General features: G+C 37.0%; 1 protein-coding gene and 1 pseudogene across 1 annotated transcript; both read left to right on the top strand.

Moving 5' to 3' along the window:
* Positions 1-37,679: 37,679 nt before the first annotated feature.
* On the top strand, positions 37,680-41,093 carry LOC143558658 (phospho-2-dehydro-3-deoxyheptonate aldolase 1, chloroplastic-like). Its single transcript, XM_077047456.1, has 5 exons — positions 37,680-38,223; positions 39,059-39,336; positions 39,812-40,088; positions 40,182-40,427; positions 40,786-41,093. Exons 1-5 carry the CDS (start codon positions 37,684-37,686, stop codon positions 41,041-41,043), a joined length of 1,599 nt encoding a protein of 532 aa, XP_076903571.1. The 5' UTR covers positions 37,680-37,683; the 3' UTR covers positions 41,044-41,093.
* Positions 41,094-58,684: 17,591 nt separating this feature from the next.
* LOC143558673 (wall-associated receptor kinase 2 pseudogene) lies at positions 58,685-61,261 on the top strand (annotated as a pseudogene).
* The last annotated feature ends 10,828 nt before the right edge of the window (positions 61,262-72,089 follow it).

Genomic DNA, 72,089 nt, shown 5'->3' with positions numbered 1-72,089 from the left:
AATATTTTGCCTTATAATATATTGATTTATGTTAATTTATGTTATCTTGTGTGTACGTTGCGCGTGCGCGAATAAAATGTATTTATTAAATATTGACACCCAATAGTGTCACGAGTAATGAAACAATATGTGGCGCCCCGATGTATAATCCGCCTTTGGTCGGGGTGTTACAGTAAGTATGATATGTATGCTTTTGTGTAAGAATGTGATAAAGTTAATAAAAGAAGGAAAGGATGGTTGTATGGTTACGAAGAGGGTACCGGGCCCTAATAATACTCGAGATATGATGTATGGTTGTATGGTAACGAAGAGGGAATCGAACCCTACTAATATTCGAGAACTAGGGAACCGAACCCTACTAATATTCGAAGAAAAAGGGTACCGAGCCCTAATAATACTCGAGGTATGATGTATGGTTGTATGGTAACGAAGAGGGAATCGAACCCTACTAATATTCGAGAACTAGGGAACCGAACCCTACTAATATTCGAGGAAAGAGGGTACCGAGCCCTAATAATACTCGAGGAAAGAGGGTACCGAGCCCTAATAATACTCGAGGAAGGAGGGTACCGAGCCCTAATAATACTCGAGGAATGTAGGGCGTAATGCTCTTTACAACGTAAGATATGAAAGTAAGTTAATACAAAAGAAAGTATGAAAGTATGAATGAAAGAATATAAGTTTATGTGTATTGTATAGTGTATGATTAACTAGAACTCACTCAGCGTAGCTGACTTTTAGTATGCACGCATGTGAGTAGGATGAGGCAGCTCGCTTGAGGAGACACGTGGCACTGAATAAGAGGCTGGCATCGGAAGACTCAAGACGTTTAAGTTTAATGTTTCGTTTATTTTGAAAGACAAAATGATGTTTTAAGACAAGACATGTTTTGTTATGAAAGCTTTTATATTCCGCGAATGTTTTAATTAACTCTGATATTTAGAATTGCGTTTATGAGTAAATCCAACATGAAAGTAGGGCTACCGGTAACGGGGCCTTACAAACGAACTGTTCGGGTGGAAGTTCATCTTCGTTTATTTAAAAAACGAACAAACATGAACATGCATTTTGTTTGTTCATTTATGTTTGTTTATTTACGTTAAGGTTTTGCAATTGTGAAGATAGAGAAAGACTTTCAATCCACCATGAATTTTGCTCAATCTTCTCCATGTTTCAATCCACACCAGCGATAAGGTGGGTGTGAGCAAGGTCTTGCAGGAAGAGGAAAGAGTAAAATGTTAAGATGAGTTGTTATGACCCGTGGGCTATCCGGGTTTCATTAGAATCCCCATACCCGTCAAAGCGGTTCAAATGCATAAAAAGACTCCATTTACAAATGAAGCAATCAGATGGCTTGAGAGGAGGTGGGGAGTGACCAAAGCGTGACATGTAGGATATTAAAGGTTTTGTTCGTATTATGGGATTGTTTTATATTACTCGTTTATAATATATATATATATATATATATATATATATATATGATTTTAATTTATGTATTGTAAGAAAGTTAATAATTATATACTTACGATTTAATGATAAAAATTGTTTCACAAATAAATTAGATGTTATAACCCGGTTTAAAAGTTATATGAGTTTGGTAAACCCATGACCCACTTCTTCTTTTTTTTAATATAAAATTGTTTCTTAATTATAAATCATATCTTTTAAAAAAAATAAACATTAATTTTTAATATATCCCTATTTTATAGGATTTTCATATCAAATATTTTGTGAGATTAATTTTTAATTTAATAAGATGTTATAACTCGTTTAAGGACTGTCTGGGTTTGGTAAGACCCATACACGTGAATTCGGGTCAAATGCATGAGAACCTCTATTTAAAAATTAAGCAACCAGGTGGCTTCCAAAAAATTGAAGGAGAGGAGTGGAGACGACCACATCGCGACACGTAGGATTTTTTAGCTTTCGTTTATATATATTATATTTATAGATAGATATGTAATAAGGGAAAGAGTCCTCATAGGCCCAACGGACTATCAAAACCTTAATTATTTTCATTTTAAGTTCCAGCTCAATCTGGGCCCCTGTTGTCATGTTGAGCCCATATTACTGGAAGCCTAAGCAGAATAAAAATATAATTAATTTTATTTTGACTTCTCATTAACTATGGGGCATGGGCCATCGCCACTGCACTATTCTCGAATAGAAACCCATAAAAGTGAACTATTTATTGTTTAGTTTTATTTCTTGATATTTACTAAGTTAAAATGATTAGTGAATTTGTTGAAACTAACTTATTTGCTTATCTTAATTATTCTTCAACTAGGAGTTATATCAGACCCAAATTTAATGACCCGACTAAAGTTAGACCATATCTATTGTTTTTGCGCCATTCATAAAGTTGTATTAATTTGTCACTATCATAGACTTTATCTTCTCCCTCATTCACTCACTCACTCCCCTCCACGCATAGTACGTGGAGACGAACTTCTCACCTTGAGAAGACGTATGCCTTTGGCTTCCCTTGTCCATGTCATTGCCATCCAAACGACACAGCAGTCCCCAGTCATTCATCACAAACGATTTAAGAAAAACATGACTTTACATAAACTCATAAAAAGCCAATCTTTCTTATTACAAGGACAAAAAAGCATTATACGACCTAAAAACATGTTTTTTTAATGTTTTAAACATGACATGTTATTGTCAATTGTCATCTCTGAAGTCACGTGCGATTCTAGTCATTAACATACAAAAGTATGCGCTGCGGAGTGTGCACCAATAATGAATTGTTCAAGATTTTAAATAACGAAATTATGTTTCTACTTGCTATTATTTATGTATTAAAGATTTATCTTTCATATTTAATTAATATATAGCCCGTGTTACACACAAGTTGAAAAACATATCAACAAACATAATAAATTTAAACAACAAATTCAAGCAACACAAAACTTCTTCAAACTTTCAGACCAAAACGTTAACCATTTACATTGTCTAGATGTTAAAAACATTGTCTAGATATTAAAAGTTAAAAGTTACAATAAGTTAATGTACATCGAATAACCAAAAACATCAAGAAAAGACATAAATGTGTTCTTTCATATTAAACCACCGTCAACTTCTTCAAACATTCTACCAAAAGAAACTCATTTTGTTTCACCACCTGAAAATATAATAAAACAATAGCATCCAAATTAAATATATTATAATAAATAATACTATTATTAGAATAAATTGTTAAACTTTTTCAAACATTCTATCAAAAGAAACTTATTTTGCTTCAACGTCGTCAACTTCTTCAAACATTCTATCAAAAGAAACTAATTTTGAACACTTATTTTTTATTTTTGACCAATCTTGTAACAAACTTTTAAATCACTAACATTAATATTTTGTTAAACTTGCAAAACTTAAAAATGTTTTACAATAAATGAATTTTCAAATAACTTTGGAAAGATTAAAAAAATTTATGTTGACTTTGGAAAGATTAACTTTATCATAAAATCGGTTGCTAAATAAGTATATATATATATAGTCAATATATATATATATGTGTGTGTGTGTGTGTGTTAAAAGAAAAATCAAACCCGAGCTGACCCATTAAAAAATATGTATTTAACTCTAAAAAGTTTTGAAATATAATTTGTTATTATGAAAATGTCAAATCCGTTTTAAACTAATTTATTAACTGCTTAACAAAAATAATTTGTAAAAACAATCAATAATTTAATTTGTTTTTATTTGAAATTCAAAATTTTGACCACAAATTAAAACATAGTAGGATTAGATAATATTAATTTTGTTAAACGTATTATGTATAGAAACTTTCTAAACATAAGTTTGAATATAATAAACCGTTTTATTGTAAATAATTATCTCCAAAAATAACATATTGATTATAAAAAATACTATTATTAGAATAATTATACATTGAATATTATAAATTAAAAAAATAAATTATATTCAAATAATCATGTCCAAAAATAACCGATTGATTATAAAAAAAGTATTATTAGAATGTATTATATTCATATATTTAATATTTTCATTTTTAAGGTTTATCGAAAATCAGTTAATATTTAATAATAATACATTCGCTAATTTAGAAATCAAATAATGACAATAATAAAAACATAAATTATTTCCTTAATTATCATTTTTATAGTTAAAGCTTTAAATATAATTTGAATTTCAAATTATAGTAAACAGGTCAACTAATAACGGATTAAGTTAATGTACATTTATATTTTTAGAAAGTTTTAGAATAAATTACATATGGAATATCAATATTATACTTTAATATGTATTTTAAAGATCAATATTATAATATCATAAATATAGTAAATTTATAATTTATTAAATATTAATAAAAAATTAGTAAATTTATAATTAAATTTTTGGAATATCAAAGATCAGTATTATATAAGAAACAAATAATTTATACAAACAAATTTATTAAACATTCAAAACAATTGTATTATTAAATCGAAGTTTTCGACATTTGATAAAACTGAATCAAAACTGGCTAGAAAAAAAAATCAAAAATTGGACTGAAATTATGTTTGTTAATATTTAGTAAAGAAAACAATAACAAATTGGACGGAAAAAAAAACAGAAATTTGACTGAAATTCACTTCTTAATATTTAGTAAACAAAACAATAAGAAATTGGACGGAAAATTTAAGAATTGGACAAACAAAACAATAAAAAATTGGATGGACAAAAATTAAGAAATTGAACGGAAATTCACTTTATAATATTCACTAAACAAAACAATAACAAATTGGCCGGAAAATCTCATAAAAACATAAAATATGCTTGTAACAAAGTGGTCGGAATATATTCATCGGATATTATAATAAGTGACTAACTCTATGTGCAAGAATGGATTGTTAATTAACTATAATATATTCATCGGAGAATCGATTTGTTATAATCATCATTAATTGATCAAAAAAAACCTTATAACATCTCCTATGAGAAACAATCAATTGAACGGAATCGAACCGATTGGAGACATCAATAACCTTGGAAGTGAAGAAAAACATGGTAGATTAAACAATTGTTGGTAAATACTGTAGACGTTCGATGTTGGATCTGAGCGGCGGAATTTGGGTTCGTATGTTCGTAAAGAGGTTAGAGAGAAAAATGAGTGGTGGAATTGGTTGTGGGTTATGAAAAATCTTCCAAATATAAGTTTTTTGGGTGTTTGGTGAACATGACACGTGACAGTATAATAGAGAATCTGATAATGGAAAGTTGTTGACTGGATTACATATGTGGGCAGGCTAGTAGAAGGCCATGTGGAGCAATGGTTTTGCTTTAATACTATTTAAATAATAATAATAATAATAATAATAATAATAATTAAGAAGTTTGCTGAAGCAATCACGTGATTGGTCGTCAAACTTCTTATATGAATTTAGTTTGTTTTATATTCAGAATTTATGTCGGTTCGCTACCGAAAAATGCGGGGTTTTTTATCGTTGATACCGTAAAATGATTACAGCATGTCTTAAAATATTAATGTTAAATTCGGATATCCGAATTCCGGATATCCGAAATTCGAATTCGGATTCGGATAGCAGTTTTCAGATTTTTCAGATATCCGAATTATCCGGTATTTTAATTTTATTTTTTTGATTTTATTTTATGTTATATATAATGCAAAACCCTCTCTCTTATCACACAAACATAACACAAACACAAAACACAAGCAGCAACACCTCTTCTTCTCCTCTGTTCACACATTAATCATCGCTCCATCCGTCCTCACTCCTCACGGCAGCCGCAACACCTGCACCACCGTCGCAGCACCACCACCGTCCCACCCTCACGGCAGCACCAGCACCACTGTCGTAGCACCACCTTCGTCCGTCCCATCCTCACGGCAGCCAGCACCACCATCGTCCGTCTCCGTCAGTCCCACCCTCACAATTTTTTTTAATTTCTTTTCGGATATTCGGATATCCGAAGTTTCAGATTCGGATAGTGAAAATCGCTATCCGAAAGTTCTGATATCCGTTTTTGAACAGCCCTAGATATAGGTGGTTTATAAGTATTAAAAAAACCACCATTGATTTAGTACACTATTTAAAATAAAAAAATATTAAAAAAACCTTGAAATAATGGCAAACTAGTTTGCTAGAACAAACTAATTTGCAACCTATATCGGTGCCACATGTCACCATATGAGTGGGTATATTTTTTATTTCTTTTTTTTATTCTTTCACAATAATTAGTTTTATGTCTAACCTTGAATTTTGTTAATAACTTTTAATATTATGTTTCTACAAAAATCTAAAAGCACGGTCTTGTTTAGATTTTCTTTTGTGAGCTCACATGTATAAATTTTATTAAAAAAATGAGTTATTTAAATCTGTCTGATGAATATAGTTTTTTTTAATATGCAACTATTATTTTTATATTTCTAGTCACTTAGAAAAACAATTATAAATTATATTTATTGAATATGGGCTGATAATGAGTGTGAAAAGTTTTGTTTTGATTGAATTGAATAGGTGTAAGAGCGAGAAATTAGTTTTATAATAAAGATTGTGTTGGATTGGATTGTGAATGAAGATAGTCATAGAAGCATGTATGAGTATGTTAGTTTGTCGTCGAAAAAAAAAGAAAAGAAAATACCATGCTAGATTATATCAGTTAATGATTGTTACCACATTAATTAGACCATAAAACTTAAATACGAAAAGAAACTATATAAACAATGATGGATTTGCTAGACACCTTGAAATTCTTGATTAAATGGAAAAGATTGGTTTGAGAGTGTTTGTTTCATGATTTGATGATGTATTTTGAGATTCGGGAATATCTATCAGCTGAAAGAGATTCGAATTGGTTCGATACTCTACTTCTCTTTTATTTGATATTCAAATAGAAATCGTAAATATAAGTTTGCTTGAGATGTATGGTTGAAAAACCCTCTCCTGTAGATGTAAACTTTTGTACCCTTTAAATATGTTTCATCTAAGTTTTTCAAGAAAAAGAAAACAGAAAACAATTTTGAGAATTCAAATATATATTTATAAATGTGAGTTTGACATTTTCTTATTCTTACTTCAACTTTATATTTAAGTTTGACCAAACAACCCGTTACCTACAATTAACATAGTATTTGTTATTAGAAAGTTAGTATATGCTCGTTCTAGCGATCAAATTTTGTCATTTTTCCGTTCAATAATTGTTTTTGGAAATAAATATGTTTTTCGTTTTTGTTTCAAAAGTTAACAATTTTATAAAAAAGAATATCAATCCTAAAAAGAGTTGGTTTTTTGCTTTAAAAAGCGTTGGTCGAAGGGTTGTCTTGACGACAAGTAAGTTTGATTTTGGTGTATAGTGGCAATGGGGACCCTTATGGTTTGTTCAATGTTGTCATGTTGATGTCTTTATGACAATTGTTAAAATGTTACCAAACAAGATTAATTTTTACCTTTTCTAAGTACGTATGGATATTAAAAAGAAAAGAAAAAACTAGTTACGTGTAATTTTGTTCGTGAAAGCATAATTATTTTATAACATTTTTAAAAATCTGTAATATATTAAATTTATGAAAAGCATTGATATTTTTAACTTTAAATTGAAAGAATAGTCACTATAGGTGGCCATGAGCGGCATAGGTGTTGACTGTGGTTTCCGTCGCACTCGTGATTAGAGAGTGGTGCATGGGTCGATGTTGTATTCAAAAATTATGACTAAAGCATGATTTTTAGTCGATCACTTTACATGAGTTAACATTTTAAAAGTTGTTAAATGATCGCGATAATAACGATAATGTTTGATATCAATATTTTTTCAATTACAACAATAATTTGTATCTGAATCAACTTATTAATGATTTGATCGGTGAGTGTGGCATTGTTTGTTTCTGCGTGTTTACAAGTTTCTACTACTTTCTATATGTTTGTGTCTCGTTTTAAATCATGTTGTATATGAGTCCAAAAGTTGCATATCTTAATATCTTACCTAAAATATATATTTTTGAGTAGATGAGAGGGTTAGGTGAAGGGTACTATGGTAAATTACTTAAAGGAGGAAGAATTGTATTAAGGGCCACAATATCATAATATAATGATTGTTAAGTCAATGGATTGTTTGGTTTGTGTCAAGTGCCTACCTACCCCTTGGCTGCTATTTTTCGTTTTCTTTTTTTAATCGTGTTTGGATTATTGACAGACTATTGATTTATCTGGTCATTTTCTTTTTCGTTACACTCTTAAAAGAAAATTCGCTATAAGTGAGAAAACTCATTAGCCTGAACTAAAACCTTCATTTTTTTTATCTCAATTATGAGATCCCATATACTCTACTTAAATTTTGAAGTCCTTTGTCTCTATTCAACTGCTTGAGTGGGATCATTGGTTGCTATTATCCCTTTTCTGCTTTTATGATTATAAACACCATTGGTATATATTCAATATATTATAATTTTATTTGTATTATATTGATATTAAAGATATGAATAATTTTATTTGTTTTATTTAAACATGATTAGGTAGGTGGTTTGCGTATATGCTGTACAAGGTATGCTCCTAGCTTGACACAAAGGAGATCTGTTTGTTATTAAATTAAACAAAAAAAAAGTATAATGTAGTATTGGATTTAATTACATAAAAGTTGGTCCATGTAACCAAAAGGCAAAACGATACATGTCTGAAAACATTTTATATCATATGTTTTACATCGATTGCAATATTTAAACTTGGTTGACTGTGAAATCACATGACCTTTTATTATGATATGCACGTCTTCATCATTGTCGTTCGACCCATTGAAGCCACTTTAGAGGTACTCACTCAAGTCCGCATATCTATCACCTACAAAAAGATATGCCCCCATTTTGACTGTCTCGGAGGAACCGCATAGAACAATGGAAAGGCGTTTACTGACTGCAGTCATATATTCTTCTTTGTGGTTCATTTGGAAACAAAGGAACGAAAGGGCGTTTAACATTCGGACATTATCTACCGGCTTCTCAGTTGAAGAAATAAAAAGAAGTTTATTCGGGTGGTTCAAACTTAGGTCCAAGTTCAATGAAGTTGACTGGTCAATCTGGGCTAATTCTCCTTTGTCGTGTCTTAAGGATTGAGTGTCGTTGACGAGATGCTTCAATGGGTTTGTTGGATGGACTCTCCTTTGGGGTGATCTGCCCATTTTTTTGGAAGGCTTTTATGTTTTGTATGCCTCTTTTTCCTTGTATTGCCTGTTAGGTTTGTTGACTCAATGCAGCTTCTTGTTGCTTTCTTTTAATATACTTGCCGTTCCAAAAAAAAAGAAAGAAAAAAACCAGCAGTGTGGGTCTAGCATGGTTGGGTGCTTGATCACACCCACACAACATTACATATGCCTAACCAATCACAACTCATAAATCCAATTAATTTCTAGCATGTTAGGTTGGTACAAAATTTTGGTACAAGTATTCAAACTCCACAAACCATACAAGTAATATCTTGTACAATACAGAAAGTTGACTATATTCAATACCGGTCAGAGCTAAAAATCTTATGTTTGAAATGATTTTGGTACCACTAAAAACCGACTATGATTGGAACCCATATTTCCAATTAATAGCTACATCTTGTAGGACCATACAAATTTTAGTACAAAATATATTAACACGGCAAACTTTCATAGTATCATCGAATAATCATAGCTAATATATAGCTACAAATGTAATTTCTTATTATAATTATGTATCCGTGAAGATATTAATTGGTTACTACACCAATGTTCATCACGGAACTCAAACATTGGATCTATTGTTTGTGGCTATATTATATAGGATCTAAATGATTATTTTAAGAAAACAAAATACTATTACCATATAAGAAGCATACGCGATTAATCTACACAAGTTTAAACCGAAACAAAAGTAGAAATTCTAATGGAAGTTACTAAATTCAAACAAAACATAAATAAACATGCTAAACCAATTATTTAAAAAACCGATACATACCAACTGGTCAAACTAGGTTTTGGATAAAGACTCGGTTATTTTGTGCCCGGTAAATTGGGTGGTCGGTTTGATCATTGAACCACCAGTTTTCATGAAATATTAGTTTTAGATCAAGAGTTTTTTTTTTTCAAAATTAACCAACAATTTAATTTAAAACTTTTAATATAGCGTGAAACATGAAAAGACCTTTCACATACATGCGATTATGACTACGATTATGACCATCGAAATATGCCATCAAGCATCATGTGATTATTTTTTTTATTATGAGTTAAGTTTTGAATTATTTTTATTTATTTTATTACGGATCAGGTACATTGAATTATTTTTGAAGTTAAAGTTATATCTATATGAAATTATAGGGTAAGTAGTCAACTGGGTTGTTCAACCGCTTAAACCATTTTTAAGTCAAACCTGATACGAGTTAAACTGGTTTTTAAAATATTGTGCTGATCAAAAAGCAAGTTTTATTATGCTATTCTGTAACACCACATAAATTACCCTTGTAGAATTAAGTCAAAAATATCAATTCTTAAAGTCCAGGGATTTAAAATAGGAATTTTGAAAACTTTGACCCATCGCGATACGCGACAAGACAACCATAGACCCATCACGTTACGCGATGGATCTTCACACAAATCGATACTTGAGAGGCTTCGCGATACGCGATGGCCAAACCCATATGATCATCGCATTATGCGATGACCCTATTAAGCAACCGGGTACACGTGTCCAATCACGTGTCAACACATGACACATTTTAACAAGCCACGTGTCAACACGTGGCATTCTTTCAAAATTGCGGCGTCGCGGTACGCGATGGCCAGCAATAAGCTCCATCGCGTACCGCGACGGAGTGTAAAACTCGCCTATAAATAGGAGGTTACGGGATTGAACCCATTCATCCCCAAAACACCTTCATATCACACACACTTAGTCTATGGAATCGTGCCCGATTGCTCTAGCAAACCGACGTTCTGTTTTCTCGAAGTACGTGTAAGTATCGAAGTCCAAAACGAGTTATCAATCATCTAAGTGTATTCATATCAAGATCATACTCGTCAAGTTCACTCTTTTCTTATTGTTATCATTCCGAGTGCTCATATTAAGGTTGGAGTTATGTTGAAGTTGTTTGAATAATAACTTAGACATTAAACAAAGCTATGGCCTTTTAACCTTGAAAAGATTTTAAAAGCATTTATAAAGAGTTTTCATAAACGTTACTTCTTAACAAAGTAATTTTAATAAAGTTATATTTTAACGGGCATGTAGTAACTGTAAGGGGATATCACTAGTAGTGAGTTTCTTGTCAAAGGAAAGTAATTCGTATAAATCTCAATCAACTGCGGGACCCATTTACTTACCTGGAGAAACTCACCAACATGTTAGAACCTATTAAGCCAAAGTATGCTATATCAAACGCCACATTAAAACAAGTATTTTCATTTAAAGACAAAGTTGAAAACTTTATAAAGATTAAGCGTAAGAGCAATAACTTAACCAAGAAACACAATCCAAGTATTTACAAGAACCTATTTATTTTTAGGTTAATATCATTCTCATTCACAATCAAGAAGGTTTTCAAACGCATACCAACGGTACAGTGTAATACGTTAAACCTTTACAAACAGTCAAAACATATTTATACTATATAAGATGAACAGATTGTTTATCTTAAAGATTCAGTCAAAAGTTTACATGAGATTACGTGATCTCTAAAACGTTATAATACAAGATATAAAATAAAAACAACTCAGACTGATTACACATGTGTCTGGATCCATACATAATTGTTTAGCCTAAACAGCCTACGGCTACGTGGGCGCGGGCTAACAGTCATAATTAGTTCTCCATTAGGGGCTACGTGGCTTGGGGCACACTTTTGTGTGTGTATGGTAGTGGTACAAATCCCATGAATGAAATATTTTATGCTGAGTTTGTACAGAAAACTATATTTGTATTGTAACTGTACTTTAATTATTTTTTGAGTCATACGTGTTTACCAGCACATAACTGATTTTTCCCACCCATTGTAGGTAATTAAGTATTAGTAAGCAATAGTAAGGATTGAAGTCCTCGTGAAGATAGAAGCTCACGATACAAGATGGCTCGATTTTTTAGAAATGAAAATCCTTGTAATACAAACAAGTAATTTGTAACCGATGCTCGTGTGTTTAAAGTCCCGAGTAAATTTACAATTGTAAATTAATATTTAAACAAACCTAAAGTCTTCCGCTAAAATAACCCATAAACTCTTATATATTTACAAAATAGGTACCAACTCGTGGTCACACTTCTAAGCCCTAAGTCAGGGTGTGACAGGTTGATATCAGAGTCATCGCTTTCAGCGAATTATGTATTAAAATTAGTACCTAATCTTAAACCTCAAAATTATTATTACTGCGTAGGGATAAGATAGGATTAGTAATCTTTCTATCCCTAAATCTAACTAGTGCAGATGTCTTATATAAACTATATTGGTCATAGACGTCGAGTAGCTATACGATCTAAGCCAACACCTTTTCGCGAACAATCCGACATGGCGAGCAACAATAGTTATTATACCAACTTCTTTGGTCAAAACCAACCGATAGATCCAGTGTTACCCTATGGGAGTCAACTGATGTGCTAGAAACAGTCAATTAAATATTAACTAAACTAAACAAGTAATAAAATTAGACTTAAGACTCAACTACACAAAACACCGGCAAGTGAACCGATCAATTGTACTAAAGCTAAGTAAGTCCGAATATCGAACCCACAGGACTCTATAAATTACGTTAATTAACTAATTAGACTCGACTTATGACACGACTATTTATTATTAATGTTTAAAGGGAGTTTTAAACTAAGATTAAGCTAAGAAATTAAATAAACAAGTGAACGAGAAAACAAGCAATTAATCGCGAGATCGAAACCAATTAGAGAAGGAATCTACCTAGGTAAGAATCCCATGAATCAACAACCATCAAGCAATGGACAAATAACATGATTATGGAAACTGATTTCTAAACGTATTCATCTAACAAACCCTAAGGACCATTGACTGAATCAAACGAAATCCCAAAGAATGAATATTAGATTATTAAGCAATCAGTTATATTGACTTCCTTACGGTTATCAAATAGAGTTAATTAATAGTATCTAAAGCAAGCAATCTTACGAAACAAAAAACTCTAGATAACTTGATAAACTAACATGACATCATGAACAAGAATCAACACAATAAGCAAGAATATTGTCACTATCTATCCTAGCATGCGATTGACCAAGACACATGAACAACTCCTCACCTTACAACTATTGGAATTAAGCAGAACATTCAAAACCCTAACCAACTATCAACTAGCTTCTATGATCTAATAAGCCTATTCAATCACAATAATCAAAACACCAAGTAATGATTAAACATAAACCCTAAATCTAAAGAACACAATCAAAAGATTAAAGATCTATGTGAAGCTAGAATTAACAATCAATCAAGATAATGAACATTCATATGCATCATGTAAACAAAATCAAGTCTTTTACTATTAATAAAACGAAACCATAATCAAAGCATAAGTCCAAAGCAAGAATAAAGTCTCAAACATGTTAATCAAACCTAGGTAGACATGAAGTCTAGCCTAGAATCATTATTGAAAACAATCCTAAACAAGTCTTAAAGCCAAAGAAGAAAGACATGACAAATAATGAACAAGAAACGAAAGTTAGAGCGATAAAACCCTTTGCAATTGATCCTCGAACACCCGAATGAAAGCTCTCTCGATCCTCCTTGGTTCCTAGCTTCAAATCACCTTCAAAACCCTTGTTTTCCTCTTGAAATCGGCTGCAAAAGTGATTCTCCTCGACTAGGTTTGCGATTATACTTATATAACGCGAGCTGGGCCTTGAATAAACAAAATCCGCAGACCAGGAGGCTCTAGGTGCCGTGCGACCCCCTTGGTCCATGGGCTCCGCGCGGCGCGGCGTGCCCTAGGGAGGGGTTCCGCAAAATTCTTGTTATTTCTTGTTAGTTTTTGTTAAAACTCTTTCTTGAACTCCAAGTAACGCATAGAAACTTCTAGACCTTCTTTCCCTTGATCACCAAGCCACCAACTACATGAAAATAAATCAAAACTCTTAAGTGAAGTAATCACGTAACCAATGACGAACAAAACGAGCATAAACTTCGCATGAAAAGATAAAAAGAATTAAGTTTAACATGCAAGACATCAAAAGAGTTAAAACACGATAAATATATAAAACTTGACTCAAATTCTTAAATAATAAAAGATAAACAAAACATAAACTAAACCGAACTCAAAACATAAAATACATAAAACTTTACAAGGGATTAAATATGTATAAATAGACGTATATCATCAACCAGTATATCTTCCGGGAAGCCAACAAATGCCAATCGAAATATTCGATGACACTACTGAAAATATTCCACAATATCATCCGTCAGAAATCCCACTGTATCATCCTTCCGAAGAACTTGAAGTTCAAAGTGGGTTCAAACAGGAAACTAGTTCTGATTCATCAAGCTGAATGGATTGTCACTCCGATCAAAGAAAATGGCATTTTGGATCGCCACCACCAAATTATCAATACTAGGCTCCACAGACTATCGCAGGTAATAGTCGAAAGCCAAAAATGAGAGTTATTATGCCTCATGAAAAGATGACATTCCAAACACCAATCAATAATCCCTCCGAACCAAAGGAAGAACCAGAAGAAGAAGATGAGGAGAATGAAAATCCTCATTTTCGATCATATGTAGGACCATGACCCTCAATTTTTGCGAACAAGCCAATGAAATTCGAGAAGCTCGTCTTATGAGTTACGAAACTAACCATCTTCATGTGTGGCACATGCTAAAAAGAATAAAAACTATTTAGAAATAAAAATTTTAAGTAGCACACACTATTTTTTAGGGTCGTTCCCGAGAATTGAGAATCATTAAAAACTTTTAGGCTAAAGGCGCGAGAAAAAAATTAGGCATTTAGTAAAAGGAGTTTTTTTTATTGGCTTAAACAATTAAATTTTTAAACAGATTTATTGCTTATGATTTGGGTTGTGCAATTTTCTTCTTTAATAAAATTGGGTTTAAACAAAGTGAGTAATTGAGTTTAAACACTAAGAAACTAAATGCGAGCCTAGCGAGGTGATCGGGTCGAGGACAGTCGCCGCCCCCTCCCCCTCAAAGCCGAAATTGCTAGTTATAACTTATAACAACTCAAAAATGACTATATATGATCGCTATTGATCATACGACCATTCTTGGGTTGGACTTCTAGGCCAATGACATGATGATGATGATGATGATGATTAAGACTGGGATTCTATAGTTTCAAGTTTGAAACTTGACTTAATAGGGTTTTGTCGTATTGATGGGTTTTCTTCTTGGTAATGTTTTTGTGTGAGGCAGGTTTGGAGTGTGAAAGTCGGTATAGACGGTTGACATCTTGTCTCAAAAAGGTTAGCCGAGTATTAAGAGTGGTTTTAAACGTTGTTTAAAATTTTTACTTATTCTAATAAAATAAAATAACTGTGGACACTTGTCATCTTTTGGTTAATTCTCACAATTTTTTTCACTTCAAAACTGTTGGTGCATAATGTCAGTAGTTCAGTATCTAGTGTTTTGTATGTGTCTGTAATCGTGTTAGATTGGTTGTTTTGGTTTTAGATATGGTGTCACACAAGTTCGCCTGATGTAAGTGAACTTGTGGACAAGTGAAGTTAAGACAACTTCGCCTAGTCTGTTAGGCGAAGTTGTCGAGGCCTATATATGCCTAACTTCGGCTTGTTTAGAATAAGGTTTTTGGGCAGTATGTGTAAGTGATCAGAGATCACGTGTTGAAGTGTTGCAATACAACGTGTTTATTAGTATTGTAACGTGTGTTTGTGTATCGTCTCAACGTATTATATATCTTACGCTCGTATCGTATTACGTGGGGATTCCGCACCCTCGTGTTACGAGATACTCCTGTGTAGATCCGGCTAGGAACCTACAATTGGTATCAGAGCTTTTGCTCATGATTGTGTGGTTCGGGATTATCACACGGGTGTTAAGATCGTTTCGTTTGACTATTCGCGGAACGAGTTTACGTTGAAGTACCTAGTTTTTGTGTCTTACCCATCTCCCACCATCAAATATAACCCATTACGCCCTCGCATACCTCGCAATACGTCCAATTAAAACCTGCAAAAACCTTGTGTACATCAGGCGAAGTTGCCGTCACTGTTTGTAGGGTTTAAGCGAAGTTATAGAGAAAGCGAAGATAGGAAGAAGCAACGAAGTTAAGCAGGCGAAGTTAAGCTCAAGCGAAGTTAAGCACAACTTCGCCATCTGATCATTGTTCAAAATAAAGAAAAATTAAATACTTTCTTTGTATTTCGAGACGTGTTTCTTTCAACTATGACTTCGATAAACATTACAGAACTGGTAAAAATGGAGGTTGAAGCCGGTTCAGCAACTAAAGCTCCAAAAATGCTTAAGGGCACCGATTTCGTTGCATGGAAAGATCGGTTTAAACAGTACGTGAAGTATCAAGACGCTAAGATGTGGGTTTGCATTCAAGATGGATACATTCCACCAACATCCTTGTTTGAAGGTCGTGATCAAATTAAGAAGTACAGTAACATGGAAGAGGAGGAAAATAAAATGTATGAGGCAGAGAGTAAAGCTGATGCAGCAATAACCATGGCTCTTCCACAAGAGATTCTTCATACCTTCAAGAAGTACAAAACTGCTAGAGAGCTATGGGAAGCACTAGAAAATCGTTATGAAGGTAATGTGGGGATACGTGTTTCCAAGACAAAGCTGCTAAAAACCCAATTCTCTGTATTCAAGTACTTGAAAAATGAATCACTTGACGATATCATCACAAGATATTATCACTTGATGACCGAACTCAGTAATTAATCCATTGAATACAAAGAAGAAGAGATAGTAGAGAAACTTCTTGATGCTCTTTCACCGAAATGGGAAATGTATACGGTTTTGATGAGAGAGGATAAAGAATTTGCCAATATTGATTTGGAAACAGCAGTCAATAAGTTACTAAATTTTGAACTTAACATGGTTCAGAAGGAGACACCAACTGATCAGGTTCAGGATCCGGGAATGTATGGTGCGAAAGTCACTCCTGTAACACCCCGACCAAAGGCGGATTATACATCGGGGCGCCACATATTGCTTCATTACTCGCGACACTATTGGTGTCAATATTTATTAATACACATTTTATCGCGCACGCGCAGCGGGGGAAATAAAGAACATAAATCAAACATAAATCAATATATTATAAATTATAACATTCAAACAACATGAACTTGTCTTGATACATTTTAATTCTAGGTCCAAAAGTAAAAACGTCCTACGTGTCCACAAGCTCCAAAACAGCTACTGCAAACCTGAACATGTGTTAAAATAAACGTCAAACACTTGCGTGTTGGTGAGAAATCAAGTTTAATAGATAATCATAGATAATCACAGTAAATCTGCGCGCAACACGTGTATGTCTAGAGTTTAACAAGGGTGTAATCAGATTGTGATCAAGCCTAAGATAGTTCATAGATCATAGTTCAATCCATGCTCCCAATTGAGCATAAAAACGAGAAAACATCTGTGCAAGTGTAAACAAAGAAAACCGTAAACGATAGGTCTCCCGTGTTCAACTAATGGTACCAACGGAACTGCGGAATAGGCCGAACAAAGCGGTTAATGATACACACATACAAATAAACAGCCAAGTAAACGTCCTCAACACATGGGATACTGCGCGACTAAAGTTCATAAACAAGTTTAAGACTCAAGTTTTGTATGAACACATGAACATCCCAAAGCATTTAAAATAAAAAGGGATTAGATACGAGATAACTCACATGATAAACGATGCGGTGATAGATAAAGCAAGAACCAACTTTAAACAAGCACAAGTTAACCTATAATTAAAGATTATTGTTTTAATGATTTGTTTTAAGTCTTGATTATAAGTTAGCATAATTAATAAGTAAACTATTATATATAATATATATATTACCGGAAAAGCAGGAAGAACAAGGAGGAAGACGGAGGCAGAGAGGAAGACGGCAGAGAGAGCAAGGAGCAAGAGAACAGGAGAGATTAAGTGTTTTGTGTGTGATGTGTTAGGAAAAATAATACTATTATTTATAGAGAAACCCTAGGGAACACAATCCTAGAAAAGGGGAAAAGATCTCAAAAAGCAAAAGATATCAAAAAGCATAAGAATCCAAAAGCAAAAGATATCAAAAGATATGGCAGCTGCAGGGGGCAAGATAAAGCTGACAGGGAACAGTAACAGGCATGGGCGGTTCAGATAAAGGTACTGGTCAAGCATGGCAAAAGCAGATCTCAAAAGATAATGTCAGTCACTTTATCTACCAACCAATGGGGTTGGTACGCATGCAGCGCCGAAAGTAACTATTCAGACATTAGATAGGTTAGGTCAACAGCACAGAAGATAAGACAACACAAAGCATACAGGCTGGAATAAACAGAAGATACAAGGGTTAAGCGCGGGAAGGCTGAGTGCGCGAGCGCGAAGGCTGGCACAACAACCCTTAGCGCACTGCGGAAAGAATCGCATCCTTAGCGTGCTGCGTGAACTAGAATTCTAAGCGCATCACGGGAAGAACATACATTCTTAGCGCATTGCGGGAAGAACATGCATTCTTAGCGCGCTGCGAGAAGAGTTCTCTTCACGCATCGCAGGAACAAGATGTCTTCACGCAGGCTTCCATGTAAGGAGTCTGGCGCGTGGAGCTGCAGACATCCTTAAGCGGGAGGAACCAAAGGACAAGCAAAGAGTTAGAAGAAAAAGAGGGAAACAAGGCTTAAGGGCGGGACAGCGACAAGAGGGAACAGAAGGCGGAAAGAGAGAAGAGGGACGGGACAGCGGGAAGGAAACAAAAGGCGGGAAGGAAAATACATATTATTATTAAAAATAAAATATAAGTATAAATATTAAATAATAAAAGAGAGATCGGGTCAGAGAAACGGGTACCTGGGTCGGGTCGGATCGGGGCAGATGTCACAGTCTCCCCTACTTTAAGAAATTTCGTCCCGAAATTTATCTCGAAGTAGGTTGCGCAGAGAACAGGTGCGGGTACTTGATCTTCATTTGATCTTCCCTTTCCCATGTAAACTCGGCTCCGCGCTTGGACTCCCAGCGAACTTTCACGATAGGGATACGACTGCGCTTGGTTTGCTTAACCTCGCGATCCATAATCTCAACAGGCTTCTCAATGAAATGCATGGATTCATCAACTTGAACTTCATCAAGTGGAATGTGAAGGTTCTCGTCAGCTAAACACTTCTTGAGATTGGAAACATGGAACGTTGGATGCACATTACTGAGCGCGAGCGGCAGGTCAAGTCTGTAGGCAACTTTTCCCACACGCGCGAGAATCTTGAATGGACCAACATAACGAGGAGCAAGCTTACCTTTCTTCCCAAAGCGGACAACACCCTTCCAGGGCGATACTTTGAGGAGAACAAGATCACCAACTTGAAATTCGAGAGGCTTTCGCCTGCGATCTGCGTAACTCTTCTGTCGGCTTCTGGCAGTCAGCAGATGATCACGGATCTTGGCGATTTTATCGGTTGTCTCTTGAACAAGTTCGGGTCCTGTGATTTGAGCTTCTCCCACTTCGTTCCAACAAATCGGGGAGCGGCACTTACGACCGTAAAGTGCTTCAAATGGGGCCATACCGATACTGGAATGATAGCTGTTATTATAAGAGAACTCAATCAAAGGCAGGTGTGAATCCCAATTACCTCCAAGATCAAGAACACAAGATCGGAGCATATCCTCAAGAGTTTGAATAGTTCGCTCAGACTGACCGTCAGTCTGAGGATGATATGCCGTACTCATGTCCAAGCGAGTTCCTAGCGCAGATTGGAGAGATTTCCAAAAGCGAGATATAAAACGGCCATCGCGATCGGATATGATGCTCAAAGGAGTACCATGGCGGCAGACAATTTCCTTGACATAAAGCTGCGCGAGATGCTCAACACGGTAGTTTTCACGAATGGGCAGAAAGTGAGCAGATTTAGTCAATCGATCCACTATTACCCAAATGCTATCATGTTTGCTTGCTGTCAAAGGTAACTTGGTAATAAAGTCCATCGCTACACATTCCCATTTCCACGTAGGAATTTCTGGTTGTTCGAGCAAACCAGACGGGCGTTGGTGTTCAGCTTTTACTTTAGAACAAGTCAGACATTTAGCTACGAACACAGCAATATCCTTTTTCATACCGGGCCACCAATAAGTTATGCGCAAATCCTTGTACATCTTATCAGCGCCAGGATGAATAGAATACCGAGATTTGTGCGCTTCACTCAGGATATTAGCGCGAAGATTCTCATCAAAGGGGATCCAGATGCGATTGAGATAGCAGAGAATTCCACTCAGATTAGGGACAAAGAGTGCTTCCGCGCCACACGCTAACTCGGCGCGAAGGTTACCATTACTGATGGATGCGCGCTGCGCGTCACGAATACGCGATTCAAGGTTGCTTTGAATCGGCGCGAAGTGAAGCTGGGTGCGCGGCAAGATACAGTTAAGTTGGCAGGGTTTTCGGCTGAGCGCATCGGCTACCACATTAGCCTTACCAGGATGATACCGGATCTCACAATCGTAATCGCTGATGAGTTCGTTCCATCGGCGTTGCCTCATGTTAAGTTCCTTCTGATCAAAGATGTGCTGAAGGCTTTTATGGTCAGTGTAAAGGATACACTTAGTACCATAAAGGTAGTGTCTCCAGATCTTCAAGGCAAAAACAACTGCACCAAGTTCGAGATCGTGAGTTGTATAATTCCTTTCATGAACCTTGAGTTGCCTCGATGCGTAAGCGATAACCTTGCCTCGTTGCATAAGAACACAACCGAGACCTTGGTTGGAGGCATCGCAGTATACGACAAAATCATCATTACCCTCAGGTAGCGCAAGAACAGGAGCTTCACACAACAATCGCTTAAGCGTTAGAAAGGCTTCTTCTTGCTTCGAGCCCCAAATATACGGTTTACCTTTGTGCGTCAGAGCTGTTAAAGGCAAAGCGATCTTTGAGAAGTTCGAAATGAAACGCCGGTAATAACCAGCTAAGCCCAGAAAGGAACGGATCTCAGAAGGAGAGGATGGCGTAATCCAGTTCTTGATTGCTTCAATCTTGGATGGGTCGACATGAATACCCATCTTGTTCACAACATGACCAAGAAACTGTACTTCATCAGACCAAAATTCACACTTGGAAAGCTTAGCATAGAGTTGCTCGGCTCTAAGCTTCTGCAACACCAACCGAAGATGTTGCTCATGCTCGGCCTTGGTCTTAGAATACACCAGAACATCATCGATAAACACGATCACGAATTTATCCAAGAAAGGCCTACACACCCGATTCATTAGATCCATGAAAACGGCGGGTGCGTTGGTTAGACCGAAGGACATGACCAAGAATTCAAAATGGCCATAACGAGTTCGAAAAGCAGTCTTCGGAACATCTTCATCGCGGATACGCAACTGGTGATAACCAGAGCGGAGATCGATCTTCGAGAAACAGGAGGCACCTTGGAGTTGATCAAAGAGGTCGTCAATACGCGGTAAGGGATACCGGTTTTTAATGGTGAGTTTGTTCAACTCGCGGTAATCAATACACATGCGAAACGATCCATCTTTCTTTTTAACGAACAACACCGGAGCACCCCAGGGCGAAGAGCTAGGGCGAATGAATCCTTTAGCAGTCAACTCTTGGAGTTGGCTGGCCAATTCTTGCATCTCAGCGGGTGCAAGACGGTAAGGAGATTTAGCAACGGGGGAAGCACCAGGGACAAGATCAACACGAAACTCGACTTCACGAGCGGGAGGGATACCAGGAAGATCATCAGGAAAAACTTCAGGAAAATCACGCACAACAGGGATATCGCGAAGCTTCTTTCCTTCATCGGGTTTAACCACATGGGCTAGAAATGCAATACACTTCTTCCGCATGAGTCTTTGGGCTTCGGCGCAAGACATAAGTTTAAGACCACTGGAGGGTTTTTCGCCGTAGATATGAAGATCACCATTTTCTCGAGGTATGCGAATCAATTTCTTGGCGCAAATAACTTCGGCGCGATTCTTCGAGAGCCAGTCCATACCAATGATAACATCAAAGCTTCCAAGAGGCATAGGGATGAGGTCGATCAGAAAATCGTTTTCGTTAAGGTTAAGCGTGCAATCTTTAATTACCGAGTTTATTAAAACAGTTTCGCCATTAGCCAATTCAACTGAAAAATCTTCTTTTAAGTTATCGCGCGGTCGCGCAAGCTTCTGCTCGAAGGCGCGAGAGATAAAACTTCGATCGGCGCCAGTATCAAAAAGCATAGATGCATAAATTCCGTTAAGCAAAAATGTACCATTAACTACGTCGTTATTCGCTTGCGCTTGGTGCGCGGTTATGTTAAAAGCTCGGCCACGCGTCACTTGGTTCGAAATTTGGTTCACCGGATTCGCTTGAGTAATCTGAACTTGTAGCCTTGGGCACGCGTTCCGGAAATGACTGGGATCACCGCAGTTAAAGCACGATCTGGGTCGTGGGTTTTGGTAAGTTGGCTGTTGGTTCTGCGGGTAGGCTGGTGGTGTTGGCGCAATCGGATTGGAGGGAGGGGTTCTACAGTACTCAACGGAGTGACCTACGCGGCCACATCGGTTACATTGTCGACACGGGACTTGAGGTGGGTGATGAAGTCTACAGGTTGGGCAAAAGGGTTGGTTTCCTGTGTAAGGTTTCTTAGTTGGCGGGGCAGGGAGTGCGGGATTGGTTAAGGCATAGTTGTGGACTGCAGGAGGTGCTGGGTAGGTTGACAGAGGGTTAGGCGCGTAAACTGGAGGTTGGTAGATGGGTTGCTGGACAATGGGCGGGTTGGTAAGCGCATAGGCTTTGCGCCTGCGCTTGAGGTTGTTACGGTTTGAGGGTTCTGGTTTGGTTTCTGTTGGTTCAGGGGCAGTCTTGGTGGGTTTGGTCTTCTCAGATCCCCGCAGGAACAGGGTTCCTGCTCTGACATGGTTGTCGCTGAGCACAGCGGCCAATTCGATGGCGTCAGAGAGGGTAACTGGGTTTCTGGCCCATACAGAATCTTGAATTTCCATGGGGAGACCCCCAAGGAATTTCTCGATGGCTCGGCGGGTAGGGGTAACAAGGTGAGGGACAAGCAGGCTTAGTTCATGGAAGCGCGTCGCGTACTCGCGCGCTTCACCGCTGTACTGCTTCAAGTTCCAAAATTCTTCCTCCAGGCGCTTAACTTCGTTGGGAGGGCAGAATTCTCGCGTAAGAATTTCCTTGAATTCCTCCCATGTCATGCTAGAAGCAGCCTCTGCGCCACGCGCATGGGCTACTCCATTCCACCATGTAAGCGCTCTGGATTCCAGGACACTGGAAGCATATAGGGTTCGTCTGTCTGAGGGGCATTGGGTGTGAAGGAAAGTGTTTTCTATCTTCTCGAGCCACTGGAGCATCACGGTAGCTCCTTCAAGACCTGTGAACTTTGGAGGGTTACCCGCGTTAAAGGACTTAATGTTATAACTCGAGGTGTTGGTATTGTTTTGGCTCAAAGCTTGGGCTATTGCGGCGGCCATTTCCTGGGAACGTTGCTGTCTACGCATGCGCGAGGCTTCTCTTCTCTGAAATCGGCGAGATAGCGGAGGCATTCTATAAAAATTTTAATTTTAGTTAATATCTTGGTTTTAGCGCAAAGTTTTAATCTTATAAAGCTTGGTTTCACGGAGTTAGATACTATCAAAAGTTAAAGTAAAATAAATGATCCTAAATGCAGACTTAATAAAGGTAACAAATTCGAATCAAGAACCGACAATTCACGTATCACCATGACTTTCTGAATTCCTGATTTAAAATATACGAGCAAACGAGTATTGGAGATTGACGATTCATGTATCACCATGACTTTTCAATCCTCAATATAAAATATACAAGAAAATGAGTATTGGAGGTTGACAATTCATGTATCACCATGACTTTTCAAGTCTCCAACCTCAGAACATAATCGTAAATGGAAATTGAAAATCAACTATTCATGTATCACCATGACTTTTCGGATTTTCAACCCCAACAAACGAATATGTAAGTAAAATCAATAAAAATCGAAATTCAACAAAAGTCGAAATATCGCGGAATAAAATCATATACTGCGCAAGCGCGAGCATATTCATAAATAACGAGTAATTAACAATAAGCGCGCAAACATGAGATTTCTCTCATGCGCGAGAAGGGACTCTTAGGTATTCTAGGCCGTTACGTCTAACCACCTATCCTAAAGTCAACGAGCTCTGATACCAATCTGTAACACCCCGACCAAAGGCGGATTATACATCGGGGCGCCACATATTGCTTCATTACTCGCGACACTATTGGTGTCAATATTTATTAATACACATTTTATCGCGCACGCGCAGCGGGGGAAATAAAGAACATAAATCAAACATAAATCAATATATTATAAATTATAACATTCAAACAACATGAACTTGTCTTGATACATTTTAATTCTAGGTCCAAAAGTAAAAACGTCCTACGTGTCCACAAGCTCCAAAACAGCTACTGCAAACCTGAACATGTGTTAAAATAAACGTCAAACACTTGCGTGTTGGTGAGAAATCAAGTTTAATAGATAATCATAGATAATCACAGTAAATCTGCGCGCAACACGTGTATGTCTAGAGTTTAACAAGGGTGTAATCAGATTGTGATCAAGCCTAAGATAGTTCATAGATCATAGTTCAATCCATGCTCCCAATTGAGCATAAAAACGAGAAAACATCTGTGCAAGTGTAAACAAAGAAAACCGTAAACGATAGGTCTCCCGTGTTCAACTAATGGTACCAACGGAACTGCGGAATAGGCCGAACAAAGCGGTTAATGATACACACATACAAATAAACAGCCAAGTAAACGTCCTCAACACATGGGATACTGCGCGACTAAAGTTCATAAACAAGTTTAAGACTCAAGTTTTGTATGAACACATGAACATCCCAAAGCATTTAAAATAAAAAGGGATTAGATACGAGATAACTCACATGATAAACGATGCGGTGATAGATAAAGCAAGAACCAACTTTAAACAAGCACAAGTTAACCTATAATTAAAGATTATTGTTTTAATGATTTGTTTTAAGTCTTGATTATAAGTTAGCATAATTAATAAGTAAACTATTATATATAATATATATATTACCGGAAAAGCAGGAAGAACAAGGAGGAAGACGGAGGCAGAGAGGAAGACGGCAGAGAGAGCAAGGAGCAAGAGAACAGGAGAGATTAAGTGTTTTGTGTGTGATGTGTTAGGAAAAATAATACTATTATTTATAGAGAAACCCTAGGGAACACAATCCTAGAAAAGGGGAAAAGATCTCAAAAAGCAAAAGATATCAAAAAGCATAAGAATCCAAAAGCAAAAGATATCAAAAGATATGGCAGCTGCAGGGGGCAAGATAAAGCTGACAGGGAACAGTAACAGGCATGGGCGGTTCAGATAAAGGTACTGGTCAAGCATGGCAAAAGCAGATCTCAAAAGATAATGTCAGTCACTTTATCTACCAACCAATGGGGTTGGTACGCATGCAGCGCCGAAAGTAACTATTCAGACATTAGATAGGTTAGGTCAACAGCACAGAAGATAAGACAACACAAAGCATACAGGCTGGAATAAACAGAAGATACAAGGGTTAAGCGCGGGAAGGCTGAGTGCGCGAGCGCGAAGGCTGGCACAACAACCCTTAGCGCACTGCGGAAAGAATCGCATCCTTAGCGTGCTGCGTGAACTAGAATTCTAAGAGCATCACGGGAAGAACATACATTCTTAGCGCATTGCGGGAAGAACATGCATTCTTAGCGCGCTGCGAGAAGAGTTCTCTTCACGCATCGCAGGAACAAGATGTCTTCACGCAGGCTTCCATGTAAGGAGTCTGGCGCGTGGAGCTGCAGACATCCTTAAGCGGGAGGAACCAAAGGACAAGCAAAGAGTTAGAAGAAAAAGAGGGAAACAAGGCTTAAGGGCGGGACAGCGACAAGAGGGAACAGAAGGCGGAAAGAGAGAAGAGGGACGGGACAGCGGGAAGGAAACAAAAGGCGGGAAGGAAAATACATATTATTATTAAAAATAAAATATAAGTATAAATATTAAATAATAAAAGAGAGATCGGGTCAGAGAAACGGGTACCTGGGTCGGGTCGGATCGGGGCAGATGTCACAACTCCAAGTTCAAGTTCAAAATCAGAATCCACTGCCTACTACACAAAGGGAAAATCAAACTCAGACTCAACTCGAGATGGTCATGTGACTCTCAATATGGATGGCGACATATGTTTCGTAGCTGGAGGTAGTAACTCTTCAAAACCTCAAGCCACAACTGGTAATTTCTCGTCAACTGTTTAGAGCTACAACTACTCTCAGATGCCCATGAGTGTTAAATCAGCTAAACAGCAGTTTGCTCTCTATGCATCCTTCATTGCATCTTATGAGAACTACATCAAAGGTAAAATAGTCGACTCTGCAACGTTGGATGAAGACTATGATCAGATCGATGCTGAAGATTTGGAAGAGATGGATCTGCAGTGGCTAATGTCTATGATAGTAAGAAGGGTAAAGAGATTCATGAAGAAAACGGGTAGAAAGTTCGTTGGAGAAAGACCAGGGTTTGATAAATCAAAGGTTCGATGTTACAACTGTCAACAGAATGGTCACTTTGCTAAGGAATGTACAAATGAGAGAGTCGAACGAAGTCAGAACAGGCCTGCACAACAGAATAGGGGTGGTAGTGAGAATAGGGCTATGGTATCTAGACAGAATGGTGGATACAACTGGATATACACGTTGAGGAAGTGTTCGAACAGGCTAATTTGGTAAACATCGAAACTGGAGGAAGTGAGCGGGAGACGGGAGAAAATCAAGCATATATGGCAGAAGTGAACGATCAGCTCTCTGAGGTAAGTTCTGAACCTCATTGTATACAATGTGAAAATCTTTCTGAACAATTGAAAACAGTAACTGATCAGTTAATTAGTTTGGATGCACAATTTAAAACGTTAAAAGAAGATCATCACTACACTAAAACTAGAGAAAACAGTTACTCGGTAAAAATAAAAGCTAGTGAAAAGGATATCAGAAGTCTTAAAGCAAGTCTAGCTGATAAAATACAAGTAATTGATCTTAGTTATGAAGTGTTAGAAGAAAAAACCAAACTGATTGCTGAAAGAGATAAAAGATAGCTGATTACCAGGTAAAAGTGGTGGAACTAAACAGAAAAATTGAACAATTTAGAAACTCTTCAGCAATGCTTGATCACATCATAAGTGTTCAACGTTCCCCAGTTAACAAAGGGGGAATTGGATTTTCTGAAGTTCCACCACCGTATAACAATAACTATACCTATAATCCTAGTAATCAGAAATCTGCTGATGTTGAGATTAGTCAGACAGTTTCAGTCAAAATTTCGACTAAAGAACCTGAAGTTAATAAGAGCGAAACGAGTAAGCCAATTTCCAATGTTGAGATTTCTGTTCCTAGCTCTGTCTCATCAAATTCGGACAAGTCATCCGAAGCGGGTGAGATAAAAGAAGAGGCAGTGTTACTAAAACGTGGGGAGGAATATAAGCCTGAAGAAAAGAATTCTTCCCTAAGCCTGTTCGTCCCACCATATGTAAGACGAACGGGTAGTAATACAACCTCGACCTCTACAACAACTGTTAAGACGAAAGTTGAACACAGAAGTTGTTTCAGATGCAATCAAGTAGGACACCTTATTGCTGATTGTCCTCTAAACCAGAGAAAATTTAGAGGTATGAGGCCTCTGAAAACTGAGAATAAAAGGAATATTAATTATGATACTGGTAAGAATGAGAACTCACCAAATATCAGACATTGGTCTAATCCAAGATTTCAAAGAAATCGATCTCAGTTTTTCCCAGTTAACAACCAAACCAACAATTATAACTCAGTTAATTCACTAAGGTTTGGATGGCCTCATAGTCAATCCTCGAGAAGGTTTCCTTTCAGAACTTACAGAAATCATTCTCAAACTGACTTTGGGCAACCAAAGTGCTGGATGCCGGTCAACAGATTTAATCAACCCAAGACCAGTAGGTCTTGGGTCCCCAGATTTTAATCTTTTTATTTAATTGTGCAGGAACAGTCGAACAGGGCTATAAACAATCTGTGGGTTGTGGACAGTGGATGTTCCCGGCACATGACTGGTAACAAGAATTTGTTACGTGACTGGAAACCTGTTCAAGGAGGAAGGGTTAGTTTCGCTGGAGAGAGTGGAGGTAGAATCACTGGTATTGGAACTGTGACAAATGGAAAAATGAAGTTAGAGAAGGTGAATTTTGTTGAAGAATTGAAGCATAACCTGTTGAGTGTATCTCAGATTTGTGAAAGAATACACGGTGCACTTTACTAAAAACGAGGCAATACACTATGAAAAAAAATATATTGGACTCAAGTATGGAAAATGACTAAGTGCTGCTTCGAGCACAGGAGGTGTTTTGCCCAAGCACATCTTTGTTTTGCTTGAGCACAGGTTATTTCGAGCACACTTTTACTCCCGAGCACACTTTTCCTCCCGAGCATGCTTGGTGTTAAGTGAAAGAAAATAAAAAATCACAAGTACTCCAAAGCACACTTTTGCTCCCGAGCACACCTTTGCTCCCGAGCACACTTTTGCTCTCGAGCATGCTTGGTGTTATGTGAGAGAAAATGAAAAAGCACTAAGTAATCCGAGCACACTTTGTTTTCGAGCACTAAGTAATCCGAGCACACTTTACTTCCGAGCACACTTTGTGCTAGTTGAAAATTGAAGTTTTGATTTCCGGGTACACTTTGTGCTAGGAAAGTGCTTCCGGGTACACTTTGTGCTAGTTAAAAATTGAAAAATACAAGTGTTTTGCTTTCCGAGTAGACTTTACTTCCGAGCACACTTTGTTTTCTGAGTACACTTTGTTTTCCGAGCACACTGTGCTTCCGGGTACACTTTGTGCTAGTTAAAAATTGAAAAATACAAGTGTTTTGCTTTCCGAGTAGACTTTACTTCCAAGCACACTTTGTTTTCTGAGTACACTTTGTTTTCCGAGCACACTTCTGCTCCCGAGTACACTCTGTACTTAGTGAAAAAAAATCACAAGTGTTTTGCTTTCCGAGTACACTTTGATTTCCGAGTACACTTTGCTTTCCGAGTATACTTTGCTTCCGAGCATACTGTGTTTTTCCGAGTACATTTCTTCCGAGCACACATTGTTCTTCCGAGTACGCTTTGTGCTAGGAATGTACTCCGGGTACACTGTGCTAGGAAAGTTTTTCCCGAGTACGCATTTTGTGCTAGGAAACAGAGTTTGTGAAATATTTTAAAGTTTTGAAGAAACTTTTGAGACTTTTGGTACCGTTGACTGTTTGACCAAGCTGTTCTCTACGGAAGTTATATATCAGGGGTATTTTGGTAATTTTTCTCCAATCATCAACAACCTTATGGAATTCAAACCTCATCCAATTTCACGACTTCATCAAAAGCTTTACAAGAACAAGTGTTGACCAAGCTTAAGGATTTAATCACTTTTAATGTCAACCAACTTTTGAATATGTTTATCTGAGATTTTTACAATCTTGATGAGGATGATCAAGATTGTTTCACCCACACTTGATTTGCAGACACATTTATTAACGACAATTGCAACGAAATTGGGGGAGTAAAATCTTTGAATTTCATTGCAAATGGATAGCTTCAAATCTTGTAATAATCAATTTCTTTTAAAAAAAAAATTGGAACAAAGAAAGTCATGATAGAGACGATGATCCCAATGCATCGAAAGGTGCAGGTGGTGAGTTGCCAAGAACTGAACAAACTCTTGGGACTTTCACATCTCAGGAGGAGTCAACTGGTACAGTAGGTGGTGAAGATGTTGTGGTTGTGGATGATGAAGAAATGTTGGATGATGATGTTGTGGGTGATGATGATGTGTTACCTGTTGAGGAGATAGAAAAGATAGGATAACAGATTGTGATTGATAGTGAGATTGAAGATGGAGAGATTGTGGATGACAGTGTAGAACATGATATTCCAGACGTTGATAAGGCAAATGTGAGTCAAGATATGGATGTGTTAGATGAGTCTGAGTGGGAAGAGCAGCCGAGATGGAAAGAAGGCTACTCTCAGTGGTTTGTAAAGACAAAGAAGCCAGCGGTTCCAACCATGTTCAAGAAGAGTTACAATATCAAAGGGTATGCTGAGTCGAAGAAGGGTATTATATGCTGGTTGTATGATGAGCAGTTGAGATTATTTGTGATTAAACACTTTGATGGGATTCAGTATTTTAAGAGGATGTTGAGATCTCTCAATACCTTGCCTGAGTGTGAGGTGAAGGATTTGGCAAAATTGGGGTTGATTAATAGAAGTGATGATAATATGGCCAGAATAATTGGGAAGATTGTGTGGAAAGAAAGTGTGAAAGAGAAAAAGTTTGAGTTGTTAAAGCCGCATAAAGGGAAGCTAGTTGAAGATAAGGAAAGAGGAATGCGAGCTGATGGCAAACCTTGGATGGTGATGAAATATAAGCCGGTTCGGTGTTTGGAAGAAGTGCCGGTGAAGACAATGCCCAAGGATGTTTTAAAGAATCTAAAGTGGTGGTATGTTGATAGCCAAACAGCTGAAGCGGTTATGGAAGATGAAGATGAACAAGAAGTTCTGAGATTGTATGATCCCATGCACTTGGTAAACTTGTCTCAAGCTGAATTGCAGGTGCTAAACGATAAGAAGATATTCTATATTCCTGCATGGAAAGATGAAGCCAAGAAGTACCAGAGAGTGGTCTCTGTTTGTGTTAGACAGGGCGTTCATGCTTGAAGACGGGTGACACGAGATTTTTGGGATTACTAGACACAAGATTGAAGATAGAGATATGAAGCTACTGCCAAGGGGGAGTCTGTTGGTGCATAATGTCAGTAGTTCAGTATCTAGTGTTTTGTATGTGTCTGTAATCGTGTTAGATTGGTTGTTTTGGTTTTAGATATGGTGTCACACAAGTTCGCCTGATGTAAGCGAACTTGTGGACAAGTGAAGTTAAGACAACTTCGCCTGGTCTGTTAGGCGAAGTTGTCGAGGCCTATATATGCCTAACTTCGGCTTGTTTAGAATAAGGTTTTTGGGCAGTACGTGTAAGTGATCAGAGATCACGTGTTGAAGTGTTGCAATACAACGTGTTTATTAGTATTGTAACGTGTGTTTGTGTATCGTCTCAACGTATTATATATCTTACGCTCGTATCGTATTACGTGGGGATTCCGCACCCTCGTGTTACGAGATACTCATGTGTAGATCCGGCTAGGAACCTACAAAAACTAAGATCTTAATTGACCCTAATATATACAATAAATCAATAATTATTCATTTTCCATTTACACCTCTATTTATATTATAACTATTAACTATACACTTTTATAAAAAAATATTAACATATTATTTTACTATATATTCCAAAATATTTTGTGAAATCCAAAACCAACAACAAACCATGTTTCTCAAATACTGAAAAAAATATAATTTCAAATGTTATCATTAACATATTATACTATGTATATTGTAGAAGATTGAAGAAAAACAAAACAAAACTCGAATATGATTACATTTTACAAACTAACTTTTTAATCATTAAATTATAAATATGCTTAAAAGTCGATCATTTTTTTAAATCAATCAATCCATTTATCTATTATTATTATTATTATTATTATTATAAATTGTCATATAAATTTATAAATTATAAATATATGCTTTAAATTTATCCTTTTATTTTTTCGGTTAATTTAGTAAACTATATATATGTTACAATGTAAGGATATTATATATGAATTACTTTCAGGCATAACAAAGTTTATCATATTTAATTTATTAGTTTTTTTTATCAAGGATTGTTTCGGATTTTTTGTGGAACTTAATTTATATTTTTATGGGCCAAAAGTTGTAAAAAAATTGCTTGGAACAAGTGTTGAATTGAAAATGGCAAACATAAGAAAGTTAGAATTTTAAACATGATTCGGGTTTCAAAGTTATTTTCATGGGCGTTTTTGGAAATAATCAAAAGGTTCGGGATCTGAAAAATTGATTATTATTTCCTCGACCCTTAAAATATAAGAAAAGATTGCAAACACTTTCGACATGTCACCCCATGCCTATCAATGCTTCTAACTTTTATCAAATTTAAAAATATTTATGTTAGCATTAATTTTTTATTCAATGGTGATTAGCACATTGTATGGGAAACATGTCATGCAAAATTATGCTCAAATGAAACAAAATATTCACAAAATTGAATGGGTTAACATGTTATTTTTATGTTGTCATTATGACAAAGTCAAGAAGCCCCTGAAACTTATCAAAATCTTTTTCATGTTAGTTCTTGAAGAAAATCCGTCGTGATAATTTAATGTTCTCATTTCTTTCGATGAGTGGTAAATTGATAAATATATCAATAAAGGTAACACTCATTCTGTATTTAGGCCGAGTGGTTATAACTACTATCGTTTGAGAAGTCTTATTTTTCTGAATTGATTCATAACAAAAAATCTTTCAATTATACATATGACACTAAGAATGAAATTTTCAATAGAAAGAAGCATTCTCGGATACGTTTTTACACACTCATTTTCTGTTGTTAAGTTCATTTAAAAAATGATCATGTTGTGATATAACTAAATCAATTTATGTACAAATAGTATAGATGCAAGCACATATCTAATACATTTTTTCATATACGTTATGCAATTATTTGCTTTACTTGTAATTTTATAATTTGTTGTTTAAAATGTTGTTTAAAAATAAATAAACAAATTATGTATTGATGATCTCAAAATAATTTCCCTAAACCCGCTATAACGTTTAATCGGATTTCCATATTTAAATAGACAGAATTACAAATTTTGTCCTTTAAAAAAAACCAAATTATGGTTCGTGTCATTTTTTTAGTTTCTTTGCAGGCGGTGTGCTTTAAACATTTTTTTCATACACGTTATGTCCTTTACGCTAACTGGGTTAGAAAAACTCAGTTAAGTATGACATGTGCCAGACATGTGATGGTCATAATTGTAATTCTAATGTATCTTTAAATTAAATAAAAAAGAAAAGAAGATATATATAATATAATTAACTTAAAACAAAACAAAACAAAAAAAAAACATTTTCAGTTTCTTTCTGTCTGCACCTTCACCCTCACCCCTCACTTTCTTCTTTTTAGTTCTAAACCACCACCACCACACCATTACCATCGCACCACCGACGCAGCACCACATCACCACAAAAAAACCCCTTTTATTACTAACTCGAGGATGGTTGGAGGAGCTCTGTGGCGAGGATGATGGTGTTGGCGGAGTGTGGTGGCGACGACTGTGGGTTACGGTAATGGTGGTGTATTTGGGTGGATTTAATGTGGTGGGTGGCTGGAGGGGGTTATGATGCGGCGATTAGGGTTACGAATTTGGGTGGGCGATGGTTACGGCCAGTTACGCTAGGGTTACGGCTAGGGTTTTGATGGAAGTCTTAAACGGTTGGTTTACGGATGTGGTGGTTCAGGTGGCCGGAATTTCGGAGGTGGTGGTTCAGGTGGCCGGAATTTCGGAGGTGATGGTTCAGGTGGCCAAAAAGGAGGTGGTGGTTCAGGTGGCCGGAATTTCGGAGGTGATGGTTCAGGTGGCCGGAAACGGAGGTGGTGGTTCAGGTGGCCGGAAACCGGAGGTATGGGAGTGGTGATAAACTTTTTGCAGGTGTAGACGAAAAGACCAAATGCCCTCACATGCGCCTCACGTGATGGTATTTAACTGAGTTTTTCTAACCCAGTTAGCGTAAAGGACATAACGTGCAGGAAAAAAATGTTTAAAGTACACCGCCTGTAAAGAAACTAAAAAAAAGACACGAACTGTAATTTAGTTTTTTTAAAGGACAAAATTTGTAATTCTGTCATTTAAATATGCACCAACAAAAATTCGTATTTAGTTGTACACAAGTTGACATATATAATTTACTATATTTCAATTGTTAGATAATATCACACCGATTCTCTTATTATAATGCATAAAAGTTCACGTGTACATACAATCCGGGTAATTATCTTGTTTGTTTGTGTGGGTGGGTGCGGAGGGGGGTGTGGGGGGGGGGGGGGGGTTGTAGAGGGTGGTGGTTTAAAATGTATCACCGTTAGTTATATATATAATAAAAAAAGATCTGATTACTATAAAGGTAGGTAAGCGGGTAAAAGTTGCGTCGTAACCTTTTTTTCAAATGACAAACCCGATTTTACTTAAAACAATTTTTATGCGATACCATATGCTTAACACGAACTGCGTCAAAGTAACTACCTTGGTTAAATCACCTAACATGTTACATTGTTACATATAGTCATATACTATATGGGAAAATATAGCTGATCTACTTTGAATATCATATTTATTTAGATAATTAGAACTTAAATATGTTTATTTCATTTGTCTAAAACTATGTAATATATAAGAGAAAAGATCCATTTTGAGTTTGCCCTTTGTTTTGTATTGGTTATTATAATTTAAATGCATTTTAAAAGTGCTGTAAATAATACAAAATAATATAATCTAACAACAAATATCAAAATTTTAATTTGCATTCACATGGCATAGTTGTACCACACGGAAAAAAGATATAGTTTAAATACATACATAAGGTGTGTTTCATAGTTTTTTATAATCATCATATACAAGGTATTTTTATAATCACCACTTGTAGGTAGGCAATATTGCATTAAACATTTAACAAAAATGTGTCTCAAGAACACAATATGGTACTGTATAACATTTACAAAATAATAGTTTGTGAAAAAAAAATTAATATCATAAAAAATACCATCTTTATATATCTCCTCATGTAGCTAATTTCAAAAAAACAAATCGGAGAAGGTTAAAGTACAAATGAAATTAACGTACTAAACGTGAGAATCAAGTAGAGTAATTATATATACAAGTAGAGTAATTATCATAGAGTAACTATGTTACTCTACTTGTATAGTTACTCTATGATAATTACTCTACTTGTATATATAATTACTCTACTTGATTCTCACGTTTAGCACGTTAATTTTATTTGTATTTGATCTATACCCTACAAAAATAACATAAAATTTTGAAATTATACATATTACTAATTTTAACAAAATATGAAACTACTTTATCCTTTAATTAACGTAAATTTAAAACGCTAATTAAAAATGAAATATAAAAAGTTAAAAAAATGTAAAGTACAACGTTACTTAGTTGATCGTTCAAAAAACATACTAAATAATTTAGTAATAAAGTAGAACCTTTTTTTTAAAAAAAAAACTTGGTAGTAGAACAACCGATCTAACTTGTCAATTCAACCGATTAACGTCATCCCCAACCAACCTAAATAAAAAAAAAACAATTCAAATATACTTAATAACTAATACATAAAGATTGAATTCGGTCGCAAGACAACTTGAAAAAAAAATGACCACATCAAGAAAGAACATGACAACATAAACACACTTTTCTTAAGCTATAATATAACATGAATAATATTAATGACTTATCAATACAACATTAAACAACATTTTTTTTTAATTTTTTTTAACAACCAACAAATAGAGAATTGTCTAGGTACCACGTACAGAGTGACCTAATGATAAAAGGTTACCGTCAACTGGTCCAACCTAGTCGTACGGAGTCTTAAGCGTCTCTAAGTTATTTCCAGTTCCGAGGAAAACCTACTCACCCAAAGGACCACTGATGATAAAAACCCAGACACCCTTAAGATTAAACTGCAAATCACAATGATCTAAGTCTTGCTTCATTAAGCTACCCATGTGACCATGTATCTCCCAAAGTATTGTAAGGCCACCCGGGGTGGAGCGTGGTGAGCCGCCATCATGCGTGATGGCCTCACCCACACCATCGCCGGTGCCCTATCTAGCATGATGGGGGTTTAGTGCGTGATAGCTATCAAGCTGTGAGGGGGGAAGTCCGAGAAATGTAGTCGTTAGACTGTAGCCATTGGAGGGGAGGTGTTTTAATTAAAAAAATATTATTTTACCTATATAAATAAATCAAACATATCTTCAAAACAAACTCAAATCCAACTCAAAATCAACTCAAATCCAACTCAAAATCTTCTATTACACACACCATTTTAACATCACATCAATTGAGGGTTCTAAGAAACGTGGCTCGGGTTCAAAGAAAACCCAAACCCGACCAAAGGTTCGTCAAAATCTAGGCGAACCAACGAGATTTCGGTTACAAAACGAACCCGACACATCCCAACCATTCCAAGAACAACCTTATTATCCACAACATTTTCAACCGTCCCAAAACCAACAACAACATTCCCAACAACAACGTTATTATCAACCGTCCCAAAACCAATCTTCTCAATCGTATCAAAACCAACCTTTTATAACACCTTTTCCTACCCAAAATTATCCAAATAATGCTTTTCAAATGTTTCAATCTCAACCGTCTAAACTGTCTTTTATTTAATGTAATCTTGTTTTATTTTTTATTTAATGTAATCTTGTTTTATTTTTTATTTATTTTAGTATTTGTTATAAAAAACAAAAATCCATCACACCACACCACCACCCCTACTAAAATCCATCACATGTGGTGGGTTTGGAGTTGATGATGTGCAGTCGCGGATCCAGGATTTTTCGTTAGTGGGAGCAAAAAATTGGTTAGGTTAAATAGTGTCATGTCGTAAGGGGTCAACTAGTCGGGTCATAGCGGGTCGGGTAAAAACCCACCAAATTGTAGAAATGTAAAATGACTTAAAAGTTGTTTTATATGTGAAAACCAAAACCGCAATAATAAATATTTTAGTCGAACTTAAGTTTTGGCCTGTTAAATGGTGGTATCGAAGAAGCAGAACAAAAGGGATGGTTTTCGATTAAAGAGTATGCTAGTTTACAGTTAAAAAACAATAATGGTACCGAGCTCACAACCCACACAAATTAGGATTACTCGTGAGTTCCCATGGTCTCAAAAAATGTACACATATGAATAGGTAATTGATATTAGAGCAATTAAAATACATACATAAAATTCAAATAGAATCTACATGTTACGAATTTAGTAACTGTGAGTAGATACAATGAGTGTGTGAATGGAATAGACCTGGAATTTCAAGTTTGTATTGGATTGGGTTTGGTAACTAAAGGGTTTAAATGGGGCATGCAGTATAAATTGAAGGGGGGCCTAGTTATCAAAATTAAAAAATTATCATTAGTTATTTGACTTTGTGTGGGGGCCTTAACACCCCTCAACAACACATCCGTCGGCCACTAATGATGTGGCACACCACCATTGGGTGTAGTGGGTGATAAAAATGAACCCCCCCGGTAAATGTGAATTAAACGTGAATCTCTATTAAAAATTCAAACTTTCTACCACCAAACCATATTATTAAGGATAAACATTAAACAACCTACCAAACCAACTAATTTCAAATACTTTTAAACTAATTAGGAAAGACATTAACTTTTAAGTCTTTAATAATAATAATAATAATATGGAAAAGCAATTAGATTTTTTCTTTTTTCCTACCAACCCCCTCTTCCCAAAAATCCCACCCACCACCATCCCACTATTATATAAGACCACCCCCTCATGCACCACCTCCAAATCCTTTCAAGACCACCCCTTGAGTCACAATTACCAAAATGGCCCTCTCATCCACCAACCCTCTCCTCCCCACCAAACCCTTCAACATCCAATCTCTCCCGCCGACGTTCAAATCTCCGGCCTCCGTCGCCAACTCCGGCCACCGTCTCACCCAACCCATCCTCGCCGTCCACTCACCAGACCCATCAAAACCCTCAACCGAAAAACCCTCCAAGTCTCCGGCCACCGCCGCCGCCGCAACCACCGCCGTGCCTAAAACCGCAGCTCCGGTGAAATGGACAGTCGACAGCTGGAGAACCAAGAAGGCGCTTCAATTGCCGGAATACCCAGATCAAGGTGAGCTTGATTCGGTGCTCCAAACCCTTGATTCGTTCCCGCCGATTGTGTTCGCCGGTGAAGCTAGACACCTGGAGGAACGGTTGGCTGAGGCGGCTATGGGTAATGCGTTTTTGCTTCAGGGTGGTGATTGTGCTGAGAGCTTTAAGGAGTTTAATGCCAATAATATTCGGGATACGTTTCGGGTTATTCTGCAAATGGGAGTTGTCTTGATGTTTGGTGGTCAAATGCCTGTTATCAAGGTCAAATCTTTATACTTTTTTTATTAAATTTATGCAATTTTGGATTCAATTTGATTATAGTTATAGATTAGTTAAGCAAACATGAATGGGTTTTTATTTTTGTTAAAGCAGAGGTTATAAGTTTTTATTAAACTTGATTTGAATTGACTTTCTTTTTCAAAAATACTAGTTTTATGGTATTATAAGCCTTAAAAATATACATACAAGCCTTGTTAAGGCTTGACGAGTCTAAATGATCTTACAAGGCTCATGCTTGGGCTTGATAAGTAAATGAGCTTTATTTTAGGCTCGGGATTGATAAGACTTGACTTGTTTTCAAGCTTTTTATGGATCCGGTTGACTTGACTTCTTTTTGATGCACAATTAGATTTATTAATTTGATTATAATTGCAAGATTAGAAATTTATATAATTTATGATTTTTTTATTGAAAGAGTAAATTGTATTGATTTTGATCACATGTTTAATGGATTTTTAAGTTAATTGTTGTTCTTAAAGTTTATGAAAATTTCATCCTAATATTTGTGCAGTTGAAATGATTGCCTTTCTTTTAGAAAAATTAAAATTTTTTTTGTCATCGTGTGAGATTCATCATTTGAATATAATATTCTAGATCAGGACAGTTCTTTAATTTATGATGTTATATTTATACTTTTAACATCTTGCTGTTCTTTTTAAAGTAAACAAAAATATGCATTTATTCTGAAAAGTAAATTGATGATATTACTTTAGATTAAAAGTTTAATGAAGTTTCAGATAATTAATTACATGAAGATATGTTTTGTAATTTGAATATGATATTGAATTATTTTGTATTTGACATTTGATGATAACAGGTAGGAAGAATGGCGGGTCAATTTGCAAAGCCCCGATCAGATTCGTTTGAGGAGAAAAATGGTGTGAAGTTACCGAGTTACAGAGGAGACAACGTAAACGGTGACGCGTTTGATTTGAAATCAAGAACACCTGACCCGCAAAGATTGATCAGGGCTTACTGCCAATCAGCAGCCACTCTTAATCTTTTGAGGGCGTTTGCCACCGGAGGTTATGCTGCTATGCAAAGGGTTACTCAATGGAATCTTGATTTCACCGAGCATAGTGAAGCGGGTGATAGGTATGCTATTAGTTTTAATTTCTATATATAACCTAGTGTATAATTATTTTCGTTCGATTTTATATATAGTAGTAATTGCAACATTAATGCATATTAAATAAAAGTTATATAAATAAAAAATGCTTTGTTAGACTCTTGAGCCGGCTCGAGCTTGATATATGAAGCTCAAGCTTCTTTATTAAATGAACCTTGATATGAGCTCGAGTTTGTTCAAGCTCTGCTGATCTCGAGTATCTCATGATTGGCTTAGCTTGTTTACACCACTAGTCTCACGCCCGAATCCAGCGTTAACTGGTTAATTGATGGGCCTGCGAATTTTCGGGTGATGGGTTTTTATGGTTAAAAAAGAAACAATAAATAGACATTAGCTCTTGTATCCTTGTCATTCACTAGATTTGAAAGTGACAAAGGGTATAATATATTTGTGTATTATTTGGATATATATAATGATGAGGCTCTTAATTTGGTGTCATAGGTATCAAGAGCTAGCTAGCCGAGTTGATGAGGCACTTGGATTCATGTCGGCTATCGGGCTTACAACGGCCCACCCTATCATGACCACAACTGATTTCTGGACATCACATGAATGCCTACATTTGCCTTATGAACAATCTCTTACCAGATTGGACTCAACTTCAAGCTTGTACTATGATTGTTCGGCCCATTTCCTATGGGCCGGAGAGCGGACCCGCCAACTTGATGGTGCACACGTTGAGTTCCTCAGAGGAATCGCGAACCCACTTGGAATTAAGGTAAATTTTGTTCTTTTTTATGCATCTTTCTTATACTCTTTTTGTTAAAAAAAACACGAACACAAAGATGAAATTTCTTTTTTGCCCTTATAGGTGAGTGACAAGATGGACCCCAATGAGTTGGTCAAGCTCATTGACATCTTGAACCCTCAAAACAAGCCTGGAAGGATTACAATCATTACAAGAATGGGAGCCGAGAACATGCGGGTCAAACTTCCACATCTTATTAGAGCGGTTAGACGGGCGGGTCAAATTGTCACCTGGGTCAGCGACCCTATGCATGGCAACACCATCAAGGCTCCATCTGGACTCAAAACTCGCCCATTCGATGCTATTAGGGTAAAGTTACTTTCTCTCACTCATATCAACCAGGGACAGTTGTTCCAAACACGACACGAAAAAAGTTAGGTTTTGGGTCGGCTGAAAAGACCCGTTTAACAAATATGTCAACCAAACATGACCTGTTTTTAATAAGTGGGCTGATTTTTTTATGGGTTTTTAACCTTTTCTAACTATTAACTTAAAAGTGAATTTAATTTCACTTGTGAACCATTTCACCAACTTTTCATTTTCAATAATATTATTTTTATTAGATCTAACTATTCAAATCTAACACGATTAACACCACTGGTATCAACTTCTTTTACTTCCTTTATTTGAAGTCCAGTAATAAGTTAATAACAAATTATTGTAACAGGCGGAAGTGAGAGCTTTCTTTGATGTGCACGAGCAAGAAGGAAGCCACCCGGGAGGTGTTCATCTTGAAATGACTGGTCAAAATGTGACTGAATGCATTGGTGGGTCAAGAACCGTGACCTTTGATGACCTTGGTTCACGCTACCACACCCACTGCGACCCACGACTCAATGCATCTCAATCGTTGGAGCTCGCATTCATTATTGCCGAGCGGCTCAGAAAGAGAAGAATGGGATCGCAACAATCTTTGGCTCTTTGAACTGCTGCTTCTAGTAGTCAATTTATGTTATGAAAGTTGCTTGTTTTGACTGTTTTTTTTATGTTATAAAGATTTAGTCTGCCGCCAAGGCAATAATGGCTTTGAGAGTTGTGGGATTATGATGAGAAAGTAACATGAAATGTTATGTATGTATCAATATGCTTTAATTAATTTTCGCGGGTCTTGTCCCCGGATATCTTAAATCAAATACCCGTTTTGTGTGAAAACCCTAACCTCAGACCTTCTCCATAGTCAAGATCTTTTCTCAATCATTCATTACCGATCTCACCTTCTTTACTCAACATCTCATGCTTCTCTTTAATATTCTAATCTTCTTCGATTGCAGTAGTTGGATTTGATTGGCAGAGATTACGCGCTCACTCTCCAATCGAATGACCAGACCTCACCACTTTCACTGTCGGATGGAAGGTATTCCACCCTTTCCATACTGTAATATGCTCATAAATGTGATTAGTTCTTCATTGTTACAATTTTGCCTCTTAATTTATGATTTTGTTGTTATAACTTCATTTAATGGTTATGTAGAATATGTTCATACAAATCATGATTAGTTTATTAGGTTGTTTTTTTGTTTTTGATTAGTTTATTGGGTATCCGATATCCAATTAATTGCAATTATATGTCACATTAGTTTACATTGGCTCAAAGCTCATAGAGTTGAGACCTAAGCTTTAGGTAATTTTTATAAAAGATGCATTCCGTGCAACTTTGAACCGGCAATACCAAAACTTTTTTACTACGTTAACTTCTTTTTATTCAAAATTGGAATTTATGGGAGGGTCTAATTTTGGATAAGGTTTGTTTTCGTACATACTAATGGAAGATCCCTTTGGGATGCATCTGCTAAATATGATGCCACACATTAGAGCATCAGCAACGGGCTACACGCCCCGAGGTCCGATCCGATGTGGCAGTCGACGGACGTGACGGGAGCCGAACTCCACCGTTGTGGAGCAATGAGGATCGTTGCAGGTCCGGCTCTGCAAACCTGCAGCGGACTTGAAGCGTGGGTCCCTCTTTCTCTCTGATGCATACTTGCTTGGTGGCCCATATCATCTTCATCCTCTCCAGTTTCCATCCCGTTGAAGAAATACCATCAGATCCCCTTCATCTTCTCCACTACCATTTGATTTATGAGTAGATCGCTTTATGTTTGCCGGCGATGGTTTGAATCAATCAATTTCTAATATCCGGCTAGAGGTGGATGTATTTCAGATGTAAAATGGGAATGAAAAAGGAAAAGTGGGAAGGTGGAGTGACGGTGGATATTAGAAATTAGAAATTGATTATATATTAAAAGGGGGAAGGTGGGTTAGATATTTAGATATAAATTTAATATATTAAAAGTTACTATTTGATTATATATAAAAATTATAATATTATAAAAGTATTTTTATTTGGTTAAATATAAAATGGTAGGTGATGATGTGTTGGTTTGTGAAGGTTTGTTGTTGTGGAAGTAAGTGTGGGTTTTTATGAAAAGTTTGAGATATGATGTGACGCTGATGTGGCGGTTTGTTGATGTTTGTTGTTGTGGATGCTCTTAGTTTTGATTTAGGATATTGTAGGCTGGTAACTGGTTATGGGTTGGAAATAAAAACACCAATAAATTCATTTTTCTTTCTCAACCAATTTTATAATTAGGTATGAGCTGAGTTCAGTTAACTGATAAATTTGGGCTAAGTAGTACAATTGTGAAATTAGTTCTTGGAGTAACTGCTTCAGTGCGCATAGTTGACATATTAGAGATTTACATCTTATTAAAATTTTTGTAGTACAATCTGAGTGATAAGAGATATGGCAATGATTGATTCATCTTCTTATACCGTATTATTGTGTAGTCATGTTCGATAGATTGTACAAACCGCCGGTTGAGCACCATTAATCTTCAAATTTCTTCTTTTCTGCCATCAGCAGTAACTTTGATTTTTAACTTTCAAGTTTTGGTAATTGGGTTTTTTTTCTATTTAGTTGTTCGTGGTTTAGAAAAATCAATTGGATTGTTGGGGACCTTAATTATGGATCTCCGGCGTTCTTTAATGTTTTTTAGTTCTTAACACCAATTTTTGATCTGCTTAAACATGATAACAGACATGAATGCTGCAGTGAATGTCACATTCACCTTCAGTAGATTCACAAGTGCCTTCTAGATATTATAAGGTAAACTCTTTTTGGTTAGACTAGAATCTAATTAACTTTGAAAAAGTATAATAATGGTTACTAAAATTCTTTAAAACCTATTTTAATGATGGGCATAACATATAAATTTTTTTTATTGTTTTCAAAGTTATATTTTGATGATCTTAGTCATATGATTAGCTTTAGGTATGCTTTGCTAGCATGAGAACAGGTAGTTGAGTTGATGAGTTCTTTGTTCCTCAGAAAACACCAAGAGATACATACACATGTACCTTCTAGAACTTAAAAAAAAGGTACTATATCATCGTGATGATAGGTTGATTGAAACGAAATGTGATGCCATCATGTATACAATACCACTGGTGATACATTTACTTTTAGAGACCGTTGGACTTGAGTATTTCAGTTTTGGGTTTGTTTTCCGGGTTTGTTGGGCTTCACAATAACGCAAAAGTTAATTTGAAAAATGCTAAAAGTAATTTGTTCCCATACTCCTATATAAGTGGTTTCATAAGTACTCAGCTTCAACATGTTTTTTTTACTTCAATGAAACCATATACTTTGAACTCTTTTCAAATTGTTTTTTTAAAAGAAGTGAAACCCTACGGGTACGCAGCTCAGCTGAAACCTACCCACCAGTTACTCCATTGTTGTGGCCATTCGCTTATTGTTATGTCATTGTATTTTCCCCGCAAAGCCATTCTGTTGAATTTACTATTTAATTATGCTTTAGCCCGCAAAGTCAATTAATTTGTAATTATTTTTTGGCCCGCAAAATCAATTGATCGTTTTTATATGTGATTATGACTTCAAACCTTTGGTGTTTTGCTACAGAAAGATAGTTATTCATTTAACGTGTAGATTATTCTAAAGGTATTAACCAACCAGGTTGGTTAAAATCTTGGTTTTTTTTCGTTTGCATGTCCTTATTTTAACAATGTTTTTATTTTCAATAACTTGATTTGCATATCTATGAATTAGTGGGTTCGGCTTATGTTTTTACTGTAACGGGTCAAACAGGTTAAATAAATAATGTTCTTGAAAGGAAATTGTTAAATTGGCCAAACTGGTTGAAAGTTTCCCAAAGTGTATTAAAAATTCAGGCTTCTCGAGATGTAAGGTAGTTGAATTTGGATTCAAGCAGTCAGTTTTAACATAGCTTTGTCAATGTTTGACCATAAAAAGTCAACTTTGAGTCAGATTTTGTTTTGCTATTTGGAGATGGTATAATGGGCTTAATAATAGTTTTGTTATAAGATTTTTTTGGACCCTACATATCTATAATCTTGACATAAACTCGATTTTATGACCGAGTCAACATATTGGATTTTTAAGTTTTGCGCAATCCTTTATGCTATAGGTATCGTATTTATTTCCTTTTTGTTAGTTTTAAACTTATAGATTTTTAATTGATTTAATGTTTGCTTATTATCAAGAAAACTATATTAGCTCTAAATTATTGACATTTGATTTGGAAAGACAAGATTCTTGAACCTGCGTTGGTTGCACTTCATAATCCGCTGCATATAATTTTTTGTTTAGAATCTTCCTCAGAAGGCCAATTTACTTGGGAAGGTTTGTTCATCATCTTTTCGTTTAATTCATCGAGTAAAATACATATATTAACGGGCCAAAACGGGTTAGTCTGTGAAATAAGTTTTTTTTAATGAATTTATTCTTTATCGTAAATATACCAACTTTTTTTTCCAACCGCTCAATTTTTGGCTTACTTTCAACAAAAACCAATACTATCGGTTTGGCTCACGTATGACCTAAAAACCGTCAAAATCAATTTTTTTGTCACTATTAACTTTTTTAGTCATGGCCAACATGATATTTTCAGCCGATATTGACTCTTTAGTAAAATTGATTTTTTACAAAGTTGATGATTTTGGTAAGTTCAACTTTATGGTGTGCGCTTACAATTTAATATGTGGATAGCTGCTGAGAATAAAATGCTCGAAAGGAAAGTGTTTTATTTGAGCATTTTATTGGTAAAATATGCATTGGTAATTATAAACATTGTATCATGAAGAATATACATTTGGTACTATGTTATTTCTATAGTTTGTTGCATTTTTTTGTATCTTCTGTAATGTTAAATGTAAATTGTTATACTATTAACAATATCTTAATTGTATTTATTGTATTTTCGTTTAATTTCTAACTATATATTTTATAATTGTTGTAACATGTACTTGACGACGTATTTGTATAAATAAAATAAAATAAATAAATTCATGACTTCAACTCACATCATATAAGAACAATATATTTTCAAAATAATATATATAAAATAAATTAAAATTAACCCGCGTAACACGCGGGATAAAAGCTAGTATATAATATATAAATATATTTCATAGTTCGTGATCCGTATCAAGTCAATATATAAAAGCATACGAAGGGCTATTATATAAATATAAAAACATATCTATCATGTGGAAGCTTAAATGCCTTTTGTTAATACATGGTAGTAGTTGGATCATATCAGATGTTGAAAAGGATCTTTCATCAAGATCCCTTGTTCTAGTTTGAGATCCCATTTTAATAATATTCAGAGTTGATTAAATGTATAGTCCTGGCCGCCTGGGGTATACCAATATTACAACTTCAGTCCTAACCTTTGACTGCTAGGTTTCACGACTGAGTTTCGACCGCCTCTTTTATGACCAAGTTGTTTTGTTACCGCGCCTTTAGTGGGTATAGGAGACGATTACACTTTGTAATGAATAACAAATACAGAAAGAGGCGTTTAAACAAATGAGGAAATATGGCATAAACTCGGTAATTATTACGATACTGATAGTAAAATATAAATACATGGTTGACATGTGTTAGTGGTTTCATTTTGTTTATATAAGACACGAATAAATTCAACGCTAAGACGTTCACATGAGTTTATTTTTGTTCTTATTATCTATCCATAAGTTATTTGCGAACACTGACATAATCAAGTTATTCATAAATTACCTTACACATTGAAAAAAATATTAGACAGTCAAGTTATACAACAAAAGTCATACATATATTTTGTTAGACATTATTACATTACATACACATACGAATAGAGGTGGGTATGAAATCCGGTTACGGACCTGACCCGGTTCCCAAAAATACCCGATTTATGAAATACAAAATTAATAAAACATTTTATATAGTTTTCCTTTGGTATGGTCCTATTTCAAAAATGCCTGGATTGTAATCTTACGGAAATAACTGTCCTCAATTTCCGACAAAATAGCAAAGGATTACCGATAAAAACAGGGGCCAATACCGACAATTGCCGGAAAAAATGTGTCACAATCTTATCAGAAATCTAATCAAATACTATCAACGGAGTACCTAGGGATTATTCGCTGATAATGATTTCTCACCAAACCAACAACACTTTGAAAAAAAATATTAATTTTATGAATATAAACTTTTTCTGCCCATAACTTGTGACAAAACTTGTTGTTGGTAACTGGCGGTCGGTTATATCCATTAGTTTACCACTAATATGTTACATTTGTATTTGAGTGTTACTATAAGTACATGATACGTACTATCGGGCATTACAAATTTTTTTTAATCCTTGTTGTCTGTGTAACTTGTATGGTTGTACCAAAGACATCCCCATCTTAAACCCAAGTGAAAGACTATTCCTTTTGCCAATGGATTGCAAATAATAGTGAGTTGTTACACTTACAAATTACGACGCAACATAATTTACAAGAAGCAGTCCTGTCACCATATTTGGAAACATTTTCATTTAATATGAGTAGAAATTATATATAAAGTATTTGCTGTCTCCAAAAACAACATCAAGCAACAAAATAAGGAGCCAGTTTCAAAGTTCGATATGTCCAAAGTTATGTTTATGGACTTACATATATGTATATACACACCAATAACAACAATTGCTAACTCTTTTAGCCGATTTCTAAACATGGAAACCAAATAGCTTAACAACAGTAAATAAACCAAAAGCTAGCCATCTTACAATGGTTTAATATAAATGAGAAACTATTGATGAATTTCGATACCACTCGGTCAACATATAGTTGACCATATCGATTGGGATGTGACGATTCCATCATTTCTGGATGATAGAAGGATCATTCCACTTCAGCAAATGCTATCAGGTACAAATCTGTAAATTGTATTGGTTCATATGCACACGTGCAATGAACAAAAGCACCAATTTATAAACATTAAGGAAAAAAGAAACATATGATATGTGTTGGTCTGGAAGGGGCGAACTTAGGAAGCAATCAGTTGAACAAAGGTTAGAGATCAACGTATAAACATCATCCAATCATCATATATCATATATTCATATTACAAACTGTCATTGTACCGCTATTTATACACTACTGAAATGGGTTATTTAACTAATGGTGGTTAATGGTAATGATGACGGGGGTAGCCCAAGGAAATAATAAAATGGCTGTAACACATTAACGCTAAAAGGGTTAAAAGGTTAAAAGCTTCAATTCCCGCCTAAACTTATGTAAATAAGTATCCACGTGCTACAGTACGATGTCACATCACTGTTCACATCCCTGTCCCCTTTGACCAAAGGACATACTCAGACAAAAGTATTATTATTTTAGTTATGGACCAGCGGTCCAAACCTTCCCGCCCATAAAGATCAACTCTTTATGCAAACAAGAGGCTAACTAGTTTAGTTAACTGGACTAAAAGGCTTACATCTCCTTCATATAAATAGATGACTTAGCCTTAAACATACACACACCAGATTGGGGCAGATAACACCATCTCCCTTATCTTATCTTCTTCTTTGAGAAATATGCTCTTAGCTTATTTCTTTCTTACTTTAATGTCTTCATAGCTTCACCAAGAACATCATTCCAAAACCGATTCCAAACATCACGATTCTTGATCATCGGTGAGCTATAACAACAAACAACTAACTAGTGAACCTCCTTCTACGTTTTTCAAACGTAGAGGGACACCACGACCTGCGTTAGGCTAACCTGAACCCTTGAAGCCTTTTAGCCTGACCAGTATATTCACTATCAATGGTCTTATCTTTGTTGTAGCAACAAGTTGGCGTCCACCGTGGGGCTACGCCGCTTACTTTATCATAAAGACCAGTAGTGTAGCTCCATCACCATGACAGAAGGTGAATCTCCCGAAGAAGTTAACCAAGTGTCTAGAACACCGACACTAAGCGCCGGTCAAGAAACTCCGGCGATAACCTCGATTTTCTCCACTCCGGGAGGAACCTCGACGGAACCTTTGTTCCTCGAGTTTTCACCTTTTCGAACTCCGACTCCTTCACGATCTGGGGTTCCTTCTCCTCATGCAGGAGTCACGAACACCCCGGAACGTGTCGACTTGACAATGGAAGGTGTGTCACGACATTTCTTGCAACTAAGACATCTTCTTAACCGCCACGTGAGCCAAGAAAGAGAAAAAGGGATAAGATTAAGGCTGGAGTACGACGACGATGAACCCTCACTGTCACTCGGACATCCACCTTCCCCTTTAACCAGTTCACAACCTGCTGCTTCTCATTTAGAGGCTGGTCCAAGCGTAACCTGTCAACCTTTTAACTCATCTCTCTATACCTATGGGAGGCCAAGCCCAAAGGCTTTCCCTTTGTATACTTCACAACCCCTCGGGCACGAGACCACTCTCGACCAAATATGGCAGTCACTAGCTTCAAGTGTTCCATGGGAGCAGGCCATGTCGGTCTTACCTTTGGCTAGGAGTGCAACGATGAGCACTCCCATGGGAACAAGCCAGGCAACAGCAACCCCTGAAAGCCTTCAAGGCTTCAATCTCATGCCTCAGATGATAGGCCAAATGATAGCACACCTCCCCTGGACCCAGCTCATCAACCAAGCACTGGGTACTCACCAGGGAACAACGAGTCATAATACAAGGGTAGAAGAAGACCTTGCGAAACCTTACAAACCTGGCAACCTTTCTTGTTTCTCTTAGCAAATTGCCGATTATGACTCCCAAACAAAGATCAAGATGCCAACCCATATAAAAACATATGATGGGACCGAGGATCCCGAAGACCACCTCCAGGTATTTACCGGTGCTGCCAGAATTGAAAAATGGTCCCATGCTGAATGTTGTTTAATGTTCATGCAAACGCTTGTCGGATCAGCCAGGATATGGTTCAACGACCTTCCTGCTCAAAGCGTTCGAAGCTTCGACGATCTGAGCAAAGGATTTCTGGCCCACTTTTCACAACAAAGGAGGTATGTTAAGGATGCCACAATCATTTTCCAGATAAAGCAAAAGGATGATGAAAGCCTTCGAGACTTCATCGAAAGGTACAAAAAAGAAGGGTTACAATATGTGGGGGCTGACGAAAAAATGAGGGTGGCAGGCTTCATGAACGCCATCACCTCCAAATACCTCACAAGAGACTTTAACAAGTGCCTACCTAAAACCCTTGAAGAAGCTCTTGAGCGAGATGAAGCTCATATACGAGGCGAAGAGGCTGTTGATTTCAAAGAACAAAGAAAAAGAGCTCCTAGTTGGAGAGGCAATAGTCCCAATCGAAAGAAAGGGAACTACAACCCCTATGACAAATATTCAAGAAGCTCAGATCAACGAAGGCCTAAAGGTCGGAACCCTCCAAGCAGGGAAAAGACTGTGAACTTCACAGCCTTGACCAAAACACCCCAGGAGATCCTTACCACTAAGGAGGTGAAACACAACTTCCGACCTCCTCGACCCTTGCCCAAGAGCAAGAAAAATGAAAACTCCATCCAGTTCTGTGATTTTCATGAAGAAAAAGGTCACCACACGAATGATTGCTTTCAAATCAAGAGAAGAATTGAGGAAGCTGTCAAGTCTGGGGAATTGGCTCATTTGGTAAAAGGGGTCAAAGACAAGATGGCTGAAAGGAAAAGCAAAGAAGTGAATATGGTGAATATAGACGATGGTGTCTCCCACAAACGACAATGCTTGGAGGCTTGGGAGCTTCAATGTGTCTGCTTCCCACCACCCCAAGGTAACTTACTCTCAAACCCTTTGGTGGTAGAGGCAAATGTGGGAACACTCAAAACAAGCAAAGCCTACATCGACACAGGGGCGGCCACAGAGATCATGTATGAAAGGTTCTTCAATCGACTGAGTAGCGAGGAACGTTCAAGGCTTCAACCCTCTGGGTCTTCTATAAAAGGTATCGCCGATGTACCCTTGAAGCCTTTAGGCCAACTAACCCTTGATGTTTGTTTTAGTGAAGGCAAGATGACGAAAACCAAACCACTCACTTTTGTGGTTATCAACATACCTTCCAACTATGATGTAATCATAGGAAGGCCAGGACAATGTGTGTTCAACATGGCTGTCTCAGTTGCTCAAGGTGCGGTGAAGTTCCCAACCGACAGGGGAATTGCAACCCTTCAACCCACCCAAGAGGTTTACACGGCTGAAGGGGAAAGTTCAAAAAGTGAAAACGAAGAACAAGGCCTGATTAGAAACCCAAAGTATCCTGAACAAAAGGTACGGGTAAACACGAGGCTTTTTAAATAAACACTCTCACACCTTGAAAAGCTATTGATATGCTATAATGATGTCTTTGCGTGGTGCCCGGAAGACATGACCGGCATCCCTCGAAGCATTGCAGAGCATGAGCTAAAAATATCACTTGATGTCAAGCCTGTTGTCCAAAAGAAACGGAGCTTGGCTCATGAACGAAGCTTGGCAGCCTGCCAAGAAGTTGAAAAGCTTGTCCTAGCAGGGATCCTACGTGAGGTTAAATACCAATCTTGGGTGGCTAATCCAGTCATGGTTCGGAAGCCCGACAAGTCCTGGAGGATGTGCATCGATTTCAAGGACTTGAACAAAGCATGCCCAAAGGATTGCTACCCATTACCCGAGATGGACCTCAAGGTTGACTCCTTAACAGGCCATCCCTTCAAGTGTTTTCTTAATGCCTACAAGGGTTATCACCAAATCCTCATGAAGGTGGAAGATGAAGAAAAAACCGCATTCCACACGGACAAGGGCATTTTCTGTTATCAAAAGATGCCTTTTGGCCTACGAAATGCCGGTGCAACTTACCAACGTTTGATCGACAAAGCACTCGCTAGCCAAATTAGCAGAAACCTGGAAGCTTATGTCGATGATTTGGTAATCAAAAGCAAAACCGAACTTCAAATGCTTGATGACATAGAAGAAACCTTCCAAAACTTGAGGAAGATCAATATGAAACTCAACCCTGGGAAATGTTCATTTGGGTTCGAAGAAGGCAAGTTTTTGGGACACATTGTGGGTAAACAAAGCATAAAAGCCAATCCCAACAAGTTCAGGGCTGTTCTTGAAACTAAATCCCCACAAAGCAAAAAAGAAGTGGAAAGCCTAACGGAAGGCTTGCAGCCTTGAAGCGTTTTACCTCCAAGATTGCTGAGAAATCCCTACCCTCTTTCAAAACGTTAAAGGGTTGCACAAACAAGAAAGACTTCAGATGGACGGAAGAAGCAGAAGAAGCCTTCAACCAAATGAAGAAACACTTGGCTTCACTTCCAGCTATTGCAGCCCCTGAAACAGGAGAGCTGATCTCTTTCTATCTCTCAGTCGCTGAAGAAGCATTAAGTGCGGTTCTAACTATCGAACGAGACAAAGTTCAGGTACCCGTTTATTTCTTTAGTAAAACACTAAAACTGGCAGAGATCAAATATCCTCCTTTGGAAAAACTTGCTCTGGCCTTAATTCAAACGGCCAGAAGGCTTCAAAGGTACTTTCAAGCACACCCTATACAAGTAGTCACTGACCAACCTATCAAAAGTGTGCTTAAAAAACCTGAAAATTCAGGCCGATTGGCCAAATGGGCTGTGGAACTAGGTGAACATAACATCACCTATGTCCCAAGAAAAGCTATAAAAGCCCAAGTCTTGGCGGACTTCATTGTAGAAATCCCAAAGCAAGTTATTCCTGAAATACACACAACTGCCACTGAACCTTCTGACCCTGAAGCCTGGAAGCTTTTTACCGATGGGGCTTCCAGCATCGAAGGGTCAGGAGCTGGGCTCATTTTAATCAACCCTGAAGGGTTGGACTTTACATATGCTCTTCGACTTGAATTTCAGACCACCAACAACGAAGCTGAATACGAAGCATTGATCGCTGGTCTGAAGATTGCCAAAGAGATGAAGATCTAAAAGCTACAAGTTTTCACAGACTCGTTGCTTGTTTCAAGTCAAGTCAATGACAACTATATAGAAAAAGAGCCCAACATGAAGAAGTATCGTGAAAAGGCAAAAGGGTTGATGACCAAATTTCAAGAGTGTGCGCTATCAAGCAAGTCCCAAGATCACAAAACAAGAGAGCTGATGCCCTAAGCAAACTAGCATCCCTCACATTTGCACACCTCACCAAGAAAGTTTTGGTTGAAGTGTTGAAGACTCCTTCAATCCAAGAGTTGGAGGTTCAATACGTGATCACCGAAGGAGGTCCCAATTGGATGACTCCCATAGAAAAGTTCCTAAAAAATGGTGAGTTACCTTTGGACCAGACAGAGGCTGAAAGGGTTCGAATCAAATCCAGACAATATGTGTTGCAAGGAGAAATCCTTTATAAAAAGGCCTACCTTTCACCACTATTGAGATGTGTAGGCCCTGAACAAAGTCAGTATCTAATCAAAGAGGTTCACGAGGGGATATGTGGAGCTCATTTTGGGCCAAGAACGGTGGTTGCAAAATTGATGAACCTTGGATACTTCTGGCCCACCATGCACCGAGACGCAATGGAACAACTCAAGAAGTGTGAAGCTTGTCAAATTCATGCACCGGTTCCCAAAAGTCCTAAACACGACCTAGTCCCCATCTCCTCGGCTTAGCCATTTCACAAATGGGGAATGGATATTGTTGGTTCATTCCCACCGGCCAAGGGTGGGGTAAAATTTTTGCTAGTAGCTGTTGACTACTTTACCAAGTGGCCTGAAGTCAAACCACATGCAAAAATAACGGGCAAACAAGTCATGGACTTCGTGTGGGAAACCATTATTTGTCGCTATGTGCTGCCAGGAGTGTTAGTCACGGATAATGGGAAGCAAATTGCCGAGAAGCCTTTTAGCACATGGTGCAAAGAATTCAGAATCACCCAAGTGTTCAGCTCGGTTGCTTACCCACAGTCCAACGGCCAAGTTGAAAGAACAAACAAAACCATTGTAGAAGGAATCAAAACAAAGCTGGGAAGGCACAACAACAATTGGCTTGAAGAACTCCTAAATGTTCTATGGGCAATAAGAACAACCGAAAAAACAAGCCACAAACGAACACCTTACAGCCTAGTGTTGGGATCAGAAGCTGTAATTCCATTTGAAGTTGTGACTCAAAGAACACTCAACATGGATCTCGAATCAAACAACAATGAGACCACGTTGAATTTGCAACTCCTTGAAGAAGTTCGTGATCAAGCCGTAATACAAGAGGCTAAGTACAAGCAGAAAATGGAAGCTTATTACAATGCAAGAGTGAAACATGAACGTTTCAAGCCTGGAGACCTTGTACTTCGAAACAACGAGGCCAGCAAGAAAGAAAACCAAGGAAAGCTTGGCCCAATGTGGGAAGGGCCATACACAATCCTTGAAGCTCACAAGGGTGGATCCTACAAGCTGGCCGACAAAGAAGGCAAAAGGCTTCCAAGACACTGGAACGGAAAAACCCTTAAAAGGTTCCATGCCTAGTCAAAGTCTTAAGATGTATTTCAAGAGATGTATAATTCTCCTTTTTGTGAACATCAACCTCTTGAATGAATGATAAAGTTTTTGTCATAACTTGTCTTTACTATCCTATAATCAAGTTGAGAACCTAGCAAGAAACTCCATGGCAAGGGCCATGTAAGGGGATGAGCTCCCATGCCACATTGCTCAATAGGTTAAAGGTAAATGGACCTATATAAGGGGTGAGTACCTATATCAATCCAACTCCATGAGAATTAGAAAAGTTTTTAACTAAAACTAATCTCATAGACAGGTCTGAACAGCCTAAACCAATTCGTTCCTTAAACTTAAAAGAAAAAGTTTACGAAAACAAAAATCATACACTAAGTAGTGATATAAAGGATAGCCAATATGTGCTTTTTACCTAACGAAGACTTGAAGCTAAAAGTGACTGCAACACTAAAACTTCTTAAGGAAAGTTAGTTAAAAACACATCAAACTAACAAGACACGCAACCAAAACACAGATACATAAACATCACAGTTCATAAGAAAAGGCCATTGTAAGGCCATAACCAATAGCATTCATAACAAGCCAATTAAGGCTAAACAAGGAAATCACAAGGATTCCCAAGAAAATGTTCAAAGGGCCAAAAGGCCAAACACAACCACAAGGCAGAAACTTTAAGAGTTTCATGCCAAACCTACATTGTTTAAGATTACATAACATTGTTTTAAGGTGCTAAGAAAGCTACGAATCAAGTATTTAAACATCAGAAACAGGCTTCGAAGTACTAGCCTTACCACCCTTAACACTTTTACCCTTCTTGGACTTCTTAACTTGCGGGCCAACATCAGCAACAGCCGAGCCTTCGAGGCTTGCCACATGAGATCCGTCGCTTTCCTCAGATAAAGTTTCTTCACTGTCACCGGAATGGGAGCGTTTTTTTGACAAGGACTCGAGCACCTCTTTAACAGCTTTCTCATCAAGACCGGCTGGCTTCAAACCCTGCAACATAGAAAGAGGCTTACCAAAGCATGATGACACTTCACCCACATAAGGGTAAGTGAGCCTCTCCATGGCATGAACCGACTCCACAAAAAGCTTGTAAGCATCGCGGTTGAACAGGGGAGATTTCTCAATTGGCTGGCTAGACTCGTGATAGCTACAACCGGCAACGAAGCCCAAATGCTTACCATGGGCCAACAACTTCGTGTACACACCGCCCAACACCGAGTTGAATTCACTAGAATGAAGCAAATAAGCCACAACCTGTTGAAACCCATGTTCAATCAGCCACTTGTTGTCATCAGAAGTCTGGGTGACCGAAGCCTTCAAGTTTCCTTCTCCATCTCAAAGGCCCTTCTCTGCACCTCAAAGGTTTCCCGGTCAGCATCCAACTTGGCCCTATCAGCCTCCATGACTTTCTTCAATTCGGCCAGCTCAATCTCATGACCACGAGACAACTCATTAATCTTCTCAACATAACCTTCCTCTTTCTTCGAAAAACCCGCAATCTCCTTCTTCATCTCCATCATGGAAGCTTTCATTCCCTCCTTCTTCTTGGAAAAATCCTCATACTCCTGCATTCCCTTTCTAAAACGAGTCACACCCTCTGCCAAAAGGGCAGAAAGGTTGCAAGAACTCAGGATCAATCTTGACAACATGGAATCACCCTCCATTTCAGAAATAGTGTTACGCACTTCTGGAGGAGCAAAATTGGCTAACACATCAGCACAAACCGAGGGATCCTTGAAGCTATCCCCAACCTTCACGTTCCACTCTGGCACATAAACTGCATCACAATCCAACCCTTGAACCGTCGCAACCTTCTTGCCAGCTGATTTCTTTTTCTCGGAAACCACCAAACCCTGAACCTTCTCAACCTCCATAGTAGGACCTTGATCTTCAGAAACTTGAATATCATCACTAACCTCAACTGGCTCACGAGAAGAGGAAGTGCCAACAGACTTCAACAAACTTCGTGTGGAACGACGGGTAGAAGACTTCGGAACAACGGCCTTGGTGAACCCTTTAACGTTGGCAACCCCAGCATACTCAGCGTCCTCAAATCGACCCTCCTTCCCCCGAGTCACCGAGTCATCTCCAACAACAGTCGCAACATCAGTAAACCCAACATCCGAAGTGTCATCACTTTTCAAAAAGTCTAAGGCATACATAACTACAAAATACAAAGGAAAACCATTAGCAAACATATCAACAAGATAAAACAAACACGGGATAAACAAATGCATACCCTTATTATCCCTCATAAGCACGGGATCCCGATTAGGCTTATCCCAAAGTTTGCTAATTCCTAATAACACAAGAAGGTGTTCGGGAAAAGGACGAAGTCGTGATGGACACTCCCTAATACGTTTCAAAAACAAATCGTTCAACTCTGATTCTGCCGGCTCAGGCTCGTTGAGAACAGCCTCGGGTTGTCTCCAAATGGGTTTAAATGGAAGGATAGAATCGGAAACAAAGAAAAACGGTCCTTCCAAGAACCGAGGGTTGTAACCGCCGAGGAAACCAAACACGTTTCAACCTTGGTGTGTTCAAAAGTATACCAATCACCATTCTTTGCTAAGTGAAAAACGGCGAAAACTCAACAATGAAGGGTTATAACCTAGAGCTCTACACAAAACCTCAAAATGCAATACCCTAGAAAGCCCTAAAGGATGGATTTGACCGAACGATATACGGTAATATTCCAAAACATTCAAAACAAAAACTGAAAACGGGTGTCGGAAATTGGAAAATTCAAAATGACGGCAATATAAAGCAATGAAGCCCGCCGGACAACGATCAATCGAATAATCGACCGGTGGAGCAACCGGTTTGTACTTTAACCCTATTCCCCATTCAATACAGAACGATTCAACCTCTTCTTGGGTTAATCGGGAAAAACTGGTCGAAAGATCATTTTTGGCAACCATAATTTTGGAAATAAAGATGAAGAATTGAGACTAACCTGTTGGAAAATTGAAGGAAACTTGTAAGTGTTTATGATGGAAACTTTTAAAGAAAAAGATAGAAGAAAATGAATGGTTATCTGTCTAATAACTATTAATGAAAAGCAGTTCTTTGGAAACCGCATTCTGACAGTTACAATCACATCAACTGTCACATTAATAATTCAAAAAACAACCAAAACTGAACAAAGCTTCGAAGCCTTCAAGCCTTGAAGCCTTTAAGCAGTAAACAAAATGTGTGCAAAAGTCAAAAGCCCTTGAGCATACTCCTCAAATACCTCTGACTTGGGGGGCTGATGACGGGGGTAGCCTAAGGAAATAATAAAATGGCTGTAACACATTAACGCTAAAAGGGTTAAAAGGTTAAAAGCTTCAATTCCCGCCCAAACTTATGTAAATAAGTATCCACGTGCTACAGTACGATGTCACATCACTGTTCACATCCTTGTCCCCTCTGACCAAAGGACATACTCAGACAAAAGTATTATTATTTTAGTTATGGACCAGCGGTCCAAACCTTCCCGCCCATAAAGGTCAACTCTCTATGCAAACAATAGGCTAACTAGTTTAGTTAACTGGACTAAAAGGCTTACATCTCCTTCATATAAATAGATGACTTAGCCTTAAACATACACACACCAGATTGGGGCAGATAACACCATCTCCCTTATCTTATCTTCTTCTTTGAGAAATATGCTCTTAGCTTATTTCTTTCTTACTTTAATGTCTTCATAGCTTCACCAAGAACATCATTCCAAAACCGATTCCAAACATCACGGTTCTTGATCATCGGTGAGCTATAACAACAAACAACTAACTAGTGAACCTCCTTCTACGTTTTGCAAACGTAGAGGGACACGACGACCTGCGTTAGGCTAACCTGAACCCTTGAAGCCTTTTAGCCTGACCAGTATATTCACTATCAATGGTCTTATCTTTGTTGTAGCAACAGGTAACTACCATAACTACGTAACAACACCGTTACATATTACACCCCTAAGTATTTACAATGACATTTTGATCCATAAACATAATAAGTTAGTTTAATTTCCAATAATATACACATACATATATAGCTTTTAAGAACAATAAAAACTCTTGAAATGCATATAACTCTCAAGATTACAACCTTAACCACAATTAAGAAAATATTGTCCACACAAAATAAAAGCACAAGTGGGATCGTATATCCAAAACAAAAACGGATCATAACTAAAATGTACGTCCATTTGACTAGTCAACATCAAGAGAGTGTTCATTTAATCAAGCTCTTCCTAAAATGTCCATGCTAAATCACGTTGACCCGTTGACTTTTAATCATTATCTCGATGAGATTTTTAGCCAACCAGATTCTGCCACTTTTCCTAAAACCATCTGTTTGACGAGATTATTTTGGCGTCCAACTAGATATTTTGGACAATGGGCAAAATTTAGCTGGCTAAAAATCCCCTCGAGTTAATGATTAATAAGTCTTTTAGCATGAATATTTTGAGAAGAGGCTGGTAAAGTGGAGCGTGGACATCCTTAAATGGACATGCATCTTGGTTATTATCCCAACCAAAAAATGACATGTATATGTGCAATTGTGTATGTTCATGTCACATGCACAATATCTACTGTACAGCTAGCTGGTTAAGTTTATAATTCGATCTTCCATTAACAAATCAGTGGTCAATTTTCTGCACCGTCCAAAATTTCTCTCTTCTGTTTATTGTGCTTTGATGTCAAAGTGATTAATTCCGATACCTTTCCTTCTTTCTGTCTGTGCAGATTGATGAAAGTTGCATTTTAGAGATAAACAAGGAATCTGTGGTTGATTAAACCAAAAGTTAATTATATAACTATAATATTTCTCTGAGTGCTTCAAATGCTGTCCCTGACACTTGTTTTGCAGTCAAATTCAGCCAGAAGTCAATCCAAACGTGGCCTCGAATGTTCCAACACATGCGGCAACATCACCATTCCTTACCCTTTTGGAATAGAAGAAAACTGTTACCTCGACACTGCTTACAGGGTAAGTTGTAACATGACCACCGGTAGAGTGTCTATATCGGGCATGAACGTAGGTGTTGTAGACATATCACTTAGTGGTCATCTACGGGCAATATCACACGTGGGTCGTGTTTGTTACACCAGGAAAGGTAGAAGGCATAGTATGGCAAAGTCTATTACAGAGTTACCAAGGTTCCCTCTTTCTCTTAATCAGAACGAGTTAACGACTTTGGGTTGTGACATTCAAACGAAAGTCAGAAGTGGCGATAAAGTTAAAGTGACATGTACCACAGTGTCTGGAAAATGCATGCATAAGGTGTCATGTTCAAGGAATGTCAATTGTTGTCAAACTAGGATAGAACAGTCACTACCTACAGACTTCTTCTTTAGATTGAACAGTTATCAAAATAATACGGGAAAGAAGGGTTTTACCCGCTGTGGCTATGCATTGATTATTGAGACAGGAAGGTATCACTTTTCGTCATCTGATGTATATAACTTGACAAGTGAAAACCTTGGGTCATATGAGATATTGCTACATTGGACGGTGGGTAATACAAGCTGTCAAGAAGCTCAAAAGAACATAAGCAGTTACTTGTGTATAGAAAATAGCGAGTGTTGTGATTCTAATAACGCTAAGGGCTATCGTTGCAGTTGCTCTGTTGGTTACCAGGGGAATCCATACCTAGAAAATGGTTGTCAAGGTATAATCTCTTAACATTTTTCCTTCTCTTTCAATGTAAAAATATATTAACCGTCTATGGGAAAACACATAAGTTAGAATATGCTAACAGTTTGGATCTCGGATTCAGCACATGCTTAGAAAGCCAAAACCATTCCAGGCAACCAATTCCAGTTTTCTATGTGGTTGTTAGTATCTATGCTTCCTACAAACCATGAATATGCATACTATCCTTAATTTCTAATAGTAGCATTTTTATATACTTTACGAGACAATAATGGGTGTATTTATTATTTATATATATGCAAGTTGTCAATGTGATTTGAGGGTAGAAGGGAGACTCGTATATTCCATATGGGTGTGTAGTCAATGCAGTCTATGCTCAGTTGAATAATACCATTAACATATTTACACAGATTATTAAAAACCTTTTATGACGTTTTTCAGATATAAACGAGTGTGAAGAACATCGGCATGATTGCATATACAGTTGTACTAACACGAATGGAAGCTACAAATGTTCATGCCCTTTCGGCCAACATGGTGATGGTAGAATGAATGGGAAGAGTTGTACATATTTAGAAGGGTCAATTGTTGCATGTGAGTGTATATAACTCATTTGTCTTCATGTTAACATTCCTTAAATAAATTCAATTTCTTTGTTTAATTAAAAGTAACAAATTTAGCAATGCAAGTTTAAGCACTTTCCAGTAACAAGCTCTATCAATAAACAGCAACTGCCGCATTTGTCATGCTATCACTAATCGTGTATGGGGGGCTAAAACATAGGCAGATCATGAAGAGTAGGGAGAAGCTCTTCAAGAAAAATGGTGGTTTGATTCTTCAGAAACTACTTTTTGAATCTAAACAATCTTTCCGTATGGCCAAGATTTTTTCAGCCGGAATACTTGAAAAGGCTATCAATAACTTCCATAAAACAAATATCATCGGTCAAGGAGGCTACGGTATTGTATATAAAGGTACTCTAGCCGAAAAAACAATGGTTGCCATCAAGAGTTCCAAGTCAATTGACGAGAACCAAATAGAGCAGTTTATAAATGAGGTCATCATCCTATCAGAAATTAACCACCCAAATGTCGTCAAACTCTTGGGTCGTTGTTTAGAGACACCGACCCCTCTTCTAGTTTATGAGTTTGTAACCAACAATACTGTCTTCCACCACCTACATGAAAGAGAGTTTATTTCTTCGTTGACATTTGAAAGGCGCCTAAACATAGCCATACAGACTGCAGAAGCCCTTGCTCATATACACTCAACCACACAGATCATTCATAGAGATATTAAATCATCAAACATACTTTTGACTAATGACTTCACTGCTAAAGTGTCTGATTTTGGTATCTCAAGGTTCATTCCAGTTGATCAGAGTCACTTACAGACTTTGGTACATGGGACCCTTGGGTACATAGATCCTGAGTACTTCCGTTCAGGAAATTTGACCGAGAAGAGTGACGTTTATAGTTTTGGCATGGTTCTTATAGAGCTCCTTACAGGAAAAAAAGTATATTCACGCGATGGAACTGAAAGCGAGTTGGGTTTGGCGACATATTTTGTTTCTTCATTAGAAAGAGGTTGCTTGATTGGAGTACTTGATGCTAAAGTGAAAAAAATGGACTTGATGACCATATCAAGAAAATCGCCAAACTTGCAGAATGTGTGGAGATAGAGGGCAAGAAGAGGCCTAACATGAAAGGAGTGAAAGAGGAACTCAAGGAAATAAGCGACTCTTACCAAAAGTGTTGGTGGTGAATCAAACTAAGGACCGAAGCTACATGTGCATGGAAGACTTTTTTTTAGTGTTTGAGTTGAATAAACGAATATCAGATGGTAAAGTTTTTTACCTACTTTCTCAGCTTTAGGTAGTTTGATAGTTTTCCAGTCTATTTGTTCTCTGATTTTGTTCATTGCTATGTATATTGAAAATCAAAGGGTTGGAATGAACATGAATGTAATCAATATTCTTGGTGGTCAGAGAGTTTTGTATTCTATATTGCTTTTGTATATTTTAAAAGTTACAGTGAAAGAAGAATATAAATAACACATGTTGGCTTGAAACATAAAAAGAAAATACTATAAAAAATGATTTCTCAATCCCTTAAATGGAGCCTATAACGGTCACTAAAGGTTGTCCATCTTGCCTAAATAGGAAGATGTTGACCCTTGTAATCTTTGTTTTTATTTTTAGTTTTCTAACACCCCCCCCCCCCCCTCAAGCTGAGTGGTGGGGTCTCCGATGCTCAGCTTGTGAAGAAAATTCTTGAATACTGTTCCGTTGATGGCCTTGGTTAAAATGTCTGCAAGTTGGTCATCTGATCGGGCGAATGGAAGCTCTATAATCTTTACTTTGAGTTTTTCTTTAATGATGTTTCTATCTACCTCCACATGCTTCGTACGATCGTGTTGGACATGATTTTTGAAATTTGTATTGCGGCTTGTTGTCACACATGATTCTACTAGCTTCGGTTTAGAGAAAGCTAATCTCTGTCATAAGTTTACGTATCCATAGAACCTATGCTACGCCTCGTGCAATTCCTGGGAATTCTGCTTCGGCACTAGATGATGCTACAACCTTTTGCTTTTTGCTTCTCCATGTAACTAAATTTCCACCAACTAGAGCGAAGTAACCCGATGTTGATCTTGCATCATATTTGTCCCCTCCCAAGTCTTCATTAGTATATACTTGAACTTTTAGGTGTTTATTTGGTTTGAAGAGAACCCAGTGGCGTGTTGTCCCTTTAAGATATCTGATAATTCTCCGTATGGCTTCCATGTGAGTGTTTTGAGGTTGATACATAAATTTGCTAACTGCCCCTACTGCATATGCGATGTCTGGACAAGTATGCGCGTGATACATTAATTTTCCTACAAAACGTTGGTATCTTCCTTTGTATGCTAATTCACCGCCTTCTACCATATGGAGTTTATGATTAAACAATATTGTTGTATCATCCGGTTTGCAATCGATCATACCTGTCTCGGCTAAAAGATCAAGAATATATATTTTTTGACATATAAAGATACTTTTTTTAGATCTTAGTACTTCAATTCCGAGAAGGTATTTAAGCCTTCCTAGGTCCTTCATTTCAAATTCTTTAAACAAGTTTGCTTTCAATTGCTTCATTTCTTCATCGTCGTTTCCCGTAATCATCATGTCATCAACATATATGATTAAACAAGTTACAAGTTTACCTCTGTTTTTAAGGAAGAGTGTATGATCAAAATTGCTTTGTCGAAATCTATATCCCTTCATCGATAGGGTGAATCTGCCGAACCAAGCTCTAGGAGATTGTTTCAGCCCATATATAGTTCTTTTTGATCGACAAACTTCCTTTTCTTTGAAATGTTCGGTGAACCCAGGTGGAGCTTCCATATATACTTCTTCTTTTAATTCTCCATGGAGAAAAGCGTTCTTAACATCAAATTGATAAAGTGGTCATCCTTCATTTGCAGTGATCGAGAAAAGGACCCTGATGGTGTCCATCTTGGCTACTGAAGAGAATGTTTCTTGGTAGTCAATCCCATACGTTTGAGTGTAACCTTTAGCCATTAATCGTTCTTTGTATCTTTTAATGGTTCCGTCGGGTTTTTGTCTAATTGTGAAGACCCGTCGACATCAGAATTGATCTAATACCAACAACTGCACCACTAGCCAAATCTCCTTATAGATTAATACCCTCCGAAATGAAGGAATTGAAGAAACAGTTGGATGAGCTATTAGAAAAAGGGGTTTATACGACCAAGTTTGTCACCTTGGGGAGCTCCGATTCTATTCGTCAAAAAGAAAGATGGATCGATGAGAATGTGCATAGACTATCGTGAGCTAAACAAAGTAACTGTAAAAAGCAAATACCCACTACCAAGGATTGATGATCTGTTTGATCAACTCCAAGGGGAAAGTTATTTTTCCAAAACTGATCTAAGATCAGGATATCATCAGCTAAAGGTCCAAGAAGAAGATATACAAAAGACGACATTTAGAACTAGATACAGACATTATGAGTTCACTGCTATGCCTTTTGGACTTATTAATGCTCCGACAGCTATCATGGATATGATGAATCGAATCAACAAATCATACCTTGGTAAGTTTGTTATCGTATTCATTGATGACATTCTTATTTACTCCAAGTCTAAGGAAGATCATCAAGATCATCTCAAGTTCATACTTGAAACTTTAAGAAAAGAAAAGTTATATGCCAAATTCTCTAAGTGTGGATTTTGGTTAACGAAAGTTCAATTTCTGGGTCATATTGTAAACGGAAAAGGTATTCAAGTAGATCCAGCAAAGATTGAAGTTATTACAAAATGGGAGAAGCCCAAGACACCGACTCAAGTCAGAAGCTTTCTAGGGTTAGCCGGATACTACCGAAGATTTATTCAAAACTTCTCTGGAATAGTTGTTCCGTTAACCTCACTCACTAGAAAATCAGCTAAGTTTGAATGGGGACCGGAACAAAAAGAAGCATTCAAAAACCTTAAACAGAAGCTAACCAATGTACCTATCTTGGCCTTGCCCGAAGGTCTAGATAACTTCAACATATACCATGATGCTTCGCACATGGGTATGGGATGTGTTTTAATACAAGGAAAGAAAGTTATTGCGTATGCTTGTAGACACTTAAAGGTTTATGAAAAGAATTATACCACACACGACCTCGAACCAGGCGTTATAATTTTCGTACTGAAACTACGGCGACACTATCTATATGGTGTTAAATTCATAGTATATACCGCTCACAAAATTCTGAAACACATTTTCGATCAAAAGGAGTTAAATATGAGATAAAGGTGTTGTATGGAAACTCTCAACGACTACGAATGTGAAATCATATATCATGAAGGAAATGCCAATGTAGTTGCTGACACTTTAATTAGAAAAGAACACGATAAGCCAAAGAGAGTCCAAGCTCTCAGATCAGAGCTCAAGGTTGATTTAAACAACCAAATTAAAGAAGCTCAGAATTTGGCACTAGAAGAAGAGAACATTAAAGCCGAAAAAGAAAATGATACCATTGACCAACTAGTCAAAGGAAGAAAATGATACCATTGACCAACCGATTATTGGAAATTTAAGAGCTAAAATTCTTGAAGAAGCACATAAATCAAATTACATAATGCATCCAGGAAGTGATAAGATGTATCATAATCTTAAAGATGATTATTGGTGGATTGGTATGAAGAAGGACATTGCTTTATATGTTCCTAAATGCCTAACATGTTCTAAAGTAAAAGTTGAGCATCAAAAGCCGTTAGGTTTACTACAACAACCAGAAATACCAATATGGAGACGGGAAATGATAACCATGAATTTCATTATGAAGTTACCCAAAACTTCTCGTCAAAATGATGCATCTGGGTGATTGTAGATAGGTGGATTGGTCCGCGTGAAGAAAAAAGCAGAAAAAATTATATTGGTAATATTTTCTGGAGATATCCATTTTCCTGGAAAGACAAATAAGGAATTCCGATTGATACCACCGGGAGAGGGGGAAAATTTCCAAAGAATACAAAAAAATTGAAAAATTGGCTCTATATCCAACGAATGAAACTTTCTAGGTATGAAAAAAAGTATTTTGTTTTGGTTCACCTGTAGTCCCATATAAAAAAAACGGATGACCACGTCTGCTCATTTCATACCGATACAAGAATCGTTCAACATGGATAAATTAGCACAACTATACGTGGAAAGCGTAGTATCGTTACATGGTGTGCCACAATCCATTATCTCCGATAGAGATGGTCGTTATACTTCAAATTTTTGGGCAAGTTTTCAAAAAGCCATGGGAATAGGGGTGTGCATAATAAGGGCCGGACCGAAAAACCCGAGAGCCCGGACCGAAAAAGACCGAAACCCGAACCCGAAGTATGATGTTCGGTTCTTCATCGGGTAGTATATTTTTCCAAATTCGGTTTCGGGTCGGGTATCGGTCTTAGGAACAAAAAACGGAGTTTACCCGAATCGACCCGAGTATGCCATGGACGGAGCAAAAAATGACGATGAGAACTGTAAGAGCATGAAGTTTACATGAAGAAGAAAGGGACTTTGGATGTGAAAAATATTTAACGGATTTGAAATGATTGTGAATGCTTTATATGGACGTCAAGGCAAAATTAACTCTAATTTAATGTATCCTTTCAACTATACCTTTAACTTTTTATTATGTTTTTACACTCCAGCACACAGCTTGTCAGCCACACATCTATGCAAACTTCATTTTATTTTTAACTTTCTTCTTTCCCAAAGCAAATCCTATCATCACTGTCATTACGTTACAACCCGCCTCCATGAAACCTCCACAGAAGTGGTCTACTTTGGTCACCGACCGCCTGTTTCCTCTTTTCATTTCGCCGTAACAGCTAACGACTTCAATTTAGTGACATACAACATGAACTTGATCCGATCATTACCCAAATTGAGTATACAGTTGAGATTTAGGCAAACCAGGTCGGTCTTCGGTCTTCACATCTTAACCGATTTCTAACAACAAACATAAAACCGAGACTGATTGCTTCCTACAGGCCCGGTCGTCGGTTCTCGTTTTTAAGTTTTTCGGGTTTCCGGTCCGGGTCGGGTATTACTCGGTCCGGGTCGGGTTTAACGAAATGCACACCCCTACATGGGAACGCGATTGAAGTTAAGTACCACGTATCATCCACAAATTGATGGGCAAAGTGAACGTATTATTCAAACCTTGGAGGATATGTTTCGTGCATGTGTAATTGATTTAGGAGATAGTTGGGATACTCATATATATCTAATGGAATTCTCGTACAATAATATTTATCACACGAGTATCCAATTGGCACCATTTTAAGCACTATATGAAAGGAAATGTAGAACACTTGTATGTTGGTCTGAGACATGTGATAACCAATTATTTGGATCAGAAATCGTTCAAAGAACCACCGATCATGTAACACAAATTTGTGAACGATTGAAAGCAGCAAGGGATAGACATAAAAGCTATGCGGACATTCGTCATAAGCCACTAGAATTCAAAGAAGGAGATAAAATGCTCCTCAAAGTATCACCTGGGAAGGTGTAGTACGATTCGGAAAGAAAGGGAAATTAAGTCCGAATTTTGTTGGACCATTCAAAATACTCGAAAGAATCGGACCAGTTGCATATCGACTTGAGTTACCCGAGGAAATGAAATACATACACGACGTGTTTCACGTATCTAACTTACGCAAGTTTAGCCAATGAAACTCTTGCAATGCCTCTAAAGGATGTTAAAGTCAATTAAAAACTTAAGTTTGTAGAGCAACCAATTCAAATCGAAGACAACATGATCAAGTTACTCAAGCGCAAGCGACTTAAGCTAGTGAAAGTTCGATGGGATTCTAGACGAGGACCCGAGTATACGTGGGAACTCGAGTCATAAATGAAAAAGAAATATCCACATCTATTTTAGTAAATCTTGAGGACGAGATTATTCAAAAGGTGGGGAGGATGTAACACCTTGAAAATACCTCATCTAAGTTTAAGCCTAAAATGCCAAATAATAAAGCTTAAGGACTAAAAATGAGAATTTTCAACTTTCAATCCCTTCGCTCGACACGGATGGGCTAACCAAAGATCCTTCGCGCTACGCGAAGGAATGAAATATTAACCGACTTAACATTTACTTCACGCTACGCGAAACATTGCTAAGTAATCGGAGACACGTGTCAAACCACGTGTCAACCAACACGTGGCGGAATATTGTTTCGAGCGACGCGAACGACCTAGACATAGTTCCTTCGCGCGACGCGAAGGAACCCGTTTCTTCCTATAAATAGGGGTCTACGGGATTGAAGCTATTCATCCCCAAAATACTCACATTTTCACACACATAACCCAGAAATCTGTGCCCATCTTTCTAGGTCAACCGACGGATCATTTTCTCGAAGTACTTGCAAGAAATGAAGTCCTGAAACCCTACCATCGATTTATTACTCTTTTTCTTATTATTACATTCCGAGTGCTCGCATTAAGGTAGGGATAATGTTTAAGTTATTTAAGTTATAACTTAGACATTAGTCGAGACTATGACCTTTAACCTTGAAAAGATTTTAAACATTCACAAAGAGTTTTCATAAACGTTACTTCTTGACAAAGTAAGGTTAACAAGTATATTTTGATTGGCATGTAGTAACTATAAGGGGGATATCACTAGTAGTGAGTTTCTTGACAAATGAAAGTAACTCGTATAAATCTCACAATCAACCGCGGGACCCGTTTACTTACCTGGTGAAACTCACCAACGTGTTAGAACCTAATAAGCCAAATCATGTTATATCAAACGCCATATTAAAACAAATGTTTTCATTCAAAGACAAAGTTGAAAACTTTATCAAGGTTAAGCTCAAGGGCAATAGCTTAATCAAGAAACACCATCTAAATACTTATAAGAACATGTTTGTGTATAGGTTAATATCATTTTCATTCACCAATCAAGAAGGTTTTTAAACGCACACTGACGATACAGGTGAATACGTTAAACCTTTACAAACAGTCAAAACATATTTATACTCTATAAGATGAACGGGTTGTTTAACTTAAAGAATCAGCCAATGTTTAAATAAGATTACGCGATATCTTATAATACAAATTAAAAAATAAAAGCAACTCAGACTGATTACACATGTGTATGGATCCAAACATACTTGTCTAGCTTTAAACATTCAAAGGCTACGTGGCCGTGGGCTAACAATCATAACCAGTTCTTCAATAGGGGCTACGTGGCTCGGAGAACTTTTGTGTGTAGGGCAGTGGCACAAATCCCGGAAATGAAATACTTTCAGCTAAGCTTGTACAGAAAATTATATTTTTATTGTAATCAATATTGCAAAAGTCGCTAGGCGGTCCCTAGGCGGCCGACCCCCTTGGAGGGAGTACTCGGAGTACTCGGGTAATATTTATATTTCAAATATAAAGAAAATTATTTTTTGGGTAATATTTATATTTCAAATATCATTAGTTTACTAATATTTATAACAATATAAGTGAATATCAATATAAATAAGAGAAATACATTTTTAAATACTAAATTATGTTGTATTTTTAAGTCAAAATAGGCCCAAGTTAACCGACTAGATGTATTTCTAGCTGATGTTGACCACCTATGAACAATTTTTAATAACTAGACGGAGTTAAAGAAACTCCCCTCGGCACCATACCTTATAGTGAGTACTCAGAGAGTACTCGGCCTTGTAGACCTACTTTTACAACATTGATTGTAATTGTGGTTTAAATAATCTTTAGAGTCATACGTTTTCACGAACACATAGCTGACGTATTTTTCCACCCATAGCAGGTAACTAAGTTTTAGTAAGCAATAGAATGGATTGGAGTAATCATGAAGATAGAAGCTCGCGTTATAAGATGACTTAATTTTGATAATGAAATCCTTGTAATATAACAAACAAATATTTTGTAACCAGATGCTCGGTGTTTAAGTCTCGAGTAAATTTTCAGTGTAAACTAATATTTAATATACCTAAAGTCTTCCGCTAAAATTAATTCATAAACTCTGATATATTTACAAAACATGTACCAACTTGGGGTCACACTTCTAGGCCCTAAGTCGGGGTGTGACATATACCAATATTACAACTTCTGTCCTAAACTTTGACTGTTAGGTTTCACAACAGCCAAGTTTTGCGACTGAGTTTTGACCGCCACTTTTATGACCAAGTTGTTTAGTTACCGGTCATTTAGCGGGTATCGGAGACGATTACACTTTGTAATGAATAACAAATACAGAAAGCAGGGTTTAAACAAACGAGAAAATATGGAATAAACTTGGTAGTTATTACGATAGTAAAATATAAATACATGGTAGGCTTTTGACATGCGTTAGTGGTTTCATTTTGTTTATATAAGACACGAATAATTTAACGCTAAGACATTTACATGAGTTTATTTATTTATTTATTTTTTCTATCTATTCATCAGCTATTTATAGAAATTGACATAATCAAATTATTCATAAATTACCTTACACGTTACCAAAAATAAAATTACACAAGTTATACAACAAAAGTCATACATAAATTATCGTAGATATTGCATACACATACAAATAGAGGAGGGTATAAAAACTAGTTCCATACCTGACCCGGTTCTACCCAAACCTGTTGGAACTGGTTTCACCTCTACCCGATCAAAACCCGATCGTACATGAAACTGATTTCTACCCGACCCGGTTCTTGTCTTTTGTTGACCAAACCCGAAACCAGTTCTGACCCGGTCCCGGTTACAAAAATACCTGTTTTTGTAAAAAAACAAAATTAATAAATTAAAATAATAAAATACATTTACATGTGAGCCCAAGAGTCCTCATTGTCAGACATATATAAACAGCATATACAGATAAAATACAATATATAGATAACACATACAAATAAAATACATTTACATGTGCGCGCATGAAAGAACATGCACACGTAGGAAAGAACTCCTGATACCAACCCCCTTTTTTGCAATGAGCGTCGCATAATAGTCACCAACAACGAAGTGTTTAAATTCCTAGACTATTCACTTGTTCCAACAAAATGCTAGAAACAATCTACATTTGAATTCATAGATGTGGCTAGCTTAGAATTCATATTATCGATAGGTGGAGGCAAGGCTTTGGTTGGTGTTTATAGAACATTTTACTGATAGAACTTCCTTTGGTATGGTCCTATTTCAAAAATGCTTTGATTGTAACCTTATCGGAAATATTGTCCTCAATTTCCGACAAAATAGCAAAGGATTACCGATAAAAACAGGGGCAATACCGACAATTGCCGGAAAAAAATGTGTCACTATCTTATCAGAAATCTAATCAAATACTAGCGAAAGGGTACTGATGGATTATTCGCCGATAATGATTTCTCACCAAACCAACGACACTTTGGAAAAAAATAGTAATTTTAGGAATATCAACTTTTTCCGCCCATAACTTGTGACAAAACTTGTTGTCGGCAACTGGCAATCGGTTATACCCATTAGTTTACCACTAGTATGTTACATTTGTATTTGAGTGTTACTAGTAGTGTATGATACATACTATCGGGTATTACAATTTTGTTTGTCATGGCAATATTTTTTAATCCTTGTCATCTGTGAAACTTATACAGTTATACCAAAGCCATCCCCCTCTTAAACCCAAGTGAAAGGCTATTCCTTTTGCCAATGGATTGTAAATAATTAAACCCAAGTGAAAGGCTATTCCTTTTGCCAATGGATTGTAAATAATAGTGAGTTGTTACACTTATAAATTAAGACGCAGCATAATTTACAAGAGGCAGTCCAGTCACCATATTTGGAAACATTTTCACTCAATATAGAAATATATATATAAAGTATTTTGCTGGTCCCAAACCGACAATGCGAACGGTTTTGCTCTTGATGCAAAGTGTCGACACGGGTGCGGTGAAATCAAACGACCGAACAAGATAATATAAATATAATAAAGAGTGAACAATCTCGTAGTCGGTTTCAAAGATTAATTATTTGATAAAACGAACTGACCCCACCCAAGGTGAGCTCCCCTTGGGTGGGTGAAAACATCTTATAAAACACACACATAAACAAAGACAACAAGTCTATATTTATAGTCTAACACATAATCTAGAAGCTTTCTCCCCGTTGAAGCTAAACACGTGCACCGAAGCTCTCATCTCGTATCCAGATTTCTCACCCACTTAAATTATTCACTTGACCATTGATATATAACGGGTTTCGTAATTTGATATCGCAGGCCATAACTTTTGGCCTTACTTATTTGCTGTTATATTTGATCCAAAAAGATCATCAAGCAACAAAATAAGGAGCCAGCTTCAAGGTTCGATATGCCCAAAGTCATGTTTATGGACTTACATATATATACACACCAATAACAACAATTCCAAAAGCTAGCCGACATAGAATGGATTAATATAAATGAGAAACTAACGATGAATTTCGATACCACTCTGTCAATACTTGACCATGTCGATTGGGATGTATTCCATCATTTCTGGATGATAGAAGGATGTCACTTCTGCAAATCCTATCAGGTACAAATATGTAAATTGTAATGTAATGGTTCATATGCACACGTGCAAGGAACAAAACACACAAGTTCATAAACATTCTAAAACACATATTCATGTACATTTGAATCAAGAAACACAATATGGTTCATATGCACAGGTAAAACGCAAATTCATATAAAGGAAGAAACATATGATATATATGTGTTCAACTGAACAAGAATTAGGGATTAACATATATATAAACATCATTTATAATCGTATTACAAATTGTCTAACATTGTACCGCTATATATACACTACTGAAATGGTGCTTATTTAACTAACTAACTAACTAACTAACTAACTAATGCTTGTTGACGGTGACTACCATAATCACCTTTATTTTATTGTTCTTTAATGTCAAAGTGATAATTTTTTTTCTTTGAATTGGCATAAATCGACAAGATTCCGCTACTGAATAGCTGACCAACTCCTTTCTTCTCTCTCGTTGTGTTTCTTGTAGATTGATGAAAGCTACCAAGGAATCTGTACTGATTAAACTGGGAATTTATATAACTATGATATTTCA

Source organism: Bidens hawaiensis, unplaced genomic scaffold, assembly GCF_021521415.1.
Source record: "Bidens hawaiensis isolate Kalapana, Puna unplaced genomic scaffold, B.hawaiensis_p1.1 tig00019582_1, whole genome shotgun sequence".
NCBI classification, from domain to species: Eukaryota; Viridiplantae; Streptophyta; class Magnoliopsida; order Asterales; family Asteraceae; genus Bidens; species Bidens hawaiensis.
Note: the sequence above shows the minus strand (reverse complement) of the source record. Positions and strands in the feature narration are given on the sequence as shown.

What these genes read in the sequence shown, in the direction of transcription:
- LOC143558658 (XM_077047456.1), top strand. Translation starts at nt 37,684, where the DNA reads ATGGCCCTCTCATCCACCAACCCTCTCCTCCCCACCAAACCCTTCAAC. An exon ending in GTCAAATGCCTGTTATCAAG is followed by an intron (nt 38,224 to 39,058) that starts GTCAAATCTTTA and finishes TGATGATAACAG; the next exon opens with GTAGGAAGAATGGCGGGTCA. An exon ending in CATAGTGAAGCGGGTGATAG is followed by an intron (nt 39,337 to 39,811) that starts GTATGCTATTAG and finishes TTGGTGTCATAG; the next exon opens with GTATCAAGAGCTAGCTAGCC.